The following is a 72,089-nucleotide window of genomic DNA, read 5'->3' on the forward strand; positions in this document are numbered from 1 at the left end:
TGCACTTTCCAGAGCTACAATCAAGATGCTGCTTCCAAAGGACAACAATGGGCTCCAACTCCTACTTTATGCAGAGAAGAACATCACAGCTCTTACTACTTCATGGGACACGAGCCACCTGCATTTGCCAGTCTTAGGAAAAGCCATGGTGGTGGAAGACCAACTCCATGGATCGACACAGGAGGAGCCAATCATCGCCGAGTCTCTTATCCACAAACAGTAAACAATTCTTCCCACATGGGTCCCAGTTTTTACCAGACTCCACAAAGGGTAAAAAACACATTACTTGATCTGAATCTTAGTTATTAAGGTAACAAACATTTCATTATGTTCTGATTGCAAAATATTTTATTAACCAGGAAATGCTGGTCAACGCCCCGAGTCCTTATGGTAGCCCACGAGCTGACAGGGCCACCACCCCGGCCGGGCAGCCTTTCTATGGAAGCCCTCGAGCCATTGCCACGGTGAGAAACAGTTCATGCAACAGCCCCCGCGTGGCCACTGCAGTGTCAGCACCCAGTGGTGCAAGAAACCAACAAAGAGTTTACGGGACAAGCCCGCTTTCGGGAACCAAAGGTGTGAAGAACGCGTCTTACGGACAGAACAGCCACACAAAGTTGTATAGAGGAGGAGGAGGCAGTAAAGTTCATAATAAAGGAAACAAAACTCAACGCCAACACCATTGACACATGACACGTTGGGTTTAAGTTTTCAAGTTAGTTCGGAGGCACAGTTTTAAAGAAACGCCTCACACTCAGTCTCCATTCTCAACATGACTCGTTTTGTTTTTCGTTTTGGGTTTGGTTTGTACAGCTATTTGCACGGTATTGAGATAATTCTTACTAGATTTTGACCCGCGCTTTCTAAGCGCGGGTTTGTTTGTTTTTCATTTATTAATCGAAAACTGATTTACAAATTACCATTATTTTTCATTTCGAACCATAACAATTGAGTTTTTAGGTTTTTATCATTTGTTTTTTTTCTCTTCAAAATATGGTATTTGTTCGAAATATGGTAGCTGTTCTATAATAATGTTTGAGTTTTAAAATTTGTTTTCATATCTGACCTAGATTCATGTTTGAACCTATAGACCCGATACATTGTATATAATCCTGTTCGGATTTAATGAAAAATTTGTTAATTAAAAATCCGATATAACCCGGTAAAAACCTAAAAACTCACTATTAACCCGCGATCTGATACTATTGATCCGATAACAAAATATCTTATAGTACTTTTTTAAAAAATTGATTAAATTACTCATATATTTATTAATATTACATAAATTAGTGATTCCTTAGAATTTGATAAAATTTTATCATGTTATCTAAATAAAAAATGATAATATAAAATAACTTATTGATATGACAATATTAGTTTATTTTCGTTATTAATAACCTATTATAAGTTTGTGTTTGTATTTTAGATTTAAAAATTTATTTTAAGATAGTTTTTAAAATATTCTTGAACACTCGTAATTGCCATATTAATATTATGTATAAAATGACATTATACACTGAAAAATGATATTCAAATATGTATATGATATATGGTGTAGGATATACCATTTTGGTTTGTATTGAAAATATGTATAATATTCAAATGATCTATTTTGAATATTGATACGTATATTTAAGAAAATAATATTTTCATGTTTCTTAATCCATTTATTGTTCATAATATATTTATACTTATATTAAATTTAAAATTAATATATATTTTAAATATATATATAGGCCTATTATTTATAGATCCATTTAGGTGTATCTGTAGGCCCAAAATCAAAAGACTTAAATGCCTTTAATGAATTTTATTAATTCTTTGTAAAAATAAGAGTATTTTTGAGAAAACTGCAATTTTCATTAAGGATATAATTTGAGAATGATCCTCTTTTAATGGTATTGATTTGATTGATTGATGTGTGTGTATATATATATGGAAACAAGTAAAAAACAAAAACGGAAATTAACTTTCCATTTTTGGGCAAGAAAATCTTTATCTTTCTCATTTTTAACGAATCAAATCTTTGCTTGGGTCAATGTCCAAACACTATCCCCAGTTATTTATTCACCAAACCCCAGAATCTCGATAGCCTCTTCTCTCCACCGCCGGATTCAGCCTTCTCCGGCGTCTCCCTGAGAGCTTTGTCGGCCACCATTCCACACGTCACGTAGTCTCCTGCAAAAACCGAACTCTGGTTTCTTGTTTGGCGAAATCGACTCGTGTTGTTGTGTAGGGCTGAGGTATTAAGGGCTGGTCCGGCCCATAGATAAAAACTAAAAGCCCTAACCCTAATTAATTGTTCCAAAGCACTGAAATAAGGATGGGTTTAAATAAATTTATAGAAAAATAAATCCATGTTTTATGTTGAAACGACGTTGTTTTGTGTGTTCTCTCTCTCTTCTTCCTCAAACTTAGACGACGATCTCTTCTTCTCTCTCTCCGCCAGTCTCTCTCTCTAACTAGAGCAAACCCAGGTTAGGCCTTACGATCAATCTGGGATTAGTTTAGATTTCGAACTAGAGGAAAGTTATGTTTTGGGTTTTTGAAGAATTTGCTTGTTTGTGTTTGAAATTCATAGATTTATCTTAGATTGCTTCTTATAATAGTGTTCACTGGTATATACATCGTGTGAGAATGTTTCATAGTGTTTAAGCCTTTTCTCTGTTTCAGTTTGACTCTAGAATCTGACTTGTGATTGTGGGAAATAATTTTTTTTTTATTATCCTCAGATAGCTAAGTTTTTTGTTATGCGGTTCTTGTCTTTGTCTTCAGTAATACTTTCAACTTGTGAACTAATCTTGTCTTGTTTTTGTACTAGCACATGAAGAAGGTAAAGCTTTCTAGCCAAAGTTATGACTTGAGTGTCCTGTTCTTGAGTGTCATGTCATGTTGTTGAGCTAAAGTTAGATGAGAGCATGCGTTGTTAGTTCATGAGATGTTCTTGAGTTTGTGTACTTTACAAGGTTGTGTTGTGTCACTGTACTTTACAAGGTTGTGTTGTGTCACTCTTCTTGTCCTTTGACTTTGCGAGTTTCTTGATAACTCTGTTTCAGAAGCAGTCTTTCTTTTGTGTTCAGTGGGTTTAAAGTTAAAGATTCAATTTCATTAAGAAAGTGTTTTCATAGTTTGCTCACTCTTTGCTTTGAAACTGTTGGATCTCTTTACGTTGCTTTTCATAACCCTATACAAGCTAAATAGAACTTCTGCCTCTCAACTTTCTTCTGGCTTTAGCTTGAACAGATGTGTTTACATGTGTCTTTTAGAATTCAAGACAAGAGAGATGGAAGTGAGAAGCGAGATGAAGCAGAATATTTACGAGATTTTCAAAAACTTTATGACGGGGTATGTTTTGTTATGATTGATTCTCTTTAGTAAAGAGTCTTTACCATATACTGTATGTGCTCACTTTAGTATGTGCTATTTTAAAACCCTCTAACTCTTGAATCTTGGATTATTGCAATGCTTATAGGATCACAAAGCTTGAGGAACTAGATAATGCTACAAACATCTTTCTTCTACGCTTTCAGCAAGGACTCTGTACGTTTTGCTTTGTATTTATTGTTTTCACTGTCGACCTTCTCTGACATAATTTCTTCTCTCCCAGGCTTGCTCAAACGCTCTCCAATAGTCACTTCCTCCAAGTTGATCGAAAACATTCTCAAGAACAATGAAACAAGACGGCTTAAATCATACGTAGAAGCAGGCTGTATTAACATCGATGATGCTGCACGAAGCACACGGGATTGTAACTTTACTCCTCAACTCTTTTGATTTAACTCTCGTAGTTTGTTAATTTATGCGAAAACTTTCATGTTTTAGAAAACACTCTTCAGCAATTATTCGTTTCTGCTTACACGTCTCTCATTTTTTGTTTGCAAGAAGTGCATACATCTCTATCAGGACTTTCTGACCACCTAATCAAAGGTAATATAATGAATCTACTGTTTATCGCCATATTTCTTTGTGTAATGTTTCATGTCATCAACTCACTTCGACATACTTAAGCAAGTACGCCCTTCTAATCTTTAAGATATTGTAAATGCAGCTCAAAGCTTGTTATCTGACCTCGAGCGTCTCACTGATGATGCTGCCCTTGCAATTGAGACTGCAACAAAGCTCTCCACACAACTAGATGAAGAATCAGGTGATGATTTGCGACAAGTGACGAGTGAAGTAAGGTTTCAATACACATTTATATTTTTGAAGAATGATTTTAGAGAGTAATGTTGGTTGGTTTCAGGAGAACGAAACTGTACCTTTTGCTCAAGAACCTGAAGTTACAGAGTACGCTACAGTTATTGCAGTGGTTTACAGTATGGTGAAGCAGAACTATGTTATGCAGGTTTGTGAGATCTTGAACCTTTAGATATTCTGCATGTTGGATCTTTGAAATTCATATTTTTTTTTACTGAAAAACAATGGATGATTTTTTTTTTTGATCAAAAAACAATGGATGATTTTTTTTTTGATCAAAAAACAATGGATGATTATGATACTGTTTTTTGCAGGAAAAGATTGTGAGATCGCTTAGTTTGAAGACCTCATTTGATGAACTAGATACTTACACTCTGATGTGGTCATTGCGTCCGTTTGTAGAAGACGAGATTATGAACAGAGCATGGAAATGTATCTACTAATACACACTTATTCAATCAGTCTGTCACTTATTCAATCAGTTTTGTTCGTTTAGTTCGTTACTTTGTTTCCCATTTATTGAAAAGAAAGCAAATACGGGCCCTATTACAAACACAAGCTTTGTTCACATGGTTGATTGGTCTCAAGACTCTCAACTGAATTGAATAAACTAATATGATTAGGTTGCTAGTGATTTTACTAAACATATTAGTGAAGAACTCATGTTTGCATCTTTGTGTTGGTAAATCTATTTAGCTTATGAGAGTAACATCTCGTTTTAGTTTTATAGATCATGAGAGTGACATTATTAAAATGAAGTCTGAAAAGTTCAAACTATAACCCCCCCCCCCCCACCCCTCCAAATTTCCTGAATGCTCAATGTTTTTAATATAATTTCTAATCAGTTTATGTGTTTTAGTTATTTGTATCAAACTCCACAAATCTGTTTGCATTCATTTTGTGTGGATACTATAGTAAAATACTATATTTGATTGATGATATTTTGCATCCAAAGACGTATACATAAGAACTCTATAAATTTAAAAAATTAGAAACATAATAGTCTATTAATTTATTGAATTATTAATTTACTAGAAATTTTCTTTTAGATTTATATAGTTTATGGTATGTGTCTAATATAAAATAAATAAATAAATAATTATTTTACGGTTTATATAAGTATAAAAGTTTGCTTTATATTATTCTTATGTGATAATTTGGTGTATATAAGAATATAACATAAATTTTTCTTTAGATGTAATCTGATACAATATTATCAGAATATTTTGTATTTATATGAAAATTTTGAGATAAAACTCTTTTGTGAATAAAAACAAAAAAATAATGTTTTATACATATATAAACTCTATAAATAGCAATTATTAATTTATAATCTTTATGGGACCATATATTTAAATAGGAGTTTTCTAAAATTTATTGTTTTATTAATTTATCAAACTGTGTTATGTTTTGAATTGATCCAACTAAAAGCAACTAAAAGTTGTTAATTTACTGAATATCAATTTATATAATTTTGTGTATTAAAGACCTTGTAAGGTGAACCACCCACGGACATCCCTCTGTAATTTGATCTTAAACTGATCATAAGTTTGGTTTACTCTTTCTTTGGACACTGTTTTTATGAAATTGCTCCTGTTGTTACAAATCCACAAACTTATATTTACAAATTTGCAAGGCATATAAGAACTTTATGTAACATATATATTCAAATCCAAAATGTGAATTTAAAATAAACAATATCTAGAGAATCAAAAGACTAAAAGCTTATATTGGTCCAAAATCTACTGAAACTTTACATGAACTAAATATGACCAGTTTATAACTTATCTATTCTATTTAAAATAGATGACACAACTTCATTTCATGTGTGATATTTTAAGTTAGACCATTATGTAGAAAATTTATCAAATGTACATAACTTTATTATAATATTTTTAATATCTTTATTTTTTATTTAAAATAAAATAAACATTTATTTAAGAAAGTTCTAACAAAATCTTTTAAAAATATTTTCAGTTGCAATTTAAATTTATTTCCGGAATTGATTAATTTAAATTTTAGTTATCATAAAATACATAAATTTAAATTATAAACGAAAATAAAAATTATATAAAATATTTTGGTGATAATAACACCTCACAATTATTATTTTTCTAAAATACATTTTACAAAGATTTTAAAAATATTTTGTTGGAAAGCAATATCCATTTCTAATTAAAATTTTAAATAAAAATATCTTTTAAAAATGTTTTTTTTTTTTAATTTAAACTATTTTTTTGAGGTCACAACTTTAAATGTTTCTATTATGTAACATTAAAATTTATTTAATTTCTAACAAAAATCTAATATTCTTATTATGGTTAAATTTTAATTTACATCTCCTTTCGAAGATAAAACATTTTTTTTTTTACATATCGTATATACAAAGTTTTAGTCAACTATTATTAGCATTTATATATTCCATTGAGTTAAAAACTATTTCATTTTAATATTTAAAAACTATACCAAAATGGTTTAGTAATCACTATATATAAAGTTTTACATCTCCTACTCCAACCATAAATGAACGAACAATATATACGAAATGAATATATACATGAACTAATACATTAAACAAGAATACACTTTCATCATCTATATGCATACTAATGTCATAGCATGAATGACTTATATATGTCAAATTTAATCTTCCAACACTATTCTATACAAAGAGAACACACATTTATCAAACTGGTTTAATGTTACAGTATATAACATAATTCCAATAAATTTTAATTTTATTTCATATTTGATACTATTTCTTAAATTTACCTTTAAATTATTATCATTTTTATAAATAACTTAAATTTATTATTAAAAAACAAAATTAACCCTCCCAAAATATTTATAAATATATAAGAATTATTTACAGAATCTTATAAACTGAACTTCACCACCTAAATAATAAATCATAAACAAGAATCGTTAAACCCTAAACTCAAATGTTATGATATCTTTAATTGAGTTTTCTTTTAAATGATATTTAAGTTGGTGTATTTAAAACAATTTCTCAAATATGATTTTTACTATAAAACTATTTTGCAAGTACAAAATATTATAATTTTTTTAATAAGTTTTGTTGTTTTTAATAGTATCCAAAAAAAAAATAATCTCTATTATATAGGTTCAGTTTAATTTAATTTCCATATAAATTTCAAATTTTTAGAAATAAAACATAAAATTATGTAAAACAGTATTTTTACGTAACAATGTTTATAAAATAATTTATTTTACAAAATACAAAAAAAAAATATGTAAAATAATATTGTTACATAATAATATTATATAAATTATAATATTTAGTATAAAAAGAATAAAATCTGCGGGAAGTGCGGGTCAACATCTAGTGATCAGTTTAAAATCGAATTCTGGTTTGAGTTTTAGATAATACTAGCCTCTACATAATTTTTGGCTTCAATTTTGATCTACCATTATAATGGTCTGATAACAAAAACAATAACAATGAACCGAAGTTGAATACACGTTAGGACCACGGTTCAATCTGGCCCAACCGAAATCGCTAGTTTACATAGATTTTATTATTAAATATTTACATTGCTAATTATAGGAGGCCTTTGAGGCTTCGTGGAGCAAAATAGAGAGGTCAGTTAAACCTCCTCCGCCGCATCGACGATCTCTCTCATACTCTCTCACTGGTAATCTAACTTCTCTTATTTCCGATTCAGTCGGAGATCTGTGTTTCCTAGATCTCTTGGCCATTTCGCTTTAGGTAGGGGTGATTGATTACATACCGCGAGAGGTTCAGGGACTAATGGTTACGTTCAAACCAACAAGTTGTTCGTGAGGCCTAGGAATGTTGGCAAATGCTTTGATGATGGTCAGGGAACCGCCGGTTTATCCAAGAAACCCAACAAAGACATTCTTGAGCATGACTGCAAGCGTCAGATTCATCTCAACCTTGTTGTGCTTGAAGACGAGCTTTCCGATGCTGAGATTGCTCAGCGGCTTGAGGAGGCAAGGTTGAATTTTGAAGCTTCGGCTGCTGAAGAGAGTGATGCGAAGATCTCTGATACACCAACTCATCACAAGGAAAGATAAGCAGATGGAAGCTTTCCGAGCTGCGCTTGGTTTGCGTGATCTCACGAGCAGCAGCAGGCTGAAGAGGGTGTCATTGATGATGAGCCAGCCAACAGGGGAGAGGGTTGTGAAGGTGGTAGAGTGAAAGAGAGGCGGGAACATTTGTTTTGGACAGGGGTAGTGAGTGGGAGGAAGATAGACGAGAAAGATGGTAAGGGCAAGGAAAGCAAGAAGCAAGAAGCAAGAAGCAACAAGGTGGTGATAATGATGATATGGATGAAGTGAAGCTTCACACGAAGACAAAGATGATGAAAGTTGGCAGAGAGTAGTCAAACGAAGGGTGGAAGCCATAAAAGATGGCAATAGATCCTTGTAGCTTCATATTCATATGTATGTTTCTCAAATGTTTGTTTTTAGTTATGGCGTTTGTCATAAACATAAATATTATTTTGAGACATTTTTTTGTTTAAGGCTACACTACACATGTTGGTGGTATTGTAGCAATATCTTCAACACAAGACATCTGGCCCCTATGATCTTAATGAATTAGTTTGGAATGAAATCTCTTACGTTAGTGTATATAATAATACTGAAAAAGAAGTCTAAAAGAAATAAAAATCTAAAATTAATCTTCTGTGAAATTTGAGAGAGCGCGGGACGACGACGAGGGGGAAAAAGAACAAAGAGAGAGAGAAAAAATCGACGCGGAAGACGAAGAAGCTGAGCTCTCTACTTGCTTACTTTCTATCAACTCTCAGGTACTTTCTGCTTCGGTCTATTTTCTCCGATCGATCTGGGTTTCTATGCGATTTCATCTCCCCCGGAGATAATATGTCTTTCGTTTAATCAAATGTGTTATTCTCTTTGGGTTTGGTGGTGGTGAGGTGACAAGACAATGAGACCTAACACTCGAAACAAAAACAAAAGGCAAAGACCTTCCGATTCCTCTTCTCAAATTCTCCGGTACTTTTTTTTTTTTTGCCATTGTTATCCCCTATTGAATCAAAGCATTTGCTTCTTTGCAGAAAAATCTACGAAGCTAATGATATAACTGAGGAAGACCGTCTTGATGATACACAAGGAGCCACTCTGTCAACCCCAACTGTTTCTGCGCCCTAACGGAAGCCGCAAGTCTGGTCTCTGGCAGAAGACTTCCGACTTCCGAGATCATCTCTCCTCCTCCCACCGTCGTGCCTCTCACTCTACCCCCGCTGGTTTAACCAACTTGGGAGCTACTTGCTATGCTAACAGCATCCTCCAGTGCCTCTACATGAACTGAACACTGCTTTCCGGGATGGTGTTCTCTCTCTCTTCAAGTTGAGGCCTTGAACCAGTATTTGTTGACTCTGATGCTTTTGTGAAGACGCTCGAGTTGGATAACGAGATTCAGCAGGATACGCACGAGTTCTTGACTCTGCTCTTGTCCTTGCTTGAGCGTTGCCTGCCCAGACCATTGTGCAACATCTCTTCCGCGGTACTGTCTCTCATGTCACCACGTAAGATTTAGTCATACCTTTCATTTAAAGTATATGTATTTGTTTGGCAACACCATATATATCTGATTGATTGTTGGTGTGTCTTTTGTAGGTGCTCAAAATGTGGGAGGGATTCAGAAGCTTCCTCACAGGTGGAGGATTTCTATGCCCTTGAGTTGAATGTCAAGGGTCTTAAAAGTTTGGATGATAGTTTTGAGTGATTACCTTTGCTTGGAGCATCTCGATGGCGACAATCAGTATTTCTGTGGGAGCTGCCATGCTAGAGTTGACGCCACACGCTGCATTAAGCTGCGCACACTACCTCCTGTTTTCACTTTTCTGCTCAAGCCATGTGTTTTCCTCCCAAAGGTGTTCTTTACGACTCTTTTGCATAATAACTGAATCTTAGATAAGACATTGATTAATCTTTTTCCTTCAACAGACTACTGCTAAGAAGAAAATTACATCCTCGTTTCCTTTCCCCAAGTGCTGGATATGAGATCGAGATTGGCAGAGTCTTCTGAGAATGAGTTCACATACGAACTCTCTGCTGTGTTAATCCACAAAGGAAGCGCTGTGAACAGTGGACATTACGTTGCTCACATCAAAAATGAAAAGACTGGCTTGTCGTGGATATTTGACGATCAGCAAGTTTCAGAACTGGGTACACATCCATTCATTGAAGGCTCTTCTTCAACTCCAAAGTCCGAGAGTAATGGTGCCTCTAGTAGTGGGAAGGACACCACAGAGTCAGAGGTTTTCTCATCCACTGATGCTTATATGCTGATTTATAGTCTTCGGTCCAGTAAAATAGAAAGTCTGGAAGGACAAAGAGAGAATCCTATTGACATAACTAAAGGAGATGTTGAACAGCCTGAAGGTGGTTATCTTCCGCCACATCTCGATGAATGGATCAGTGACCTGAACGCAACATTCCTTGAGGGTTGCAAGCAATTTGATTTAAGAAAGGAAAGAGAATTGAATACTTTGACTGAAAGGAGGCAAGAAGTACGAACAATACTTTCAGAAGCTGCTGTTCAGTCACTTGAAGATCAATACTTTTGGATCTCCACAGATTGGCTTCGTCTATGGGCTGATACCATCTCGCCGCCGTAAGTAAATCTCCTCATACATGCCTTTAAATCTATATACCCGTGCTTACTGCACTGCTTTCAACATTCGATGCATTTGAATCTGCAACAAAGTATATGATTAATTCAGTTTTCAGTTAGTGGTAAATACGATTTTCTAATTGGCAAATTAGATCATATCCATGCTTTCAAGTGTTCTTGATTATATTTGTTCTTTTTGTACGAGGTAGAGCTTTGGACAACACCCCTTTACTGTGTTCCCACGGGAAAGTTCTTGCCTCAAAAATTACTTGCATGAAGCGTATATCTGAACTTGCATGGACCAAGTTAGAATCAAAGGTATGCAATATTCTTTCTGTCCCTTTTCTTTCTTCAGGACACGCAGTTATCTTGTCTTCAGTTTTTGCATCAGCTGCCATTATTAACCATTTTCAGACAAATTCGTAGTTTCTATAATCTATATTTCTGTTCACAGGAATCTTCCGTTCTTCTATCATATGGTATAATTCGTTGTGGGGTTTTCCACGCTCTTGTTTTAACCTTCTTTTTGATGTGGTCATATTCTCTTACTGTTAGTTCAATGGTGGACCAAAGTTAGGGAAAGGGGACTACTGCAGGGAATGCCTTATGGATGGTGCTCGCATGGTTGTCTCTTCTGACAGCTATAGGGATCGAAGAACATTCATGAAAAGCATTGCAGGCGATGTTCTTTCGGGAAAGTTTGAGGACGGAGAGTATTACGTCTCTAAAGCATGGTATGTATTCAACTCTCCTGTAACTAATAGGTTACCACAGTTAGCTGCTTCTATGATGGACGTCATTGGGACTCGCACCTAACATGTTTCAGAAAAATCAAGCTCCTTCTAAAGCGTAATAACATGTTTCCAGGTTGCAGCAATGGGTAAAAAGGAAAAACCTTGATGCCCCCAGCGAAGCAGATGCAGGCCGCCCAACAAATGCAATCACGTGCAGTCATGGGGGGCTGATGCCTGAGCAAGCGCCAGGGGCCAAAAGGATTCTAGTTCCAGAGAACTTCTGGTCATTCCTTGTTGAAGATGCTTTAAAAGTGACGCCAGAAGATACTTCGGGTTGTCCTTGTTTCCCTCTGGACTCCAGCCAATGTTCTCACTGCACATCGGAACTTTCTGAGGTTGCTGACGTCGAGGATGCACTAAGGTTAACCATGTTTAGTTTTTGTTTCTGTTGGTTGTGAATTCGTGATACTCATTAAATATTTTCTTACGTTCTGTCTGATGCAACAGAACAATAAAGGCCAAGCAGCGCCAAAACCACGAGAAGTTAGCCACGGGAAAGGGTATAGCATTAGCGCCACAAAGCCGATATTTCTTGGTACCTTCTCCGTGGTTAGTGCAGTGGAGAAGCTGTATTAATATGACTGGAAAAAACAGTTCCTCAGTACCAGAACCTGAACTTCTTAATGGAGTCATTGATACTCTCAAGTGCGAGAAGGTAAGATCCTTGCTTTGCAGTGAGTTGGTTGCTATATGTAACTCTAAATCTGTTTGCTACACTGCTTTCTCGCGGGTGAATATAACCTGTCGTATATCAGCAGGACTTACTTTATCTTCCTATTACCAAGTTTGAGTATAAAACTAATGGTTTGTCTTAACATTTTTTTCAGCACAAACGACTCCTTGAAAGGCTCCCTGAACTTGTCTGCAAACGTGGCTCATTTTTTCAGAAAAATTCATCTGTAAGTATGATTCTTATTAATCTGTTTTGAAACCGTTTGAAATAGTAAAGCCAATATCAGAACGGGAAACTGATCAGTGTTCATAACAAACGCAAGAGAGGCTAACTTGTTCCTTAAGAAGTAAGGATAGTATATATAAAAGAGATTAATCAAGTGCTGAGAGATGGCTGGGTGTTTTGGGACTGGTTTTAGGCGCTTGGGAGGATTTAAAATCTCTAGTGTTAACCCTAGTCACTGGTTCTGATAGTTTGGTTTTGTGGTTATGTGGTGTAATTACCGGTTCAGTGAGAGAAATAAAAGGAACCATTTCTAATTTTCTGAATTTGAATTCTCGTTTCACATCCTCCGTCATCTTTACTGGCTGTTTTTAGCGATGAGATGGGGAATTCTTACTTTGATTCTCTTGCACATCTTTTCTAGACGGAGAAGCTGACAATCATCCCTGAGGATGATTGGAAATGTTTCTGTGAGGAGTGGGAGGGATCATGGAGAATGGAGTCTCTGCTTTTCTTGAGACTGGTAATAGTAAGAATGGAAGTGCATCTCAGGACGTTATTGACCTTGAGAAGGATATGGACATTGATACTCAGCAGCTTATTCTTAGGACATCCCCGGAGGTATTTGAATTATATACTGTTCCCATACATGTAGAATAATCGTTTGAGGTCCATGAGCTGCTTTTAACAATATCTTTTACCCTTGCTAGGTTTGTGAGGAATGCATAGGAGACAGAGAGAGCTGTGAGTTGATGCAGAAGCTCAGTTACTCTGAAGGAGAAGTATCTGTCTGCTTGGTGCGCGGAAAGGAAGCTCCGAAGTCAATGTTAGAGGCATCTGACTCCGGCTTGGAGGTGGACCGGCGTACCTCAAAGCGTTCACGGAGAACAAACTATGGGAAGCAGACCAGCTTGAAAGTTTCTGCAACAACGACTGTGTACCAGTTAAAGATGATGATATGGCAATTACTTGGAGTAATGTCTTCTAACATTGCTTTTGTAGATCCTCTAGTCTTATTTAAGTTTCAGAAGATTACTTGGGGGACGCAGTGACATGTGGGCGTTAATAATAATGTGCAGGTGATGAAGGAGAACCAGGAACTTCACAAAGGCACACAAGTGATTGATCAGGAATCTGCAACTCTCGCAGACATGAATATATTCCCTGGCGACAAGCTTTGGGTGAGAGATACCGAGATACACGAACACCGCGACATTGCTGGTAAAAAGACCTTTCAATTATTTTAAGTGTAGCTAAATTACTTAGCTTAAGTGAGATTTGTATATTTAGAAAATAACCATCCTGATGTTCTCAATAGATGGGATATGCGATAAGAAGATGGGGCATCAAGATATCGAAGCAGGGTTTCGCGGGACGCTTTTGACGGGAGATATCACTTCTGAAGCCGGCTAGTAGCTCTCAAGTTAGTTGTGCAGGAGATGTATGGATGGCAGTTTTTTTGGGTCTGTTTTCTGGTAAATGCAAGGCTTTGAAGTTTTACTTTGTGGCAATGATTTGGTGAAAGCTGCAAATTGGTAGATGTTTTAGGCATATGGCGGATGGATATTTGAAGCTACTCGGCCTTTTTTTTGTGTTTTAGTGTATCGTTTATCTAAATGTGACTTAATCATCCAATTTGTGTTGCAAAACTCTTCTATGTCGATGCTCAAATCAAATCAGAATAACTACAAGCTTAAATCGCTACTATAGTTTTTGTAAGCATATATATGCATAAAAGTGAACAAGAATCAGTATGCATTGTTACATCAAACTTCTTCATTGGTAACGCGCACAAAGATCGATCGATGTTCTTCAAATTACCAAAGACTTCTATAGATTTAGCAATATTGAAATGAAAAGATTTCAAACTTTATTAGTACTTATGTACATATTGAAACTTGAAAGGTAAGTTATTTTACACACTCTTTTTTTCTTTCTTTTTCTCAAAGGTTCGTTTACAGAAACTAAAACGTGAGCTGAAGTAATAGTCATCAAATCCATATTTACAAACAATCATCAGATAATTAACTCATAACTTGATTGCTCTTTTGGTTTTGGGTCAGTGGACACGAGTTGCTCCTCCAACACTCTTGGATTTGGAGAGAAGCAAGTCTTTGAGCTGCTTGTAGTTTCTGAGCTCCTCTAGTGCATCTGATGTACTTCGAGCCATCGAAAATTCAGATTCTGCACCTGACACTGAACTACCTTCTCTCTGAACACCAGACATTGATGACGCCATGTAAGTGCTTGAGTCTTGTCGTAATGGCGGTGCTGTCTTTAGCATCTGAACCAGGACTCCAACCGCTGCGTCCTGTGACTTCCTCCCTATAGGTAGCGACTGTGATATAGAGCTTGAAGTTTTCCTCCGGTCAAGACTTTGGCTGCACCGAAAAAAAAAAGTGAAATTGATAGCCAAAAACGATAGACAGTGAGATAAAAGGCAAGGTTTAAAGATGTCAGCAATTGTTTTCTTGATGAGATCGTGGAAAGCTAATACAGAGACACCCTTCAAGTGAATAAAGTAAGTAATGGGTTAAAACCATTTTAACCTGTACTGGAGTACAGACTCGTCAACATCATCGAAATCAAAAGGGCATGAACAATCAGGGTCCTCCAAATCCGAAGATAATCTACTCGGGCTCCTAGAAAAGCCGAATCTTGGTGAGCCACTTGAAGAGAGCAGTCCAGAGAACCGGCCTGAATCGTATTTGCTGTCCTTTGTCAGCTGAAAGATTAGATTCAAAGTCAAACAGCACATCAGGTGAGGAGGCAATATAAAACATAAGTGATCTCAAGACACATAAAACAATTTAAGAAGCATAAGAATAACCTTGTGGCCAGGGTAGTGGTTAATTAGTCCAGAAGGAGATTCTCCGCTTCTCGAACTCTTGTACAAAGCAATCCCAGGCAGAGAGTCCTGCGATGAAGGGGAGCGTCTGGTGCTTTTAGGGGAAAAAGGAGGGAGTGGATTCCTACTTGGCTCAGAGAAGTTAGATGAAACGTATCTATTGAACGTAGCTGAAGAAGGAATGGTCACTGGAGCAGTACCAGGCCTCACATTAATCCTTGGACTGTAACTCCCTCTTGGAGTAGAAGGAGAACCTGATGGCGAAAAGGGAGGAGAAAGCTGGTGGTGACTGTCACCACCATCAGTACGGGACCAGTGGAAATCAGGGGAGAAAGATTGGTTTGGGGTAGGAGGTCTGTGAAAGCCACTGGTCCAGCTATGGGGACGTTCAGAAGCTGAGCTAGTAGTCAACGGAGGCCGTCCAGCTCTACCTTGAAAATGAAAAGAAGTAGCTTCAAAGCTCTGCCCTGGAGAAGGGAAGAACCTCATAGGATCCGTGGCGGGACTCCCAACGTAATCGGTTATGATCCTCGGAGGCAATGTGATGTGAGCACCGAGATTGAAGTCAGACAAGTCAGAACGGTAAGTAACAGATGCGCAGAGACGACCAGGAGGCACTTCAACAGGAGAAAAGCGAAACTCTTTCATGGTCTCAGTCACGGGAGGAGAGAAGACATCGCTGAAAGACGAAACCTTGTAGACCATTTCATACCGGGAAGACGCAAGAGACGAACTCAGCTGCCTGGAGACACGGTAGGCAGGCAAAAGCCGAGTCTGAGCGTAGAGAGAACGCAGCAGAATGATAGCTTTCTTGTAAACCTTCTGGTAACGAGTGGAAGGATCAGAGGTTTGAGGGGACATGATCAACGGATTCTCGTATTGAACAACCCAACGCTCGATCACAGTCTCGGCAGATCGTACATTGCCATGATCATCATCATCGTCAGTGGGATGGATGAGGATGATGTCGATGATCATCGAATCCAAGATGTTCCTATGCCAAGAATGTAACTTGTCTAACGCTGCGGGACGGTCTCCCATTATGAGATTGAACCATTTATCGCTCTTTTTGACGTTGAGACCACCCGATGAACGGTCGCGAGTACGGCCACGGGATTGCAAGGAAGGGATTCTGGAGTCGAGGACGATGTGCAGTGCCTTCGGGAAGAAGTGAGATACGATCTGCTCTAATCTTCCTATGTCTGGTGATGGCAGATTCTCGGGAAAATCCATGGCTAAAACGACACAGATCTAAAATCTAGAGGTGGTCGAGTGAATCGTGAGGATCTTATCTCTAGAGCGGTTATTACGATTGAACAAAGAGGATCGATCAAAGTTCGATAGCTAGGGTGGTTACCTGTGAGGAAGGGAGACGCGGGTTATTGGATCATCTGAGACGTCAACGATAGCGTAAAGGTGTTTCGTGGAGAGACGATGAAGAAGAAGAAGAAGACCCAAAGAGCTTGACGAAAACACTTGTTGTACACGATCGATATACATTTAGAAGAATACACTTCTCGGAAACTACCATTTATCACTGGTTTTAGGAAATTAAATTAATTTTGTTAATAGCGAGATGAGTATAGAATCAACAAACCAATGAGAGAGAGCCATGTCCTGATTTGTTCCTTTCCTTACGGTTTTATCCTTCTTTTCCCCTTTTAATTACATACAGAAGGCTCCACGAGCTTTTTAGTAGAGGTTGTGAAGTCTACGCGCTGTGACAGTTAATGCTCAATTGCAATTTACATGGGATCCCTGTCCGGTGTGAGTAGGGCGGTCGACGTTAGTGAAAAATCGGAATATAATTGGAGTATATGCGGGAATTAGTTTTTTTTACGTTTATATATGTATAAATATTAAATATGAAAGCAAGGTACAATAAAATTAGCCCAAGTTCGATGTCCGTGGACACCTTCTTTTCCCTTTCTTTTTTCTATCTTCTAAATGAAAGGCAACTTTGTAATTTATTTTGTCGTCTTCTCTCTTAATCTACGAGCTTTCTTGCTCATAAATGGCAGCCTCCATTTTTTTTTTCTCATATCTTTCACTCTTTTCTCCAGTTTTGTATTCGTTTTGTTTAATAATTCATAGATTTAGGTTAGATTCTAAAAAAATGGAATTTAGTTACATAAACGAGTTGAAAATAATCGTCGTGTTTCACTATTATGCTGACTATGCGTCTTCCCGCCTTGGTCCTCCGATTTGCTCCATATCGGCACGGTCATGCTCCGACCACCGCCTACTCATCCGATTAACCGGCTACGCCCCCGCGTTTTCGAATAGGGCAATGGGATATAAGGATTAAATATAAGGAACATTTTTAATATCGATTCAAATTGGATGACATGCTATAACGTCTGGATTCTGACATCACGTTTTTCTTCTTCTATCCCCACGACTATAACTCAGGAATCACCGGACACAAGATTTACACACAACAATATTATATTGAGTTTGTGTAAACCACGGCATTAAGATTCTTCACTATTATATTGACACATTAAATATGTATATCACACGCAAAAGCTCTTACCAACAAGTTAATCGTTAAGGCCACCATGGCCATATATGTATAGTGATATATACAACGCATATTCCTTTTTCTTCTTTAATTCATAACTTATAATCTTCTAATTAGCTTTGTGACGAAATACATTCAATATATCTCTTTATTATTAAAAGGAAAGCATTTTGAAAAATCAACCTTTAAATTGTAACTAGGATAAGACATACGAGTTTTTATGATAAATATTTAAAACATATAATATTGACAAATGATGTCATGTCACTCGGTTTAATTACGGCTTCGGTATATGTCATGTCCCCGATTCTCGATAGGATCGTCCGGACGGGCCATGGTGCAAAGAGACGCACGAGTCAGGTCGAAAGACCTTGAGACAAGCGTATCATGGTCTAAATTGATGGTTAAGGAAGTCATGCAGCTGAGACTTAACCTGGATACGATGGAGACAAGTTAAATGGAGCTGGACGAGTGATCCGAAAGCTAGGCGAGTTTCGGTTCAAGCTCAATCAGCTAGGTGAAGCTTGGAGCTAGCTCACTTAGTCTTAGCCAGCTCACTGGAGCTGATGGACTAGCTCACTCAGCTGGGGACAGCTGGTGACCAGATCATCTCAGCTTGGCGGAGTGTTCCGGTCCGGACCAGTGTGGCCGGGGCAGAGCGGTTACCAGTCCGTGCCGGCGGCTCATGTGGGACGATGGGGTCGTGTGCAGCCAGGAGCAAACCAAGGCTTGGGCAAAGGCCTGGGGGTTGGTTTTTGATGGAGGAAACTGCCAAGGGAGCAGTTGGGCGGTTAAGGGCCGGTTATGGGAAGTTATAGGCGAAAGGGTGCAAGAAGATAAGTGGCACCATTTCGGCCAATCCCTTGCAACCGATCGCCCAAGGCAGTTACTGGTTCCTCTCTCTATAAATACAAGTCTCTGGGGTTGATTTTGGGCATCAAATTCCTTAGGGAAAACTCTGCACAAATCGTGAGAGATAAACCAAGAGAGAGAGAGGCCGACAGCTTAAGGAGAAACCGTGTGGAGGCTTGATCTGTTCCGGCGAAGGCTTGGCCGTGAGAGACAAGGCTTGTGAAGATGGATACCAGACAGAAGGAGAAAGAGAAGGAGAAGGAGGCGGCGCAAGGAGACCACACGCCTAAGGTCAGTGGTGTGAACCGGGAACCTAAGGCGGATGGGTGATCCGATCGAGCCTTGGGGCCGATCGTGTACCGGTTGCATCCTTTCTATCCTTTCATCTTCAAATCGCCTTCTCTCTTTATATGGTGTTGTTTTATGTTTGATCTGATAAGGAGAGACTGAACCAAGGCCTTGACCGGTTCAGAATCGGAGTCCTTGGCCTTTGGCCGGACTTAGGCATGTTCGGATACACCAAGGGATGATCGGATGATCTAGATCGCCTTGTGTGTGATCCGCTTGAGGCCTTGATTGGGCGCGCCTGATTCTCTTATGAGTCTAAGTGTGGCCGCTTGTTATATGTTCTGATTGGATAGATAATGAGTAGAGAACTCTAGGAACCGAACCATGCAATGATAGATCCTTGTGTTAGGTTATCTGATTGTATACTTGTGTGTTGTGATGCGTTGGTTTTAGGTACTGACTTGGACCGTGGTAAAGGAAATGCACTGTGAGGACTCCAGCCATGGGAAGATGTGTGGTGAATGGGTCATTCCTAGTAGATGTGAAGTATTGATAGCCTATTGTGCAAACTGTGAACTTATTTATTATCTATAAAATGTCGATTTGCCTTACTTGATTCTGATTGTCTAAGTATGATTGATTAAACCTCAAAACTATGATAAATGATAAGAAAAATATTAGACACGGAATGAGAAGTAAAGGAATCAAACTAAGTAGGATGGTTAGGTAAACCGCGGTCTGGTTAGATTGAGGAATCCAGGATCGGGTCTTACAGTATAGGTTTGTTTGGGTTTATTTGGGTCTAAGATAATCTTAACTATGCTCAACCCAAATTAGTTTGATTTGGTTCAGTTTTACTTAGGTTTGATTTGTGTTCGATTTGGTTTTAGTTTGGTTTGGTTTGTGTTTGGTGCGGTTTAATTTGGTTTTATTTGTGTTTGTTTATTTCAATCGATTAGTTTTCTTTTTTTTAGTTTTGTTCTACTTCACTTACAAAAATATAATTTATAAGAACATAAACAAATCATCATTTGATACTAGATCATTATTTTCTTCACATTTAATTGTAGAGCTAAAGATTTAATCCTATAATTTTGTATTACTATATTCAAACCTAATATAAGTAGATTTTTGATTTTGATGTTAATGTATGAAATTCATATTTTTTATTATTTTTTATTGTGTTCATTTTATTCCTTTAAAAGTAAAATGTATAATTTTTTAATCGTTTAGGTTTTTTTTTACATCGAATAGAAACTTTTAAAAAACTAACTTGCAGCCTCTTTGCCAGCATAAGGAGCCAACCAACTTGGTGCAAAGCAGTTGACGAAAGAGGATCCAAATACGCGTGATCTTCCACCTTTAGCAATAATTAAATTTATTAAATCTTAATATTATTATCATGTTTAACTAATATAACTAAAAACACTTCGCTTCGGCTTGGTTCAGTTTAAAATGAACCAGAATGAACCAATTTGATTGATAAAATCTTAATCAAATAGTCTAGACATATACTTTGGTTTTTAATCTGTTTGAATTCGGTTGGGTCAGTTTGGTTTGGTTTGGTTCGTTTTTTTTGCCCATACTATTAACTAATGTTCTGAATAATACAATTGAATAAAAAATGATCAATTGTATAATAGCTTAATAACATCAAAACTATACTAAAAGGAGCAAAAGAAGTCTTCTTATGGCATCCACATCGGACAGGAAATTCGATCAATAGGAATGCATCATTTCATCCATGTCATTTATTAAGTCAATTGGTTTGGGCTTTTGGTGGTTTTGGTATGTAGTTTGGGCTGTTTTGGTGTAGCTTATTTTCTGGAATGATGTGGATGTGTTCTTCGCCACAAGCAGCTGTCTCCGTCTTTCGTAGCCCTATTTTTTTCCCCCGTACCTTTGCGACTTCCATCTCTTCCGTTTCTCACCTCTTCAATTTCGTCTCCACCAGTAAATCACCACTAACTGAATCCTTGATTAAACTCATTCAATGGATTCCTTTCACCTTCTTCTCTGTTTTTCTATATATAAATCTCTTTTGCTACCTTATCTTTCCATCCAAGTTGAAAAGACTCTCAGAAACTCATCCCGATGGAATCCACCAGCAACTCATCCATCTCCGGCAATCGCAAAGCCAGCAAGAAGACCGTCGCCTCCTCTGCGACTGCGAAACCAAACGGGAAGTCCCCTGTTTCATCTAGCAATCCGATGAACCCAAACACTGTTACCGCTCTGTCCTCCGCGCATGCAAACCAAGTGATGTTCTTCAGAGATGTTTCACTCGGCCCACGCGAAGCCGAGTTGAGGTTTCGTCTGATTCACTTATGGGAGGCTCGAAATATATGCACGAAAACCTTGATTGGACAAGAGATGCTCCTTATCGACGAAGAGGTTTGTCAACGTCTTTAGCTTCCCTCTCTATTTTCGTCTTGAATCGTGTTTTTGATTTAATATTAGTCGTTTAGATATATTCTCCGAGTCTTGCTTTCGGTAGATCTTATTAATTTTTTTGTGTTTCTGAATTTATATTTGTCTATTAGATTAGTTCCCCCGAGTGCTATTCTTGGTCTTGCTTTCAGTAGAACGTATTAGTTTTTCGTGCTTCTGATTTTATATTTGTTGATTAGATTGGTTTCTCCGAGTGTTATTCTTTTTCAGTAGATTAGATTGGTTCCTATGTCTGCTCTATATATGTCTCTCTATATATGTCTGCTTAAGTTTTCAAAGTGATCTGATGTATTGTTTGATTTATATTAATCGAAGATTTCAATTTATTTTCAGGGAACTGTTATTCAAGGTTTTGTTCCAGCCGGTCAAGTAGGGACATTTGATCTGGTAGCTGGTTCCGTCTATAAGCTCAACAATTTTTTCGGATCCAGGAACAAAGCTCAGTTCTCGGTTGCTGATCATATCGCCATCGTCTCATTCAGTTGGAATTCTGATTTATCCGTTCTTGAGAACCCTCCGGTTCTGATTCCAGAAGACAGGTTCAGGTTCCACAGCTTCGAGGAGTTTATGGCCAACTGTGATTCCAAGGGTGATCTTTACGGTAAGTCATGTTGAACTATGGTTGGTTTTTATGCCTGAATTTTTAGTTTATAATTTATCACCTCCAATGATTATTATTCCGTTGAGTTTTGTTAACTATTTAGAGTATTATTCTGTTGATTTTTGTTGACTGTTTAATTATTCTATCTCAGATTATGTTGGCCACATGAGGCTGGTGAATGGACAGACTCTCACTGACCATACTGTTCTTGACGAAGTTGCCATAGCTGAGAAGCGGCATCTATGTGTTCATGTTCAGACACATGAGTAAGTTTGTCCATTTGTTAGTTGTTTTCGTTGTGTGTTATATTTAACACGTAATGTTTACATTTGTAGCGGACCAGTGATGAAGCTCTATCTATGGGATAATGCCGCATCTGAGTTCTGCTAGAAATTTAAATCGTATGGAAGGACCCCACACGTTCTTTTGGTCACCACAATGAACTCTAAGCATCTTGGAGGTTAGTATTTTAATAATAAAATTTCATGCTCATATGCATAAATTAGCTGTGGTTAATTATATAGTTTTGATTAACATGAACCCTTTGTCTCACTTCTATGTCATCATCTCGAGTGTTCATGGATGACGATGTTCAGCCTAGCAAGGATTACCTTGAATGGTAGGCATTTGTGTATTTAATTATTTTGCACGCTACTTTTGCTAATATATTCAAGCGTCTTCATCTGTAACAATTTTTGGGTTTCCGCCTTTTCTCAGGTTGAGCTCCAACACAGGTATTGCTAATAGGATTGCTGCTGAGGTAGTCACAAAGCCTGAGAAAGTGACTCTTGAGGAGCTATTCTCCTACATTAAGCAGGAAGCTTCTAAGGTCAAGAGTTATCCTGTTGTTATCATTCATTTCTGTGTGCTTGGGTACTTTTGAATTTTATTTTACTTTCCACAATGAAGGTTGCTTGGTTTGAATGCACAGAAACTATAGATGATGTTGTCCAGGGTTCTTCTTGGTATTACGTTTCCTGCGGTGGATGTAATAGTAAGGCAGTTAAAGGCCCTACTTCTCTGATGTGCAACAACTAGAAGTGTGAGAAGAAGGAAGTCACAGGCGTGCCTCAGTAAGTGTTGTAGTCATAGTTTCATCTACGTTTTGTCAGTACTAATAGCTAATCTTCTTTCGTTGCAGGTACCTCACGAAGATTTCTGTTTATGATAAGAGTGAGCAAGCAGTTTTTGTCATCCTTGGTAATGCCGGCAAGGAGTTGACTGGGAAACATGCAGCAGAATTGGTTGCTAATTTCTTTGAGGTAATGTTAGACCTGTCTATAAATAGCAAATAATTTTGTATTATAGCAAATTAGTTAGAACATCGCCTATTCATGCATTTAGTAAAAGTTGTATTATTTGAACTCACGTATGTTTTTACTTGATTGTTACTCTAATGAGGGAGCAGGAGCTGACCATTGCGTTCCGGTTCTGCAAGCTTTACTTGATACAATAGGGCAGACACGGAAGTTCATCGTGAAAGTGTCGGACCATAACTTGAAAGGCAAGACTCAGACCATAACTGTCACAAAGATATTCCCACCAGAAGCTCCACTTCCAGCAACGTCCGATGATATTCCGACGACTAGGGGTGATGGATCTGCTCCTTCCAGCAGCTTTGGAGATCCTGCGGGTGATAGGGCTAGAAAAGCTGCTGATAATCTTGAGTCAGACGATGCCAAGCGTTCCAAGAGTGGCTAATATAGCTTCAACTTATCCTCTTACTGTTTTTACGTTTCTATAAAGACTTTGCCTTCTTTCCATTTTAATCTTCAGACTTTTGTCTTTTTATGTTTAAGTTATTCTGATACAATATTCATTATATGGTTTTTACTTATCCCTTTAAGCATCTACTTATCCTAATATGATCTTTTATATGTTTTTTTCCTATCACTTTAGGCAGTTCACTTTAGAAATATACGATTAGGAATGTTGATAACTTACGATTATCCTTGAACTTGGGGATAAACATCTGACAATGTATGCATAATCTATTAGTTATAACCGTATAAGCTTCACTTACTGATGTGTGGATTCTATTTTCATCTCCCAAGTTATTTTCATGATTTTTTTTTGAGTTTTTTATTAAGTAGCAATTATAAGGATGATATACGGCTGATTTTAGTATTGAACAGTTGAATAGATTTATATCAAATTATTTTTGAGAATATCTATTAACCATATTTATAAAATCATTGCTTTAATAAAAGGCAAGTATTCACGAGAATCAAGCCCTTCTTCTTCTCTCTACAAAAAGCTAATATGCCTTCTCTAAAACACAAAAAAAAGACCTGCACATTTTTTCGAGACCCATAACTGTTCACGCAACCAGATCTCGCCATCTTCTTAAAAGTGTAAGTTTTTAAAATCACCTAAACCTCTCCATAAGAAGTTCCATATTCTAAGATGTTTATGTTTTATTGATCGCGTACTAAGGTTTGGATCTTGGACGAAATGGGGAAACCACCTTCGACAAGCAATCTGGACACCGGAAGTAAGACAAATAATTATTTAGCTGTTTCAAAGGAATGATTTTACATAATTAGTCTGATTGACTAAGGATCCTAGACTACTTATGCTACATACTTTTATATCTGCGTAAAAAACAAAATTACAGACATGAGGTCTTACAAATCACTACATTTTAAATACAATTGTGTAGTATTACTCACAACACGTTTTGATGAGATGAACCCCTGGATCACAGTGCAAACCATTACTCAATCAATAAGTATAAGTTTCTGTTGGGAAAATTATCCAATATCGATGAGACTAAGATGAGATTAGACAACTAAAAGATTTAAGAAGAAGACTCTTTATAATTTTGGAAAGGGTTTACAAAGATTTTGTTTTGAGAACTCTCTCTTACAAATGTTTTCTCTCTTTGTTTTCTTGATGTGGGATGATTATAAATGGTGCCAAGCACCCCTATTTATACAAGTGGAGGAGCACACTCCAACAAGTTCTAGATTTCTCTAAATTATTATTTATTTCAAAATATCTAACTCCATAACTTTCTCTCTTCTTCTACACAATTCTTCTTCTACACAATTTTTATTCTACACACTTCTTCATCCTTCTCCATTTTTCTCTACATATCTCTTCTTCTTGGGCTCTTGGGTTATAACTTGATTAGTTATTATTCTTGGGCTAATGAGGGAAAACCCAACAAATCTCCCCCTTCCCGATTTAGCCCGAAACCGTTGTCATCCCCGTGCCTTTGCAGCAATCTTCAAACTTCTTGATCGGTAATACCTTGGTCATAAAGTCTGACCAGTTTTCATCGGTGTGTACCTTGTTGAGATGTAGAAGCTTCTCTTCAAGAACTTCTCGAATCCAATGATGCCGAATGTCGATGTGCTTCGAGCGAGAGTGAAATGTTGGATTCTTTGCTAGGTGAATAGCACTTTGGTTGTCACATAGCATGTTGTACTTTTCTTGTTTTACTCCTAACTCAAGCAAGAAATTCTTCATCCATAGCATCTCCTTGCATGCTTCCGTTGCTGCGATGTATTCTGCTTCCGTGGTGGATAAGGCAACACACTTTTGTAGTTTCGATTGCCAGGAAACAGCTCCCCCTGCAAAGGTAGTAACAAAGCCTGATGTTGATTTCCTTGAATCTTTATCACCAGCCCAATCTGCATCGGTGTAACCGTTCAGCTCCAATTTTTCATTGCCAAAACATAGACACTTCTTCGTTGTGCCTCGTAGATAGCGTAGGATCCACTTAACTGCTTTCCAATGCTCCTTTCCTGGATTCGCTAGAAAGCGACTCACAACTCCTACAGCATAGGCAATGTCGGGTCTGGTGCACACCATAGCATACATGAGACTGCCCACTGCTGATGCATATGGGGTAGTCTTCATTTCCTCTTTCTCCTTCTCACTTGTTGGACTTTGCTTCGAACTTAGCTTGAAATGTCCACCAAGTGGAGTGCTCACCGGCTTTGCTTTGTGCATGTTGAATCTCTCCAACACCCTTTCAACATATCGTTCTTGGGACAACCATAAAAGCTTCTTTGGCCTATCCCGAGTGATCTTCATTCCAAGAATCTGTCTCGCTTGCCCCAGATCTTTCATCGCAAAACACCTTCCCAAATCTTTCTTTAATGCGGCTATCTTGTTGCGATCTTGACCCACAATTAACATATCATCAACATAGAGCAATAATATGAGAAAGTCGCCGCTTTCGTACCTCTTTATGAAAACGCAATGATCATTCTTGGTTTTCTTGAAGTTATGATCCACCATGAAGGAGTCAAACTTCTTGTACCATTGTCTTGGAGCTTGCTTGAGACCGTAAAGACTCTTCTTTAATCGGCACACCAAGTCTTCTTTTCCTGGAACCTTGAATCCTTCAGGTTGCTCCATATAGATCTCCTCCTCGAGTTCACCATGTAGAAAGGCCGTCTTGACATCGAGTTGTTCAATCTCCAAGTCTAGAACCGCTGCTAGACCAAGAACCACTCGGATAGAGGACATCTTCACCACTGGAGAGAATATTTCTTCAAAATCTATGCCTTTCTTTTGGTTGAATCCTTTCACAACCAATCGAGCTTTGTATCTTGGATTTGAGCTTTTCTCTTCATACTTCAACCTGTACACCCATTTGTTCTTCAAGGCTCTCTTTCCTTTTGGTAGCTTCATCAGCTCATAAGTGTGATTATCATGCAAGGATTGCATTTCTTCTTGCATAGCTTCAACCCACTCATCTCTATGAGTGTCTCCTATGGCCTCCTCATAGCTTTGAGGCTCCCCCTCATCTGTAAGATTAACGTACTCATCTCGATAATATCTTACAGATGGTCTTGTCTCTCTTCCAGACCTTCTTGGCTCATGTTCTTCCTCTGGCTCCACTTGAACTTCTTCTTCACCTTCATCACCATTCGGATCCATGATAGGATCCCCTTCGCCCTCATCTCCAATCACTTGTTCATGATCTTGAGGCTTATGAGAATCTTCATTCCTTACAACCCTTAGCTTTGGTTTCTTTGATTTGTTGATGTCTTCGATTGTTTGATCTTCGAAGAAAACAACATCTCTGCTTCGGATAATTTTTCTGTTAACCGGATCCCAAAGCCGATAGCCGAAATCATCTCTTGGTGACCCAAGATAGATGCACTCTTTAGTCTTGGAGTCTAGCTTGGCTCGTTCATCCTTAGGTATATGGACAAATGCTCTGCAACCGAACACCTTCAAATGGTTGTAAGAGACCTTCTTACCCGACCAAACTTCCTCCGGGACATCGCCTTCCAAAGGAACTGATGGTGTAAGATTTATGACGTCCACTGCAGTCTTTATGGCTTCTCCCCAAAATGGCTTGGGTAGTTTAGCGTGAGAGAGCATGCACCGAACTCTTTCTGTGATCGTTCGATTCATTCTTTCAGCTAGCCCGTTCAGTTGTGGCGTCTTTGGTGGTGTCTTCTCCATTCTAATTCCATGAGCTTTGCAAAACGCTTCAAAGGGACCTCGATACTCTCCACCATTATCAGATCGAACGCACTTGAGTTTTTGACCCGTACTTCGCTCTGCTTGGGCTACAAATTCCTTGAAAGCATCAAGAACTTGATCTTTTGACTTCAAAAGGTATACCCATACCTTCCTTGAATGGTCATCAATAAAGGTGACGAAATATGATGCCCCTCCATTGGATTTCTCGGACATGGAGCATACGTCAGTATGCACAAGATCAAGAATATGCTTTCTTCTCATAGGCGTAGATGATCTTCGGAAAGCGACCCTATGTTGTTTTCCGGCTAAGCAATCATGACATGGTGAGAGAGGAATACCTTTCATATCAGGAAGAAGTTTCTTGCGAGAAAGTATATTTAAACCTTTCTCACTCATATGCCCGAGTCTTCGGTGCCATATATCGATGTCATCACTTGCGACATTTACTTCTTCCTTGCAAAGCTTGGCTTGAGTAACGTATAATGAGCCTTCTTTTCTTCCTCGAGCCATGATCAAACTTCCTTTGGTTAACTTCCATTTGCCACCACCAAAATGACTGTCCAAGCCGACATCATCGAGCTTTCCGGTTGATATGAGATTGAGTCGCATGTCGGGAACATGTCTCACATCCTTGAGAACTATCTTACATCCAGTGTTTGATGTAAGAATAACATCCCCCTTTCCAATGATCTTGCTTCTTCCTTGATTTCCCATTTGAACATTACCAAAGTCACCACTTTGATAGGTTGTGAAGAAGCTTCCATGAGGGGTGACGTGAAAAGAAGCACCAGAATCAACGATCCATGAGCTATCATCAGAGCTAAGATTACATTCTCCAACGAGATATAATTCTTCGCTCTGGTCTTCCACAATGGTGGTAGTCTTGTCTTCATGCTTCTTTGTAGGATTGAACCGGTCTGGTTTGATATTACCGGCTTGTTTGTCTTTCTTGAGAAACCGACATTCCGACTTCATGTGACCCGGTTTGCCACAGTAATAGCAAGTAACTCTCGGACGTGACTTAGATCTTCCTCGAGATTGGTCTCGTCCTCTGCTTCTGTTTTGGCCACGAGTCTCTTCTCTACCTCGTCTATCAACAATGTTAGCTTCTGAATAAGAACTCGAACCTCGCTCCTTCCTGCGAACTTCTTCGTTTAGAAGGCTATCAGTGACGGTGTCCATGGTAAGCTTTCCCTCTGGTGCTGAATTGCTTAGAGTGACAACTAGTGTGTCCCAACTCTCCGGTAGTGAACTAAGGAGTAAAAGGGCTTGCATTTCGTCTTCAACCTTCATATCAACTTTGTTAAGCTGATTTACAATCCCCTTGAAATTGTTCAAGTGCTCCATCATGCTCTGGCCATCCTTGTACTCCAACTTTACCAACCGTCGAACAAGAAGAGCTTTGTTTCGAGGTGTTTTCTTTTGAATCATGGATTCAAGTTTTGTCCATAATTCAAAAGCATTTGTGTAGGTAGAAACATGTTCAAAGAGAGATCGGTCAATGTACTTACGGATTACAGCAACCGCCTTTCGGTTTAGTATTTCCTATGTTTTGTCATCCTTTCTTTCCGGCTTCTCCTTCATGATGATGGGTTCATGCAAATCCTTACAATAAAGGTGATCTTCCATCATCGGTTTCCAATAAGAGTAGTTGTCTATCGTGAGTTTGAACATGTCACCTTCAACGGTAACGGTAGCCTCCATCTTGAATCTCACGGGTCTTGATGTTATGTTTGAACATGGCTCTGATACCACTGGTTGGGAAAATTACCCAATATCGATGAGATGAAGATGAGATTAGACAACTAAAAGATTTAAGAAGAAGACTCTTTATAATTTTGGAAAGGGTTTACAAAGATTTTGTTTTGAGAACTCTCTCTTACAAATGTTTTCTCTCTTTGTTTTCTTGATGTGGGATGTTTACAAATGGTGCCAAGCACCCCTATTTATACAAGTGTAGGAGCACACTCCAACAAGTTCTAGATTTCTCTAAATTATTATTTATTTCAAAATATCTAACTCCATAACTTTTTCTCTTCTTCTACACAATTTTTCTTCTACACAATTTTTCTTCTACACACTTCTTCATCCTTCTCCATTTTTCTCTACATATCTCTTCTTCTTAGGCTCTTGGGTTATAACTTGATTAGTTATTATTCTTGGGCTAATGAGGGAAAACCCAACAGTTCCTTCTTTTTATATTGACCATCTGTGACAACCAATTTTCTACATTTGGCATTTTGACTTCATTGGGGTTTTTTCCCAAAGAAACATTGATTTCTTATTCACTTATATTACTTTTGGTATAAATAAAAATTATTAAATCTGTTATAAAATTCATTTATATGTTTATGAAACTGATCTAAAATTGTATTTGAGAAGATATACGATTTTGAAGATGTATAGTCCCGTGCAAGGGTGGAGTCGTTGACTTTTTTCCTTTATAACTCTATTTCTTACAATATTAGAATTATCTCTGTTCTTACGATCAAATTATCAATCAATTAGGTTAAATAATTACATTTTTTTGAGAGTGATTAATATGTAGTATGGAGTATGAACAATTTTTAAAAATAAACTATAATAGCTTTGTGATATTTAATATTGTAACAATCTCTGTGAAGTAACAATCTCTGTGAAGTAACAATATTTAATAAACTAGATTGTAACAATCAACCAACTGATGATCAATGTGAAGTAACAATCTCTTTGAAAACAAACGTATGAAAAGAAACAATAAAAAAATAAACTGCTTCCGGTTGGTTCATATACTCACTACTCATCATTGTAATATTAAAGGTTGATATCTTAAGACAGTTCTCTTTTCTATGTTTGTAAAGAATCACGAAAGTGGAGTTTTTATATGTTTATTTATAATTTATATTTATGGAAACTACTAATTTATTCATCTAAGATTTATATAAAAATTATTCTCTTATTAGTTTATATATAATTAATATATATGTAAATATTTCATTTCTATTATTATTCAGTCCTAATTTCTATAGTTCTATATCAAATAATAATCTAAAAAGTACTAATTCCTCCGTTTTGTTTTAAAACACAGTTGTAAACTTCATTATACTTGAAGTTTTTCAGAAAACAATGCAAAATATTAATATACAAGAACAAGAACTTTTCAAACAAAATATTATTTTAAAACACTTTCCAGGATTTTAGATCATTGCTGGTTCATAAAGTACTAATATTTTAAAAGCAATAGGAGTTTTCCTGCGCCATGCGCAGAAATAGTAATTTTTAACATAACATTTTTTATTTCAAAAGGAAATTTTGATTTATATTTCAACATTATTAATTTATATTTTAACTTCAATAGTTATAAAAAATCATAAACGTATTTTTGTAATCTTATTTCTTTTGATTTGGTATAACTGTTTAAATTTGATTTTATTCAAATTTTAATAAAGATAAAATTAGATTTTATAAAAATAGTTTTAATTGTATTATTGTGTTTAATGATTATTTATTTTAAATATATATATATTCCCATCTAATTTTAAATATATACATATATATGTATATATATATTTACATATAAATATAAATTCTAATAAATTTTGACTTTGTTTGTTTTAGTTAAACTTAAAAATATTTTTGTTAATTTAAATGATGAAGATGAACAGATAAATTTAAATAATGTTTAAATATTTGACTATCAATTTGTTTTTGGATTAGTGTTACTTTATTTAGTTTATTTTTATTAATGTGAGATAAATATATACATATATATTATTATTTTAATTGTGATATATGAATTATTAATATATTTAATATTTTACCATAAATAAATATTTATATGGAAAATTGACATTAATGATGATATATGAGTTATTTTTATTACCATATTTAAAATCCATGCAAAAAAAATTTAATTTTTATAAGGAAATTTTATATCTCACAATTAATATGATGCCATGTCATTATTTTCTAAAACTATGTCATCTATTTTAAGTGCCATGTCATCTTTTTCAGCGAGAATGATTGTAGTGACGACATGTGTATAAATCACTTCGCAAATATAGTTTAGGGAATATGGATTTTGGGGATTAAAGCATTAAACTAAATAAATTATAATGGTCTGATTATTATATATTTTGTCAGAACAAATAAGTACTTAGCTATTTTTTGAAATACAGAAGCAGAAGCTTCGTCCAGAGTAACACAAAAAAGAAAATGAGGACGTCCAATCGGATCACGTACGAAATCGAAAGGTGTGTATTTATTGTAAGATATACATTTTTTCCACCTAAAATGTTGTATTGGAATTTTTTCTAATTATGAGTATTTCTCAGTTTGTCTAATAAACGATCAACCAACATTCAAACCAAAATTCTATGACTGTAAGTTTATATGGATTATGATAACATTCTTTTTTGAATAACTATTTGTATAACTAAGTGGGTTTCACATTTAAACAAACATGTGGCTGTGATATTTGCGACTCTTATGGTAAGAAACGTTACTCCAGTATCTATATCTTACCTTATATCCTGTTAAACTAATTATTTTAAAACATATTAGTCAAACAAAAAAATGCACGTAACATGAGAAGGGCTATCTTGCTATCAAAACGAACTTCAGCACTGTAACAATGTAAGCATCATAATCAGCCAAATCTATTTAGGATAAATATATTTATAATTCTGATATTCATTGTTTATATTATATTTAGATGGCCAGCCAGGTCCACATGGCTTGCGACACAGTCCACAAAAAAAGGTACATACTATATATTTATTCTAAATAAGAAAAATATAAGAACTTAGTATATATTTGATAATTGTTATTTTTCAAATTTGACATTTTTTATTTAATTATATAATTTGGTGCATAAAATGTATATTGCATATACATTATTACTAAATCTCATAAAACAAGGTTAAATGTTAAGAGATTATAAAGATCATTTCATTATGACTACAACCAAACAATATAATAGTACTTTCTTACTTATATAAAATGTATACATGTAAAATATTAATTTATACTTTAAAGTGACCATATATTTACATAAATTTTTTTTAAAAATAATTATTTTATTATTTAATAGTTTTGTGTTAAATTTCGTACCGGCCCAAACTTGGGACAAGCAAACTTTATTAATTTATATAAATTATTAATTTATCAAGTATTTAGTTATAGAGGTTGTACTGTAAATCTTATGAAATATTAAACTCAACAACAATTCTTAGATATTAAACACACTATGTGTTAACAATTTCAAACTCAATTTAAATCAGATAAGGGCTCCACATCTAAAGCCGAAGAGAACCCAATCGTTACATGCACAAAATGTGGTGCATTAATGTGGACTTCAGAGAGCACTGGGACGGACCCCAAAACAGGTGAACTAACATTCACAATTTGCTGTAACCATGGCCAAATAAAGCTTCCTCCGATCAACCAACCTCCAGCCCTGTTAGATGAACTTCTTCATTCTAGATGGTTTCGGAATACTATCCGAGTATATAATTCTGTACTGGCTTTCACATCAGTTGGGAAGAAAATGGATTATGGTGTGGTGCATGCGCCTGGTCCTTACACTATTCAGATCCAAGGTCAAACCCACCATAGAATTGGCTCGCTTATACCGCAACAAGGCCGTCTCCCAGAATATCTCCAGCTTTATATATTTGATACCAGCAACGAAGTCAGAAATCGGTTAAACGCGATGGGTCAAACCTCAACAGAAGGTAATCTTGATGAGACAACCTTAACGCGCCTAATCGAGATGATTGACGAGAATAATTGTTTAGCTAAGTTTTTTCGACGGGCACGTGACTACTACGAAAGCAACGGGAAAGAGTTTACTATTAGGTTGCTCCCAGATAAAGGGAAAGGGAAAGAGTACGATCTTCCGAGTACGAGTGAGGTCGCATGCCTTATCGTAGGGGATATGTCATCAACAATTGGAGAACGGGATATAGTTGTCCAATTCCAATCTGACACATTGCAGCAGATACGTGATGATCACCCTCTATACATGAGCCTCCAATATCCTCTTCTGTTTCCATATGGTGAGTATGGTTTTCACCCCGACATCCTGTTACATCTTGAGACAAGCACTTCAAGAACGAGGCAATTCCTAACCCTACGCCAATTCTACGCTGCCCAGATACAAACACGGCTTAACCAAGGGATGACATTGATTAAAGGCGGTCGTCTCCTCCATCAATTTGTTGTGGACGTCTATACGGCAATTGAAGAAGATCGGTTACGGTGGGCGAGGAATAATCATGATGTCCTGAGAGCCGAGCTCTACAGTAATGTACTCGATGCTGTTGGCAAGGGTGACACTGATGCTAAAATTATTGGCCAAAGGTTCATACTGCCGCCAAGTTTCACCGGTGGGCCACGTTACTTAGTCGAAAAATATCATGATGCGATGGCTATTTGCAGAGTATATGGGAATCCAAATTTGTTTATCACAATGACGGAAAATCCTAATTGGAGGGAGATTAAAGAGCATCTTGAGAAATATGGTGGAGACTCTCCCAATGATAGACCAGACGTAGAATGTCGAGTCTTTAAAATGAAGTTAGATCAGCTACTCAAGGATTTCAAAAACGGAACTTTTTTCAGGCCATACACAGCAGCTCTCCATAGGATAGAGTTTCAAAAAGGAGGGCTCCCACATGCACATATATTATTGTGGTTGGGAAACTCTTCCAGAACATCGAGTGCAGAGGAGATAGATGAGATTATTACAGCCAAGCTCCCAAACAAAGAAGAAGACCCAGAAGCTTACAATTTAGTAATAAAACACATGATCCATGGACCATGTGGTGACGCTAATCGGAAGTCACCATGTATGGAGAAGACTGTGTGCACCAAAAAGTATCCTCAACCGTATAATGAAAATACTTCGATTGATAAGTCAGGGTATGTATTATATCGTCGGCGTCGGAACGATGATGCGTCTGTGGTAAAGGATGGGGCATTTCTAAACAACAACTTTGTTGTGCCTCATAGCATTAAGCTCCTGAAGAAGTACGAAGCTCATATTAATGTTGAATGGTGTAATCGTACGAGTGCAGTAAAATATTTGTTCAAGTACATAACCAAGGGTGTTGACAGAGCATCCGCAGTTATAGAAAAGGGGTATACGGCAACTGCCTCTGACGCAGTGGCCTCTAGCGAACCAAAGGATAAAGTTATCAAGCAACAGAATGAGATCCAAGAATTCATCGATGCTCGATATCTATCAGCTTGTGAGTCTATGTGGCGGACATTTGCATTCCACATACACAAAAGAAAGCCATCAGTTGAGAAGCTTATCATTCACTTAGAAGGTGAACATAATATCACAGTTAAAGAAACTGATAACCTCGGCCGTGTAATTCGCAAGCCTGGTATTGAGAAGACAATGTTCATTGAATGGATGGTCTTAGAAGGTCAGAGTTTGCACGAACGTTGACTTATGTGCAAATACCTGAATATTTAGTATGGAACAACACTACCAAAGTGTGGTCTGAGAGTAGGAGAGGAAAAGCAATTGGAGAATCGTAGCGGTCCATCCATCATCAGGTGATCGGTACTATCTAAGGATCCTCATAAATAAGATTAAGGGTCCTAGAAGTTATGACGAGCTTAAAACGTTTAAGGATGTGAAATACCCCGACTTTAAATCGGTTTGCCACGCACGAGGCTATTTGGACAATGATGTTGAATGGCACGAGAGTATGTCAGAGGCTGCTAGATCGGCTACCCCATTTCAACTCCGAGATATGTTTTTAACATTCCTGAATAATTGCTTCGTTACGAGCCCTAAAAAATTATGGGAACACTCATGGAAGTCAATGAGCGAGGATATACTTTACAAGAGATGAAGGCTTTTGGGTCACGGAAATCTAGAACTGGATGATGAGATCCTTGAGCAGTACACGTTGATCGAAGTGGAAAAGTTGATGCGCATGAATGAACGCTCACTAAATGATATTAAGGAGATGCCAAAGATCAAACCTGTTTTCCTAAAAGAATTGGGGAGCAGTTTATGGAACCAAGAAATGGATTACGATGTTACTGACGAAACACTAAGACACGACAGGCAGTACAGCCTACTTAATGCTGAGCAACGTGCAATTTACGAATCAGTCTTAGACTCTGTTGATAAAAGGATGAAATGTTATTCTTTATACATGGCGCATGAGGCACATGGAAAACTTTCCTATACCAAACCATTATATCCAGACTTCGCTCAAGAAAGAAGATCTTTTTGCCGGTTGCCTCTTCAGGTATAGCTGCATTGCTCCTGCCTAACGGGAGAACATCTCATTCTCGCTTTAATATTCCTTTAAAGCTCTCTGAAGATAAGCTCTGCAACATCAAACCATGTACAATGCTGGCCGAACTAATCGAGAAAACAGACCTCATAATTTGGGATGAGGCACCTATGACTTATAAGCATGCTTTCGAAGCACTAGACAAAACGTTGAAGGACATAATGTCTAAGAAAAATCCACCCGCAAAGGATCAGACTTTTGGCGGCAAGACAGTTTTGTTAGGTGGTGATTTTAGACAGATCTTGCCAGTAATTCCACAAGGGAATAGAGCTGATACTGTCATAGCTTCAATAAGTCATTCATATCTATGGGATAGCTGCCATAAGTTCTCTTTGAAAACAAATATGCGAGTCAATCAAGACGAGAAGGAGTTCTCTGAGTGCCTTCTCAAAGTCGGGGAAGGTCGCACACAATCAGTACAAGAAGATGAGGATGATGGCTACCATGAACAGATGATAATTGTCGACAACTCACTGGTTTGAGAAATTAAGGATGACTCTTTAAAATAAGTTGTTGATGCCGCATATGGAGAATTCAAGAAGATAAAGGCCTCCCGAAGCTCCTACACTGATAGAGCTATACTCACACCTCGAAATGAAACAGTCGATGAGATCAATGCATACACAATCTCCAAAACTGACGGGAAGTCAAGAGACTACTACAGTTACGATAGCTTTGAGATTTCAGACACTCAATCTGATCAAAATGATACATTATACGCGATTGAGTATCTCAATTCCTTGGAATTTCCAGGATTGCCTTCTCATAAGCTCACTCTCAAAGTTGGGGCCCCGATTATGCTTCTGCGAAACATAAATCAGAGAAAAGGAAAATGTAATGGTACCCGTATGATCCTAACCTACATAGGCGAACGAGTGCTTAATTAAGGCAGAAATAATCATTGGCTCACACATTGGAAAAGAAGTATTGATACCAAGGATTGTTCTCTTGCATGATGAAACAAAGCTACCGTTCACTTTACATCGACGACAATTCCCTATTAGATTGTGTTATGCAATGACAATCAACAAAAGTCAGGGGCAAAGTTTAAAAGAGGTTCTCCTATATCTTCCTAAACCGGTCTTCACACATGGTCAACTCTATGTAGCACTCTCACGTGTAACAAGCAGAACATGACTAAAAATCATTAAAGGCGAAGATTCACACCCCCAAAAAGTGAAGAACATAGTCTACAAAGAAATCTTCAACCGCCTTCGTTCCCATGAGAGTAAGTAAAATTTTAAAATCAGAATCACACTCAATATGTTTTTAGTGATTATTTATCTAATAATTCACATTTATATGTTTCTCAGTATTTTAGCTATCAACTGAAAAAGTCAAGGCAAAAACTCCTACCCTGATGATGGATATCTCACTACTATCAAGTACGTCTACCTATACAATGAACTAAATAAATTGATTTCTATTACTAAGTTATGTTCACTGATTTATTTTAAAATAATTTCAGGCTCCCCAACTTGAAAAATCTCATCGCATCTACACTTCCTCTTCGTAAAAATGTCCACCATCTTATCTACGATTTCCATTTTTTTGTCCTAAGACCTTAGTATCTGTTCTTGGTAACGATAATAACTTTCCTCTGCTTCTGCACATGAGTTATACCAAACTTTTATTCCATAACTGATCTACTTTACTCTAGACAACCACAAAAGATTGACAAATCAAACAATAAACAGATCAAACATCACCACATATGCGTTGGAATTTAAATAATATAAGCTACTGCTGAGCAAAACAAGTTGATTACATAAGCTACTGATAAATGCAAAAATAAAGGACATAACAAACGGGATTTAATATAAAAGTTGATGCGCATGAACCACCAACATTCCCATTGTTTTGGAAAATACAACACTCTCATTCCAAATTCTTATTATGATGTTTATTAACTTTAGGATTGCTAATTTACAGAGTTTCTACTGTACTAAAAAATGCAATAGAAAATAAGGAAGAACATATTTGATTACTAAAAAATCTATTGTATGTCCACATATGTGTACAACTGACTATATAGAGTGAAAAACAAATAGTTTCATAAAAATAGTTTCCTAAATTATATAAGGATTAAGAACCAACAATAGTTAATAGTTAATTAAAATCAATGTAATCTTGACTAATAACCCAAGCACCAGCAATGATATTTTACTATAAATTCCATAAATATTTCTCAAATTTTTAAATATAAAATAACAAAAAATTACAAAAAAATAATGATTTGTAGAAAAAATAAACAACTTAGATGAAAAAATCACATTAGAGTAATTTTCCCATTTGGAATGTTAGTCATGCTATTCATTTTACAGCTCTATGGATTTTAAACATATTATAAAAATCTAACATAGAAAAAAACCAAAATGAAAAATAAAAATTAATAAAAATTATAAAAATAAACTCAACCTAAATAATAATATAACAAAAAATAATAATAAATTTATTTAAAAGATTTTAATACTACAACAAATATATCTAATCCCATTTTTCGCGCGTAGCGCGGACGAAGACTCTAGTTTATTATAAGATTTGGTATATATATTAGCAAAGATGCGCAAGTTAAATTTTGGAGAAACTACTGCAAAAAGGGTCAATCGATGCATGCATGCAATACATGAACTTTTCGTTATAAAAAAACTTCTCAATTATTGCAATCAATCAAAAAGAAGAGGTTGCAGTATTTATTATACAAATCTTACGATTCATTATTTATTATACAAATCTATACTTACAGTATAACAATCATTCAACAATATTTTATGGAATAATGTATACAACTGACGAAAGCTCATTATGTCAACACAATATGGTATATATGTGAATTATTCAAAATTTTAAAATTCCAACTATGAATGATCCATATAAAAGTATTTTTCACGTATAGAAAGTATCATTTGGCAAAAAATATATATTTGATGTGAAACTATATATATAGTAACAAATTGTTTGAATCACACACTTCTACATTTAAGTAATAAGCACTATATACTTCTTTCGTATTAAAAATATAATATATTTACATTTGTATAATTTAAGAAAGTTTCACTTACGAAAGATATTCTTAAATGTAATGGTTGCACGTATATAAATAGCAAGGATTAATATTTTATGTTACAACTATACATTAATAAATCACATCTTTTATTTCCTATACAATCAACTTCTATTAGATTTAAGTCTTAAACTATACTAGATTTTTTAACCGCGCTACGCGCGGATAAAATATTATATGTATTTCACAATTCTAAAAAAATAATGTATAATATTGTATTACATTATTTAAAGAATATAAAATAAGACTACATAACATAAATATATTTTAAAATTTTTTTTTTGTGTGGAAATCATTATGTTGTTTGATTGTTGTACTTGATTCACATATTTGCATAGATATTTGTGATAGATGAATAACTATATTTTTATTATCAGTAAATAATATATATTTATTATATAATATAAGAAAAATAAAATTATTTACTTTTTAAACAAACTTGTCTCATTTTGGGGACTCGGTTATAGACATATCATATTCGAATGAGACATTTTTACAGTTATCAATCTTCTTAACAGTCAAGAAACAAATCTGAATATCAAAACAATATTTCATACGATCTCTTTGTGGAATAACTGCTTTGAAGAAATTGAATTTATGCATCAAAAATAACTGGAAATGGATGTGCAAATATGTTATCTAAGTCAGCTTTACAAAGTAATATTCATAGTTCATATATCATTTATGTTCATCCTATTTTTTTGTCCATCCTTTCTTAAACATCTTGAAATAGCTAATGCTAATTAATAATAAACTTTTGTCTGGCCAAAAAAATAAAATTTGTTTAATTATCGCTTAAATAATTTATTAATATTATCTAAGAAGCTTTCAAGTGATATCATAGTTTAATTTTTATTAGTTTTTTTTTGTTAATTTGTAGAGTTTTTTGTAGTTGAGATTTTTTTCCATATTAACCTTCTATTTCTTTCACATAATTGATATATATATATATATATATATGTCATAAAAATTACCATCAAATCAGTTTTACTTATTTATTATTTTGTTTTTAATGAAAATACACTTTTTAAATAATTTAATTTAAAATAAAATTATATATTAATTTGCTGTATTCTAACAATTTGATTGATTTAATTAATTTGCTTTGGTGGATAACTTAAAAAGTTTTCATATGAATCGGGTTTATTTATGTATATAGAATCTATATATAATGCTAGTGTAATAAAGAAAGAACAATATTTTCTTGTAACTTCAAAAAGATACATTATTACAATTTGAAATTAATCAAAATTGAATAAACTGGTAATTAAATATTTTTAAATCTAATTGTTTTTTTATCTTGTTTAGTTGGATTCTCATGGAAATAAATCGATAGGTTAAACAAATGTTTCAAAATTTGTTGTGTTATTGTTTTGTCTATAAATTACAAAATTTATTGAATTGATATATTTAATTATTGCACTCTTAAATAATATTTTATTAAGACATTAGAGAATTATGTTTTGAGTTGTTTTGTCAAAATTGTACAAAAATCTATGCTTTTTCATATTTGTCACGAAAATTTATATGTTAAACATACTTTTACAAAATTCTTAACTTTCTCATGAAAACAAAAATCTATGCTTTTTCATATTTGTCAATGTTCACTTTCAAAAAATATATTAGCTTAGTCACTTACTTTTTTTTTTTTTACAAAACAAAGTATCGGAGTCTTGAAAGTTGAATTCATATTATGTAATTGTACATAAGAGTTTGTGATTACATACTTAGTGATTGTTGTATATGTGTCCAAGAAAGTTTCAATGGCTTAGTGGTAACTGCCTTATATTTATGTCATACTAACCCGGGTTCGATCCTTTCCTTTGCATTTTTGTTTCATTTTTTACGAAAAAATAAATGAGATGACGTGGCAACTTTGGGCTCTCTGATTGGTTGATTTTCTTATCCTACGTGGACACCCTCTCCATGGCCTACAAAACAAAGTATCGGAGTCTTGAAAGTTGAATTCATATTATTGTAATTGTACATAATAGTTTGTGATTACATACTTAGTGATTGTTGTATATGTGTCCAAGAAAGTTTCAATGGTTTAGTGGTAACTGCCATATATTTATGTCATACTAACCCGGGTTCGATCCTTTCCTTTGTATTTTTGTTTCATTTGTTACGAAAAAATAAATGAGATGACGTGGCAACTTCGGGCTCTCTGATTTGTTGATTTTCTTATCCGACGTGGACACCCTCTCCATGGCTTACAAAACAAAGTATCGGAGTCTTGAAATTTGAATTCATATTATTGTAATTATTCATAAGAGTTTGTGATTACATACTTTGTGATTATTGTATATGTGTCCAAGAAAGTTTCAATGGCTTAGTGGTAACTGCCATATATTTATGTCATACTAATCTGGGTTCGATCCGTTCCTTTGCATTTTTTTTCATTTTTTACGAAAAAATAAATGAGATGACGTGGTAACTTCAGGCTCTCTGATTGGTTGATTTTCTTATCCTACATGGACACCCTCTCCATGGCTTATATTTGCATTTTAGTATTGTATATATATAGACTTCAACCGTATGAGAACCAGACGATTCATAATCCACCTCAAACCATAAATTACTGGTAAGGTCCCATATTGAACCGATCGATCCACAATTATGTATACAATACACTATGGTATTCATGATTGTGTAGCAATACAAACTATGGTATTCATGATTATGTATTAAGTATAATATATTACGTGTTTAAAAAATACTTGAATGGTTGAGTATAAAAAGACAATTAGTATACTGTGTACACTACAAGAAAACGTTTCTATAACAACGAAGATTTACGAGGAAATTATTTTCTCGTAAATTTACATGGCGTTTACAACGAAATTACGAGGAGTCCAAAATTCGTCGTAAACTCGATGTAACTTTACGATGAAACAGTTGCGTCGTAAAGTCAATGTAAGTTTACGACGAAAGTACGTGGAAAGATAAATTCGTCGTAACCGTTACATCGACATTACAACGAAACATGTTACCGTTATATTTAGGTGAAAACATATATTCTATGTGCTTTAACTTAACTAATTTCGTTGTAAAGTGGTTGTAAGTTCATGTAAAATCGTTGTTATATCCATGTAAAACATTCTTTGTAAAATCCATGTAAAACATTCATTGTAAAATCGTTGTTATATTTCACCTACCAAACTCGAAAATTTCTCTATATATATGTCATTTCCCACAACTCTCTTCCTCACAACACACAAACGAAAAAAAAAATCAGGAAAAAAAATTTTCAAAACAAAATCGAAGAAAAAAATGGCCGGTTGCGGTAGTATTTACGAGTTACGGAGTTGATGTATTTGGACAAAGATTCCGACGGGAGGGTGACGAACGCATTTCTGAGCGGGCTAGAGACATTCATGCACCAGGCGGGCTGTACACCGATCACGCAGGAAAGCGGTAAGATGTTCTGCCACTGTCGGAAATGCAAGAATTCAAAATTTGCACGTAGTGAAAATGTATGGAAGCATTTAGTAAACAGAGGATTTACACCACAATACTACATTTGGTACCAACATGGAGAGGGTTATGGGGGAAATGAAGCTAGTAGTAGTAATAATAATTTTGAGGATGCTCATCATAATGAAGAACCGAATCATTTGCATAATGAATATAATTATCATCAGGAGGAGCAGATGGTAGATCATGATAGGGTTCAAGATATGATTAGTGATGCATTTTTAGAAATAACTACAACAACAGCTGATGGAACTGGAAATGTAAAAGAACCTAATTTGGATGCAAAAAGGTTTTATGAAATGCTAGATGCTGCAAATCAACCAATCTACACTGGTTGTAGAGAAGTTCTCTCTAAATTGTCTCTAGCAGCTAGGATGATGAATATTAAAACGGATCATAACTTACCTGAGAATTGCATGGATGCATGGGCAGATTTGTTTAAAGAGTATTTGCCAGAAGACAACGTGTCTGCTGAATCTTATTAAGAGATTCAGAAATTGGTTTATAGTCTTGGGTTGCCTTCGGAGATGATTGATGTTTGCATCGACAACTGCATGATCTACTGGGAGGAAGATGACAAGTTAGAAGACTGTCGATTCTGAAAAAACCACGATTCAAACCGCAAGGCCGTGGGAGGAATAGGGTACCGTACCAAAGGATGTGGTACCTACCAATTACAGACAGATTGAAAAGATTATATCAATCTGAGAGGACTGCTGCATCGATGAGGTGGCATGCTGAACATGTCCAGAGAGATGGCGAGGTTGCAAATCCATCAGACGCAAGAGCGTGGAAACATTTCAACAAGGTACACCCAGATTTTGCTACAAATATTCGGAATGTCTATCTTGGGTTATGCACCGATGGATTTAGTCCATTTGAAATGTCTGGTAGACAATATTCTTTGCGGCCAGTCATTCTTACGCCGTACAATTTACCGCCGGATATGTGCATGGAACAAGAATTTCTATTTTTGACCATATTAATCCCTGGGCCAAAGCATCCAAAACGGTCTCTTGATGTTTTTCTTCAACCGTTGATAGAAGAGCTAAAGCAATTGTGGTCGGAAGGGGTGAGGACGTACGATTGTTCCTTGAAAAATAATTTTACGATGCGAGCAGTTCTGCTGTGGACGATAAGTGATTTCCCTGCTTATGGGATGTTGTCTGGCTGGACAACACATGGAAGATTATCTTGTCCATATTGTCTTGGATTGACAGATGCTTTTCAACTGAAGAATGGTAGGAAGAGTTGTTGGTTTGATTGTCATCGTCGCTTTCTTCCACTTTTCCATCCGTACAGAAGAAATAAGACATTGTTTCGGCACAAAAAAGTTGTCAGAGACAGTCCTCCTCCATATCTCACCGTCCAGCAGATCGAAGCGGACATTGATTATTACAGAGCTCAGGAAACAGTTAAGGTTGGAGGAAACTGGCATGTTCCTGGAAATATGCCTGATGGGTATGGTGTCTCTCACAATTGGCATAAGAAGAGTATATTTTGGGAGCTACCCTATTGGAAGGATCTTCTCTTACGCCACAATCTGGATGTCATGCATATTGAGAAGAACTTTTTTGAGAACATCATGAATACAATACTTAACGTCCCTGGGAAGACAAATGATAACAAAAAGTCAAGGATGTACTTACCTGATATTTGCTCAAGAAGTGAGTTACATATCAAGAGCAATAGAAACGTTCTTGTTCCCATCTTCCGGTTGTCATCAGAAGCCAAAACAACTTTGTTTGACTGGGTTGCATCAGAAGTTAAGTTTCCTGATGGTTATGTTTCAAATATGTCAAGATGTGTTGAACGAGGTCAAAAGTTCTCCGGAATGAAGAGTCATGATTGTCATGTGTTTATGCAACGACTACTTCCATTTGCTTTTGCCGAGCTCCTTCCAGCAAATGTCCATGAAGCACTTGCAGGTAATTATAAATTTATAATATATACACATATGTTATGAAATGTTATTAATTTGATTACTTTTGCAATATACAGCCATTGGAGCATTCTTCAGAGATCTTAGCACACGTACGTTCAAGGAAGAAGTCATCGAACAACTTCATCAGAACATTCCAATCATATTGTGCAACCTGGAGAAGATATTTCCTCCTTCATTTTTTGACGTCATGGAGCATCTAGTTGTCCACCTACCGTATGAAGCATTGCTTCGTGGACCTGTTCACAACGGATGGATGTATCCGTATGAGCGACAGATGAAACATTTGAAGGGGAAAGCAAGAAATCTTGCAAAGGTGGAAGGTTCAATAGTTGCGGGGAGTTTGACAGCCGAAACATCTAACTTCACATCATACTACTTTGCTCCAACTGTTCGTACGAGAATAAGAGTTCCTAGAAGATATGATGATGGTGGAGTACCGACATCATATGCAATTGATGGTGTTCCTGATATTTTCTGCCAAATTGGACGGTTTGGTGGTAAAACGAAAGAAATATGGTGGTCATGTGAGGAGGATAAACATAGTGCCCACACTTATATTCTGCTCAACTGCGAGGATGCAGTGACCCGTTACTTTGAAAGGTAAATATTTTTGTGAATGTTAATTATATATGACTTGATCATTTATTTAATTTGCATCATGTTTGTATCTCAAGTTGAAGAAGCAATACTAGGAATATCTGCAACTGATGTGGACACACAGAAAGATAAACACTTTGTCAAGTGGTTAAAATCACAGGTACGTAATATATCTCATACATTGATTAATTAAGCAAGTGTTTTGATACTTCAATATTAATTAAGAATATCTGTTTTTTGCAAGTTGATTATGACAATCCATATTATCCCGTATGGTTTCACGATTTGGTTCAAGGTCCAGTTGCAAAGGTCACCACATCACCTATGTATTTCACACGAGGATTTACCTTTCACACATACGAGTATGGGAGACATCGGGCAACAAGTAACTATGGAATATGTGTGAAAGGTGAAACAGACTTTTACGGGATCTTGCAGGAGATTATTGAAGTGGAATTTCCGGGGTTATTGAAGCTAAAATGCGTCCTCTTCAAATGTGAATGGTTCGATCCTGTTGTGAACCGAGGGATTCGGTATAACAAATTTGGTGTTGTGGATGTCAATTTTGGGAGAAGATAAAACAAATTTGAGCCTTTCATTTTAGCTTCACAAGCCGAGCAAGTTAGCTTCCTTCCTTATCCTCGGCTTCGAACTTCCGGGATAAACTGGTTAGCTGCTATTAAAATTACACCTCGTGGACGCATTGTCGCTGGAGAAGAACCGCCCTTGCAAGAAGAAGACGCTATCACTGAAGTTGAGGTACCTGAGCAACAAACTGATGAAATCCTTTTGATCGACCCGGAAAACTTTCAATATGAAGATATTCCCGAAGATGCGACAGATGAAGCACGTGAAGATGAGTTCGAGAGAAGCGACGATGATGATTGTAATGATAGTGATGAGAACGAAAACAATTTAGAGTGATGTAATATTGATGAGAACGAAAACGATTTAGAGTGATGTAATATATGTAACAAATGTTGTATTTCTCTATTGTAATGTATGTTTAAAGAAATATTGTTTTTATATCATCTTAATGTATGTGTAACAAATGTTGTTTTATATAATATGTATTTTTTTTAGATTTAAAAAAATTATTTGGAGTTTTAGGGTTTAAGTTGGAGAAAGAGTAAGAACAAGTAAAGAGAAAGATGTTAGATGATATGTGACTTTGGGGTTTAAGGATTTCATTCTAGGGGTTTAGGGTTAAGCGTAGTAAAATCCTTATAAAAATAACACAGGCCTGGTAACTTCGTCGTAAATGAAAAGACCGATTCCACGTAATTTCGTCGTAAATGGAAAAAGACGAATCCTGGTAACTTCGTCGTAAATGAAAAAAGACGGGTCTGGTAACTTCGTCGTAATATTACGTGGAGTTTACGACGAATGTCTTTCCCTATATACTGAGACGCGCCAGAACGAGGGTGCCTCGTTCATTACTCCCAAACTCCTCTATCCCTCTAAAGGTACCCCCTCTCTCCTCTATTATTATTTTAAGTTAGTTTAGGTGATTAATTAGTTAGGTAATTAGTTTAGGTGATTAGTTAGGTAATTAGTTTAGATGATTAGTTAGGTGACGGAATAATAGTTTAGGTGATTAGTTAGGTGACAGAATAATTTTTTAATTATGTCGTAATTGATTAAATTTATTTTAATTTTTTTAGATGGTTCCTAGGAGGAAACCAGCAGCACCTACTTATTCTCAATTGTTTGGCGATGGTTCCGGTGCATCTTCTTCCGGTCCATCATCTTCCGATGCAGTTCCAGACTCTCAGACTTCTCAGAAAGTTTCTTGGAGTCCTCCTCCTCCATCGCAGATGCCTCCACCTCCTCCTCCAGCGGCTGCACCTCAGCCTGCCCCAGCAGGTGCAGTTCATCCAGATTTGCGTGTGCCTTCATATGCACCATACGCGAGATATACGGTGGAGGATTTGCTTGTCCAGCCTGGACGGGAGGGTTTGGAAGTTCTAGACCCCGATAGACCCCGAGGAACTTATTGGTAAGTTATTAATTTTTATTACATTAAAATTTAAATTATTTTTATTTTCTAACAATTAAATTATTTTTTGTTTCAGGTTTGGGGCTAACAACCGTGTTAGCCGGAGCGTTTCGGTGATGATTATGGGTTACTACGACGGGGCATATCTGAACTGGAGCATGACACCAAATCACGTTAAGATCACTTGGTTTAAATGTTTTGCGGTAAGATTTTTAAATTTAATTAAATTATCACTTTTAAATATTACTTTTTATTTTAAAATATTTATTATTAATTGTAATTTCTTCAAAATTTTTGTGTTTCAGCAAATGTGGCATTGGTCTTTGGGAATCACCGAGAGGGTGAAGAGGGAATTCGTTGCAAAGGCAAAGACCCGCCTTTGCAACACAGTCTCCGATTGTAAGGACAATTGGGAGATCTACAGGTATGAGGGAAAGCCCACTGAGCTCACGACTGATGTGTGTGATGGCCTCATCGCCTATTGGAAGCTACCCTCTTCGATCAAAAAGGCCAATTCGTGCTCTGCTTCTCGAAGAACGAAGGATAAAGATGGTCATTTGACCATGGTTCACAGAACCGGACAAAAACCTCATGCATGAGTCCGTCTAGAAGCTATAAGTTTTGTTTTTAATATTTATTTTGAAATTTCAATTAATTTAAATTTTAATATTTTTTTTTTGTAGTTAGAGAAAGCGGGAGTCTTACCATCTCTGTCTGAGGTATTCAAAATGACTCATGCCACATCCGACAGAGTTTTTGTGGATCCTGCATCTGAGAAACTCTTTCATGCAGTGGCTGCTCGGATTGAAGAACGAGAGACGCAACTAACCCAGTGGTCTCCCGATGGATTATCCGTCACATTGGACACCGAAGAGGCCGACAGAATCTTCGAAGAGGTACAACTTAAAATTTTTGTTTACGTTATTTTTAATATTTTAACTAACTAACTATATTAATATATATTTTAATTTTATAGGTGGCTCCTAAAAAGAATGGACGAATAGTCGGCATAGGCTCTGTTAACGAAGTAGAAAGGGCAACTTCATCATATACTTCGAGAAGGGATGAAGAGACTTCTCAGATGAAAGCTCGAATGGATAGCCAGCAGGTTCGTTTAGTCTCTCTTGAGGATCTTTCGTTTAGTCTCTCTTGAGGATCTGCTAGACGTGATGGCGGTGGGAAACCCGACTATGCAGAGAATGTTGAGTGAGAGACGAGCCGCTCTTGGGTTGCCATCACGAAATCCCGAAGAGTCCGATCCAAACCGTCAACAGCAGAGCAACCCCACCGACTACTTCGACAATATGTAGTTTTTTTATATTTCTGTTTTTATTATGAATTTAAATATTGTATGACTTTTAAATGCTTTTTAAAAATATGTTTTTCATTTTCATATTTCGTTTTAAAATTTAAACTATTTTAAATTTTGAATATTAAATATAAATTCAAATTTATTATATACTAATAATAATATAATAAGAATTGATGTAAACTCCTCGTAAAAATTACGTGGAGTTTACATCTCATGTTTACGAGTGATTAACATCGAAAGATTTACGAGGGTTTTACATCGAAATGTTTACGTTTTCTTTACAACGAAAATGTTTACGTGTGCTTTACATCGAAATCATTACGTGGGCTTTACCACGAAGTCTTACGTGTCGTTTACGACGAATACTTTCCCTGCGCTTTACGATGAATATATTTCGTCGTAAACGTAACGAGTCATTTACGACGAAACCTCCGTTACGACGGTCGTTTAACAACGAAACGTCTTTCGAGGTTAATTCGTCGTAACACCCCGTTTACGACGAATTTCTAATGAATACTACCCTCGTAAAAAAATATATTTTCTTGCAGTGGTACATGATATTTTCCATCAAAGACAATTAGATTATTTTTGCCAAAGCTTTATAACTTGTACGTGATGGCTCCAGAAAAATATGATACATTTTTTTACAAACGAATACATTTGGACTTGAATTATTATTTTATTATATGTTAATATATAATTACGCTTACATGATACGTAGTATGCACACCATCCATGAATTAAAGCACATGGTATAAATAATGCGGTTATAGGTCCATAGAATTGTATTTCTCGCTAAGGATGTATATTTTTAGACTATGCTTTGCCAAAACTCTCTAACATTCAGCCACGTCATCAATAAAAAAGCTTAAACAAGTGGGATGAATCTCTTTTTAATTAGTACAAACTTGAGATTATAACTATTTAAAAGATCATCAATTAATATATAGAAGATATATTTACAACCATGTCATTTTGCTGAAGTGTCATTTCCACGATGAATTTCAACCTGCATAATAAATTATCTTTTCTTTATTAGAATAATTATACAAATTGCTACTACCATTCAACTCACCTTTAATATTCTTATTGGATTAACTTACTCATTCTCTGCCATTAAATCAACACACATAAGAGAATAGAAACAAATCACCTATCAAAAAGAGAAACATATTAACCCATGTCTTTTGACGTTCTACAGAGTATTTTAATTCCACTTAGACTATGTACAATGATTTCAACATTTTCCCCATTTTCAACACCCTCATTTTCTTGTTTTAACATTCCACATCATCTTCTCTTTCTTCCACCTAATTTATTCAACATCCACTTCATTCTAAACTTCTACAATGGTTTGTTTTAAAAAATTTAACACCCTACTCCACAACTCTTAATTCATATTTTTGTTTTTTACAACTTAATAATTACATATTAATAATTAACTTAAAAACTAAAATAACATAACTTTTAATAATATTTATTTTAAATTATTATACTTAGCTTACTTTTTAAAATGATTATTGTTAAGATTCATTTAACAAAAAAAGGAAAAAAACATTTAATTAGTTGATTATAAAGAAAAAAAGACGTTTTTTTCTGTATCCGAATGAAATGAGAGTAATCTCTATTTATACATATAAATTTTTTTTGAATTTTGAAATAATTTTTATATTTTTTTTTAAAAAATTATTATATAATAAATGCATTTGAATTATTGGGTGAGGATAAAAAAACAAAAGAAATTTGCACAGCCAACCAGAAAACGACACGAGGCAGCGCTAGGCAAAAAAAAAAAGTTTCAACTGTTTCAACTGTTTCAACTTTGCAACCGATGTTGATGCCAACTAGATTAACTCAATTTATCAACACCTTCGTTGCAAAGGTTTCAACTGTTTTTCAACACCCCGATTATGGGTGGTCTTACGAACAATCTGATCAAAATAAGTGATAAAAATTACAGTAACGAAAAATACAGTTTAACTAAAATGATTCACCAAACGATATATGGTCAAAAAAGGCATCTATGCATGATCAGTAAAATTTCATCTCTCTGTTTAGTCACTATTGTAAAGTGATAGCATAGACATGAAACACTAACAACTGTTTTGAGTCAAACAGAAACTTCATAGAGCATTTATAAAATTTCATATAAAAAATCTCTATAATTATAAGATCTCAAAATGTATGCGTATCAACCATGACAAAACTTTGTTGGAATTTGAATCACTAATATAAGATCTTAACCACTTGTTTTACCTAATAGTATTGCACTTTATATAATTATATCTAAGTGTAGATGGGTGTTGCAGTTCCCATATACAATTATCATCAATGGTTGCTCTGCAAGGAAACACGAGCCACTCACGATTTGCTATGTGGTATTAAATTACACTAACGGATCGAATTTTTTTTTGTAACTTTCACCAACTAACATGATCAAAATAGTTGTAAAGCCTGTGATAATTGAATGATCAAATATTTTGTGTAATTATATGTCTCGGGAAGTAAACCATGATTCTCATCTCAACCACCATATTCACTTTCTGTTTTTTTTCTATTTCGATTTATATGCCTCATTTTATTGTGTAAAGTGTAAACACTAAAACTATTTAGACTAAAACTATTTATTATTTTATTTTATAATATGTAAATGGATGTAAAATAACTAATATTACATAAAAAATCATTTATATAGACTATGTTCATCCTGCGACACATGTATTAATCTAGTAATGATGTTAAAGAGAATCAAACATTCATTTAAACAAAAAATAAAGAGAATCAAACATTACTAGTAGAGGGACAGAACAATCTAACAAGAACTTCTTCCTAGCAAGAGCAGCAAAAAAAAAAGAAAACAAAAAGACATTTCATTTGTGTGATTTTTTTTTTTTGTAAAAATTTCATTTGTGTGTTGAAGACCTCACGGTCCAAACAGATTGATTGGTTTTGGTGACATGTTCTATAAACAAAAGGATACTCTCCTCGTTTGCCTTCTTAACTCAGGGTCCCTGCACTCAAGAACGGTTCGATCCAATTCAGAAACTTTTACAGATTCAGTCTTTCATCATCAATGCAAGAGCAGACAAGTTGGTTTCAAACCTCTGGATATGGTATATTAGTATCAGAAGCCTTGGCCCTGGTGGGATGCTCACATCTCTTAGCGCGCTTCATTCACATTCCAAAAAACGACAACACATCAGTCTTAGTTGCTACACAAACCAAAACTTTGAGACTATATAAATGTACCTATCAGTGAGCAAAGGCAACATATGATCTGTTAAAAGACTTTTCTTGAAGTTCTTCCCGTACTTCTCTAGACCTAGCTAGCTTCAACAGCATAGTTCTTGATCGTGTGTAAAACGGGTCTTTGGGGCTCGGCTTAGAGAATCTTTCTCCCAACTTCGTTAAAAATGGAGGTAAGAAGAAATGCTTGTGCACCTGATTAATAATATATATACATGTAAAGAATGATAACTCGCCCTGAAAAATATTCCTTGGAAGACAACAAAACCAGAAGCAGTGGTGACTGCATTGAGAGGCTGTCCTTGCAAGCCTTGGCTCACCAAAGAGTACGCAATTCATTTGACAATTTTCAGAGAAGTACCAAGTACATATTTGCATGGATATAACAAAATATAAGACATAAGAGCTATACATTGTTTATGACTTTTTGTAGATGTTGCTTAGTGGTTTACTAAAAATGATTAACAAATGAATTATGTCTATAGACGTTCATGAAATGTGACGGGGACTCCCATAGATTGATTACTACTAGTGAACCACCATAAAGATTATGAGGTACTAGGTTGGATTTAGATGCTGATTTTGTTTAGCCACAGCCACAGCCACTCCTTGTCCGTTTTGATTATGATTATGATGATTTGGAGTAAATGGATCTGATATTTGGCTCTGCTCAGATTATTTTAGCCTGGGTTTGTTACAGAAGAAACAACATTTAATTTTAAAAAGAGGATCAAAGAACAATCAGGACATTGTTGTATTAGAGAGTTTAGAGACTGAATGTTTCTGTGTTATTATTAATGAACAATAGAGGTTCCTTATATAATGATTACAAAATATAGGAAAAAAGAAATTATCCAAAACCTAATACAACATGAAATAGGAAAAGATCTAAAACAGAAAAGGAAAACTTCCTAAGTCTTAAGACGGTCTAAACCGACCGTCTCTCTCTCCTCGGACGACCGCCTCTCTCTCTCCTTCCTTGGCCACGGTTTGGGCCTTGTCTTGGTCATTGGTTATGGGCCATCCACTTAATGATTTATAACACTCCCCTTTGGATGCCATAACCATACAGGATTCGTAGTACGCTTCATGTTGCCTCATTAAAACCTTATCAGGAAAACCCAGTGGGACAAAACCATGATGAAGGAAAAAGAGTACAACATGCACTACTCCCCCTGATGTGAACCTCACTGTAGGTTATACATTCTACGCATCTTGGTGCGTGATATTTCCTGTATGTATAGGATGGAAGTAAACGGTCAGTTTCATTACTGAACCGTAATTAGACCATTTCGACTTCTTAGGTCGTTTCTCATGTCCTTTGACATCGAGTGTCCCGGTAAAGCATATGTGCTAAGCAATATGAACCATATTGTCCTCGGAGATCACTATTTGGTCTTTGCAAATCGTGTTTGCATATGTCCATAGTCTAGACGTGATCGTCTACTATCAACTACTCTTTACTTTGGCGATTTATGGTTACCATCGACCATGTATCAATCTGGCCGAGTCATGACCGGGTCATAGACCTCGTCTATAAGTGTCCACTACTTGCCTTGTGGAGTTTATACGGCAGCAGACCGTTCTGCTATGCCGGATCCTTACTTAGGGGATCTGATGTCGGATTGCAACCTGATGGTTGATCTACTAATCCGTGATCAAGGGATAAGGACCGGATGCCTTTTAGCCGATGGGACGGACGTCTTTAGTCGGAGTGTTGGACGTCTTTAGCCAGAGGGTCGGACGCCTTTAGCCGGGCACCCATATAGATTTATTCTATGCCTCTTTTAGGTTTAGTATAATTACAAGGAATTTCAAGTATATGGACTGTATTGGATTGTCTTTTATACAACTCCAAGATCATGCGTGATCACTTTATTTTACATACTATATGCAGCTGCTTTTCAGTCCATGAATTAGCTTAGGAACAAAGCTGTTCTTTCAATCTTATCCAGTGATCCATATGCTGCTTACTACATCATTTGCATCTAATTTCTTTCTTATGACCAGACCATTTTCAATTTCGAAAATTCTGTAGCAGCAACCACCACATAGGAGTTTATCTCCTTATAATCTGTTCCTTTGATCTCTGTGAGTACCTTGTGTAACAAGCTATAATCTAATGCTGCTATTAGGAAGACATGAACACTCTAGAACTCGTGATTATGTGTCTTCTCTCACGGTTTCATTACCTCACAAGATCCATCTATTTCACTGGTTGATCAGATGGCGTTTCTGTATATGTATATGGCCAATACGCTCATCTCTCTTTTAGATACTTTGAACCTCCACGTTTTATCTTTTCTAATCTCTATGATCTTTTTTATGATTGTATGAGTACTCTTTCGTGGGTTCATGATCCTCGTTCATCTCTTTATGTTCAAGTGCTATAACTTTACGTATCTTTATACAAAAGTGTGTGTGTGTCGACACTTTCATGTGGTTCCATTATGTTCCAGACATGATCTATAGATTTGAGATCTTATTATCCAGGACCTTTATTACCTAGTAGCTTGGCGTCCCAAGACTACATGGTTTGGTACCTTAGATGTGTAGCTGCGCAGCCTTTTCTCAATGTCTGTTTGGTTTCTAGTATGATCTCGGATCTATCATTCCATGCACCATTCCTTTCTATCCGAGATCCCTTTATCTTATGGAACACTTGGTCTATCTTGTATAGGCTCTATAGCAACTTGATTATGTCTCTTCTAGGACATTCATTTGGTGCTAAGCTGGTTAGTCATTTTTCGGGCCAGTGTCTGGCATTTCGATTAGCTTCTCAATTAGCTAGCTTTATATAATCTTTCTTTGGACGTCTTTAAATTATAATCTCTAGTCCGAGGATCTTTGCCAAGATTGTGATGGTTTAAAACCATTCTTATCATTCTTTATCCAGCTTATAATCTTTCCCCTTTATTGTTTGGATAGACGGATGCAATCCGTGTACTTGGCCACAATATGACCACCCATGCTTGGCTCAAGTTTTCTTTATAAATCGTGGGAGAAAGTAATATTCCTATCCAACATATATTTCCAATCATCTTCTGAGGTTCCATCTTTAGACGGCACATATATGTATGTGGTGGTTTATTCAAAATCTCTTAAGATGGTGTATGTCTGGTTTTATGACCCGTATATAAACTGAGATGGGAATATCTATGCTCACTTTATATGGCCTGATGCATATGACAATTCTATACATGTAAATTCATAATGTTCCAAGCTTATAGACTTTAGAATCTTAGTCTTATAGATAATGGCTTACATGGCCGAACTTTTTATAGGAAATGGCCTCTCTGGCCGGTTATGGCCCTTGCGGCCGACCTGTTCATAACATGGTCTTCTTTGGCCGAGTAATGGCCTATGGTTTGGCCGTTTTAAAACATATCCTCTACGACCGAGGAATGGCCTTTTATGGCCGAGCCATTTATAACATGGTCTTTAGACCATAGTGGTACACGAACTTGTAGTATTGATCATGGGTTTATCCTCTCCCCCTCATGACCATACTATAAAGTCGTGGTGCTTGGGACAATTAAGCCTAATGAGTTTCCCTTTGTGTACATGTTTCACAACGTGAGATCTTTTACGGGATAACTCTGTGCCTTTTCAATCTTTGCATCGAGTTTAGACTTTTTAGGATGGCTAATCCTATCATGCCATATAGTGTAAAATTTCGTGGTGTATCTCAATATGGTCACCACGGTTCTTGCCTCTCATCATACTGATCTTATAGCATAGTTTAAATCAGTAGAGATCATTAGGTATAGTCTCGACCACTTTCTTATAAGGTCTTAGGCGATTTTTCTTTCAAAATCTGAAGGAACTTGTTTCATTTTGTTTGCCCATTGTTTCAATTTAGAAACCATATTATCATAACTCAATGGGTCACATATTATTGGGTGTATCTAATGTCCTTTAGATAATGCCTTAGCCATAGTTTCTTTACTAGGCTCACTATACTACTTTCACGATTTCTTACTTGGATATTATGCCCTTTAGGCAATTCTTTATCAGTAAAAACATTCATATGTTCAAGTAAGATCATGCAAGATATAACGAAATCAAAGCAAACTCTTTTACATATATATAAAAATCGTGAATCATCAAGTAGGTCAAAAGCAAATCACAAAATCATAGACTTAAAATAAAATTATCATGTCGAGATCTTTCTTTAGTCAATGTATAAGCCGGCCTCATAATCTATATTACTCCACACGGCTTTCTTGGATTCATCCTGATCCAATGCCTCATGATATCTCATCTCACTGTTTTGTTGCTCAATGAATCTTTTCTGAATTTTCTCAAATCTGTCAATGGTATCTTTAACTTTCTGCTTTCTTTGCTCAGTTGCAAATAGGTATGACAATAGGTCATTATAGGTTGTGAAAACCTTAGCTGTATATGATAGCAACCGATCCTTTGGATGGAATGTGGAATATGTTTTATACAGTAGATCATCATATGTAACCACTTCATCACATAGTTCAAGACTATGGGCGATTTTCATTAGAGCAAAATCGTATTCTTCCACGGATTTAAAATCCTGGAACCTGAGTATCTTCCAATCATTCATGGCTTTTCGCCATAATTCCATTGAGTATATGGATTTTAGTTTTATCCAAAGATCATAAGGATCCTCAATATCTTCATACTTATTTCTCAGTTCCTCAGTGAGATGATAGCGCATAATTGTTATGGCTCTATGCTTTTCACTTTCAATTTCATCATTTCTTTCAATGATGCATTTCCCGAGTCCTCTAGACTTCAGGGCAATTGAAGTGTTCATTTCCCATTCTGAATAATTATCTCCAGAGATATCTAGGGCAGCATAATCCGAAGGCTCAAATCTCGACATCTGAAATCATCAATAAATTCATGATTTATAATTCTTGCAACTAATTTAAATAATCAGTGCATATGATTTCATAAGTCTTATCTATAATACTTTGGACCACACAGTCATGTATTGTGATGCTTATAACTCACGACTATTATGTGATACAACGATCTTAAGGATCGGATCATAATGCAATCCGGTTTATATAACCATTCGGCTACTAGGCCACACGGTCACTTTGATATTCATAAATCCACACGGCTTTTAATCAATCAAGGGCACAAGGCCGCAAGTGTGAGCAATGCATTAGGCCACACGGCCATATACTAAACATGATCTAGATTCAATTCTATTTCTTAGTTGTATATCTATTAAGTTTTAGAATTAAACGATCTAGCAACCTAACTCTCATTCAATATGTAAATTCTTTAAATCAATCTTTCAATCTTTAAGTAATGAGAGGTTTAAGGTTTCAAGGCCTTTAGGAATATCAATCAAGATTAAGGGTTTCAAGGCCTTAAGGATTTAAAACGAGATTAAGAGTTTTAAACATTTAAACTTTCAAACAATGCCTCACGGCCAAGGTATATGCCTTACGGCCAAGTAGGAGCCACACAGCTATTTAGTTCAATTCAATGTCATCCTTAGAGTAATATCTAGGTTCAATTGCAATCAATCAGGTATGATCAAATTCGATTATGAAAGCAATAAGGCCACACGGCCATGAGATGATATAATCAAGATCTTTATCAAGTTTAATTAGGATTTTTAGTTTAAACATGTCAAGCAATACATATTCGAGTTTAAACAATCCTATCAATATCTCTAGGTGATCAAACAAACAATCAAATTTCAAATCAAACAATTTTAAAATCGTTTTTCAAAATTAGGGTTTCAGGGGATTTCGAAAACTTTGATCTTTGATCAAGGGAGTTTGATTTGAGATTCAAAATCATTAAGACTTTGATTTTAATTGATCAATGGATCAATCTCGATTTATGGTTTAGGGGACCAGACTTATTCGAGCTCCGATTTACTCTTTCTAGGGTTTGATCTATTTTTCCTATGGCTTTCATCTTTAGAGTTCTGATTTTAGGGTTTCAATCTTTACAAAACAACCAGGTTCGATTCTTGTTTTCAGATTTCGAATTACCTTTATTTTGTAGGGTTGAACCGGACCACCAAAGTCAGATGAACCTCTAGTTGCACATGGACGTCAGCTGGCTCCTTATCGGGTCGCAAGATGGGATGGGACGTGAGCCGTCTGGAACGGCCTTGCGTCTGGTTATGGATGTGTGCTGAGGCAGTCGGACGCGATTGGGACGCGTCTTCTTCTTATCTAGTTCGCGAGCTGCTGCCTCTGCAAGCGGCTGATCTGAATTGCGAGCTGGCTGTGATGCGAACGTGGGCTGGCTCTGTTATGAACAGGAAGCAATATGAGTAGAACCGTGATCTGGTCAAGCTTGAGATCGTCGGTTCATGGTCAGTAGATGGACCGCGAACAGCTTTGTGTTTGAGATCTTTGCACCAACTCCTCTCAGCTCATGAAATAAAAACAAGGAGTATTAGATCACATGAACACCATAATCTGAACAAGATATCATCAAACAACTAAGGTATGATAAACTTATATTTCACAGGATTTGAATTTGGCTAGAAAATCTTGTTGGTTCGGATTAGGGTTCCAAAAGATCAAAACGGCGCCGCGTATTATTTCTGCGAGTGTGGGCGCGTCTGATATCGGATCGACGAACGGTTTGCGCTGATGGATTCTTCTCGGCAAGAGCTTCAATTTTATATGTGGCTCGTCGTCTGGTTCCTCAGGATTTGAGAGATAGATCGATTTTAAGTTGCGCCTGGATTAGGGTTTATGTGTGACGGATTTTAGGTTAGGTTTTGTCTCAGGGTTTTGGAGTCTATCGTGCTGATAACGTGTTGTAATTAGAGAGTTTAGATACTGAATGTTTCTGTGTTATTATTAATGAACAATAGAGGTTCCTTATATAAGGATTACAAAGTATAGAAAAAAGAAAATTATCCAAAACCTAATACAACATGAAATATGAAAAGATCTAAAACAGAAAAGGAAAACGTCTAAGTCTTAAGACGGTCTAAACCGACCGTCTCTCTCCTCGGACGACCGCCTCTCTCTCTTCTTCTTTGGCCACGGTTTAGGCCTTGTCTTGGTCATTGGTTATGGACCATCCACTTAATAATTTATAACAGACATTGTCTGCACTATTTCCCCCGAGTTGAAGAAAACAACTGAAGGCATAAACAAACTGAAAGGCACCTAGACCGACTTATATGCTAGATAAGAAAAACAAAAGCTTGACAAGGGATGCTGTCAACTATTGAATCTTCATCAACAATCACATGTCACTTTTTCACATTTTCATCAAGAACAAATCAACATTCTCTCTTCCCACTAATAAATTGCAATTATATATCCATTGAAAGACTGAGAATTATTCTACAGGTCGACTGACAAACCAAACTTATTGATTACCTCGAAGACTGTCGTAATAAACATACCAATAACAGTTGAGGCCTACCAAGATACGCGGCAAAACAAAGGCTGCCTCAACCACTTTATCCAAAAGACAAAAATATCACTAGCAACAGCTGAAACATGCGTGTTATTCTTCTACTTCACCAAGTTATATCAAAACAAGAAACGTCCACAACAGAGCAGCATAATCATGAAATGAGCTCTCCTACGTTAACTACTACATAGAGTTTAACGATACTAAGATAAAATGTTGCTTCATACAGGGAGCTACACCTAGTCTCCCTGGAAGAGCACATAAACAAATGTATCTTATTACATAGTTGTCCAATATTGAAAAAGGGTAAGTTATTATTCCCTCGGAGATAGAAAAGATCTCTAATTCAACTCCATTCCATCTCCAGCCTGGCTGCAAATTGGGCTCACGGCAGCAAAAGACCTCTCGAAAGGAGAAGAATGAAACTGAGCGTCACGTCGGCGACGCTTGACGCAGCTTTCAGAGGGTTGACTCTCATCATCGAGCTTCCTCCGGACTCCTTTAACCGCTTGTTCCTCAGCCGGTGAGAGTGGGAAAAACCGGCCACTTGCTCGGCACAAAGAGTTGTGGTTTTCATACAAGATCCGTTGGTTGCAGTTCTTGTCACAGACATGGTTCAACCCGGTTAGCTTGCAACGGTACATATTTCCACACACATTTTCGTTCTCGCATTTCCAGTCACATTTGTGACATGGGTTGGGCCCATCGCGACCTAGTATCGCAGTCAAGTAGACAAAACATTGGCCGAACCAACCACGGGTGATTTTCCAAATATCTCCATTGTTTTTTTTTGTCAAAGCTCTAACGTCGTCTTCACTCTCTGTATGACCCAGGAAATGCGATGAAAGTATGAAACAATCAGAATCATAATAAGGTTAAGTGCCAATCATTTCCAGATCAATTCAATTTCAATCCACAATGATACACATAGATTGCCTCAACAATCACATTCCATGAAAAAGTACATATCCTACAACTGTAATCGATCACTATACACATTATTATTATTCCTAATCGGAATGAGGTTAATTGCACAAAATGAATCAATTAGCCCTAATCGCGGTAGATAAACATTATATGGATAAGTGTAGGACCGCAGAAATTCTGAATGAAAATCATGAAACCAAATTAGTTAGAATAATATTAAAACAATAAAAAGTTTGAAACATCTTTTAAAGATAGACAAATATATATTTGAACAAGAAGATTAGAGAGAGAGAGAGAGAGAGAGAGAGAGGCATACCTGATCAGAGCTAAGAGAAAATTTGTAACCCTAGTTTTGATTCGAAACTCTATGGTAGCTGGAGAACAGAGTGATTGAACAAGACGACGGAGAAGTATATATAGGTCAGACACGTACTTGCCTTCTTACGGATAAACTCCGTTATCAAACAAACGGTTCCACTTACTCGGGCCTACCTCATCTACTTTTTTTCCACTTCAGTTATAAACAATGTGGATTGCCATTAACCAAGACAAGAAGAAATGACCTATCAGGCCACGACCAGACCCAACCACAGCCGTGTCCAAGAGGAGAGAGAGAGCCGACTACAAGAGAGAAAGGCGGCTTAGAGAGAAAAAGAAAACATCTTTCCTTTTTCCTATTAGATGTTATCTTTCCTTTTATGTATTTATCGATTTCCTATTTCATGTAGGATTAGGATAAGTACTCTTTCCATTTATCTGTATCTTCTAATATAAGGAACCTTTTTTTTTGATGATTAATAATACACACGAAATATTCAGTCTCAAACCCTTCGTTCACAACATGTTATCAGCACGAAGCTCTAGACCCTGAGACAAAACCCTAACCTAAAATCCGTCACACATAAACCCTAAATCAGGCGGAACTTCAAATCGATCGATCTCTCCAACTCCGACGAACCAGACGACGAGCCACATATCAAATTGAAGCTCTTGACGAGACGAATCCATCAGCGAAAACCGTTCGTCGATCTGATCTCCGACGCGCCCACACTCGCAGAAACAATACACGGCGCCGACTTAGTTCTTTGGAACCCTAATCCGAACCTACAAGATTTTCTAGCCAACTTCAAATCCTATGGAAGATAGGTTTATCATACCTTAGTAGTTTGATGATATCTTGTTCAGATTATGGTGTTCATGTAATCTAATACTCCTTGTTTATTGTTTCATGAGCTGAGAGGAGTTGGCGCAAAGATCTAATCTCAACGAACCCTAATTTGTCCTAGCTCGCGTTCCAGCTCGTTAGCATCCGATCAGCTCCAGCCATAAGGTGTTCCTGATCCTAGACGGCCTCAGCTTCCAGTTCACATCACAGGCAGCTCGAGTTTACAATCAACAAGCTCGCAATCCGATCAGCCGCTCGCAAAGGAAGCAACTCGCGACCCGATAGGAGGCAGCGTCTGTCCAGCTCGCGTCCGAGGTTTATCAGTCCATCTTGGAGGTCCGGGTTCTACAATCTGCAAGACAAAGGTAATCCTAATTCTGAGAACATGAATCGAACCTGGTTGTCTTGTAAAAATTGAAACCCTAAAAGATAATCTCTAAAACTAAAAGCCATAGGATAATAGATCAATACCCTATGAGTAAATCAAAGCTCTATAAGTTCGATCTAAACCTAAGAAAGAGATTGATCCATTGATCAATTAAAATTAGAGCCTTAAAGGTTTTTGAATCTCAATTCAAATCCCCTTGATCAAAGATCAAAGTTTTCGAAATCCCCTAAAACCCTAATTAGAAAATCGGTTTTAAAATTTGATTTGAAACTTGAGTGTTTTTGATTGATCACCTGGAGCTGTAATTAGGATTGTTTCAAAAATTGAATCTGAATCTTGTTTAAACTGAAACCCTAATTTCAAAGTTAAAGATCCTAAGGCCTTGAAACCCTTAATCGGTCACTTGAATGTTTTAAAACCCTAATCTCGATTTTAAAATTCTAAAGGCCTTGAAACCTTAATCTTATTTTGCTAAATCGATTTCTACTAAAGTTTAAATTAAAACCCTATATTTTATAAAGTAGAATCCAATTGATTAAGGTTGCTTGCATAAATGAGAGTTAGGTTGCTAGATTACTTGATACTAAAATCTAGTTGAATATTACCAAACCTTGAAATTAGTAAACCTAATAGAGATGCAACTATGCAATAGGATTAAATACATTTAGATTAATAATCCCCTATTGTATATAGCCGTATGGCCTAATACATTGTACACACTTGCGGCCTTGTGCCCTTGATTGATTAAAAGCCGTGTGGCTTAGTGTACATCTAAGAGGCCGAGTGGCCTAGCATCCGGATAGTCATATGACCCGGACTGCATCATGATCCGATCTTTAAGATCGTTGTATCACATAATAATCGTGAAAGTCTAAGGCAAAGCCGTATGGCCTTATATCCGGATTGATATATAAACCGGATTGTATCATGAATCAATCTCTAGGATTGTTGTATCACACTAACATGGCTGTGTGAACTAATTGGCACCATGATCGATTGTTTTCATAGATGCGTAAGACTTGTTTGTGGCCGAGCTTGATAAATACCATGCGGCGACATGATCACATTGTGAACCTAAATTTTAAATGACAATGTGACTCAGATATCGAAAAAGGACTTGGTGATACAATCACCAAGGACAACAATGAGAATGAATCGGTACAGGGCTATAAGCATTATATTCCATCATCTCATTGAAGGTCTAAAAGATCAGTACATCACTATAGAAAATCCACTAGACTTTTGGGATGCTTTACAGCATAGAAATTACCACCAGAAAACGGTGTTGCTTCCAAAGGCTAGAAATGACTAGAAGAATCTAAGATTCTTGGATTACAAAGTCATGGATGAGTACAACTCAGTCTTGTTTAAGACAGTCTCGATGCTGAGACTTTGTGGTGAAGTAGTAACCAAGGAAGAGTTACTAGAGAAGTCCTATTCCACATTCCATGTGTCGAAAGTCATACTGTAACAACAGTATAGAATAAAAGGCTTCGCCACTTATACTGATCTGATTTTCAAAAGGACCAAATTTCGATACGACTAGTCTTATTGCTTTATGATTGCATTCGTGTTTACTTTAACCTAAGGATCATTCACGATTTATATGGAATTGGTTTTAAGTTTATTAAATCTTGCCTGATCTTACTTAAACATATGAATGTTTTAAAGAGTTGCCTAAAGGGCATAAAACCAAGTAAGAAATCATGAATGGTATAGAAAGCCTAGTAGGAAACTATGGCTAAGGCATTTTCCTATAAGGCATTATATACACCCAAAGAAATGTGGTCCATTGAAGTTATAATGAATGGTTTCCAAATAAGAAACAATGGGCAAGAAAGGTAACAAAGTTCCTTCAGATCTTTAAGAATGAAAACGCCTAAGACCTTTGAAAGAAAGTGGTCGAGACTATACCGATGATCTCTACTGATTTATACTATGCTAAGGATCAGTATGATAAGAGGCAAGAGATGTGGTGACCATATTGAGAAACACCACGAAATTTTACATGGCATGATAGGATTAGCCATCCTAGTATAGAACTTGATGCAAAAGATCAATATTGAAAAGGCACAGGTTATCCCGTAAAGATCTCACGTTGTGAAACATGTACACATAGGGAAACTCATTAGGCTTAATTATCCCAAAGCACCACGACATTATAGTATGATCATGAGGGGGAGAGAGGATAAACCCATGATCAATACTACAAGTTCGTGTACTATGGTCTAAACACCATGATATATGGCTCGGCCATTACTAGACCATAAAGGGCCATTACCCGGCCAAAGAGAGGCCATGATACAAACAGCCAAACCAAAGAGGCCATCACCTATAAACAGCTTAGCCACGACTTGGCCATGACTTGGCCGTGACTTGTCTGAATAGTGCAGGCTTGTCCGCACACAGTCCATGACTCGGCCAAAGAAGCCGAAGAGACCACGAGAGACAACGGTCTGGCCGCAAAGGCCATAACCGGCCGGAAAGGCCATTACCTATAAAAGGTTCGGCCATTACCTATATGCTTGGGGACATTATGAATATACATGTACAGAATGATAATAAGCATCAGGCCATATAAGTGAGCATAGATATTCCCATCTAAAGAATGAATACGGGTCATTAAAACCAGACAAACCATCTTAAGAGATTCTGAGATAAAACCACCACATACATATATGTGCCGTCTAAGATGGAACCTCAGAAGAGGATTGGGAATATATGTTGGATAGGAGTATTACTTTCTCCCCGAATTCAAAGAAAGCTTGAGCCAAAACATGGGTGATTAAAATAGTGGCCAAGTACGGATTGCATGATCAAATGGATCCGACTATCCAAACATTAAAGGAGAAAGATTATAAGCTGGATAAAGAAAGAGTAAAGGAATGATAAGAATGGTTTTAACCATCATTGTCTTGGCAAGATCCTCGGACTATACATTATGATATAAGACGTCCAAAGAAAGATAATATAAAGATAGCCAATTGAGAAGCTAATCGAAATGCCAGACACTGACCCGAAAAAGAATGACTAACCAGCTTAGCACCAAACGAAATTTAAAGTCCTAGAAGAGACATAATCAAGTTGCTATAGAGTCTATGCAAGATAGACCAAGTGTTCCATAAGAGTAAAGAAACTCGGATAGAAAGAAAAGGTGCATAGACAGATCCGAAGTCATGATAAGAGAAACCATACCAGACATAGAGATAAAGGCTGGCCAGCTACACATCTAAGGTACCAAACCAAGTAGTCTTGGGACGCCAAGCTGCTAGGTAACAAAGGTCCTGGATAATGAAATCTCAAAGTGATCAGATCATGTCTGGAACATAGTGGAATCACATGAAAGTGTCGACACACACATTTGTATAAAGATACATAAGAGAATAGCACTTGAACATAAGCGAGGATCATGTACCCACGAATGAGTACTCATCATACAATCATAGAATCATAAAGATTATAAAGAATAGAAAGATAAACGTGGAGGTTCAAAGTATCTAAAGAGAGATGAGCGTATTGGCCATGTACATATACAGAAACGCCATCTGATAAACCAGTGAAATAGATGGATCTTGTGAGATAAAGAAACCGTGAGAGAGGACACATGATCACGTGGCCTAGAGTGTCTATGTCTTCATATTAACAATATTAGATCATAGCTTGTTTACACAAGGTACTCACAGAGATCAAAGGAACAAATTATAAGGAGATGAACTCCTATGTGGTGATTGCTGCTACAGATTTTCGATATTAAACCAAGTCTGGTCATAAGAAAGAAAATAGATACACTAAATGTAGTAAGCAGCATATGGATCACTGGATAAGATAAGATAAGAGAACAGCTTTGTTCCTAAGCTGATTCATGGACTGAAGCAAAAGCAGCTGCATAAAGTATATAAAAGAAATTGATCACACATGATCATTGATCTTGGAGTTGTGTAAAAGACAATCCAATAACAGTCCATATACATATGAGAATTTATAAAGAAATTCTTTGTGCTTATACTAAACCTAAAAGAGGTTAGAAGAATGATACAAAACATATCTGTAGACGTCCAGCACATTGGCTGAGAGCGTCCGGTCCTTCAAACTAGAGACGTCCGACTATGTCCGTCCAAGAGCGTCCAGCTCTTCAGCAAAGAGCGTCCAGATTTTCTAGACACGTCCGGCTTTAGACCTAAAAGGCGTCTGACCCTTCTTCTTGGTCACGGGCTAATAGAAACTAAAGATCAACCATCAGGTTGCAATCCGACATTAGATCCCTTAAGGATCCAGCATAGCAGAATGGTCTGCTGCTGTATGAACTCCATAAAGCTTTGTCATAAGATTAAAAGGCGACATCTAATCTGTCGGATACCAAAGAAGTATTGTAGCCCATAAAGCTTATGTGATCTATGACCTAAGGTCATTAGGCGTCATTAAGATATGAACGCAAGGAATAAGACATTACTTAAAGCAAAGAAATTGATGTCCACATGTGAGATACATGAGAGTGTGTTCGGCCGAAGAGCCATGATAAGAGATTATAAAACCTCAAAGCAATAATCATTGAACACTCATAAGATTAATAAGTGGACATGTATGGACGTGGTCTATGGACTGGACATTGATCGACCAGATTGAAACATGGCAGAATGGTTATCATAGTTAACCAAAAGTAAAGAGTATAGAAGTAGATGATCACGTCTGAATCATGAATACATGCAAACACGTTTTGCAAAGACCAACATGTGATTCCCGAGGACAATGTGGTTCACATTGCTTAACACACATGCTTTAAACGGGACACTCAGTGTCAAAGGACATGAGAAACGACCTAAGAGGTCTTAATTACGGTGCATTAATGAAACTGGCCGATTACTCCCTTCCTACACAGACATGATAGATCACGCATCAAGATGCGTAGTATGTAGAACCTACACCGAGGTTCACATCAGAGGGAGTAGTGCGTGTTGTACTCTTTTTCCTTCATCATGGTTTTGTCCCACTGGGTTTTCCTGATAAGGTTTTAATGAGGCAACATTAAGCGTACTACAAATCATGTATGGTTATGGCATCCAAGGGGGAGTGTTATGAACAATGTGGATTGCCATTAACCAAGACAAGAAGAGATGGCCTATCAGGCCACGACCAGGCCCAACCACAGCCGTGTCCAAGAGGAGAGAGAGAGAGCCGACTACAGGAGAGAGAGAGGCGGCTTAGAGAGAAAAGGAAACCATCTTTCCTTTTTCCTATTAGATGTTATCTTTCCTTTTATGTATTTAGTAGATTTCCTATTTCATGTAGGATTAGGATAAGTACTCTTTCCATTTATTCTATCTTGTAATCCTTATATGAGGAATCTTTTTTTTGATGATTAATAATACACACGAAATATTCAGTCTCAAACCCTTCGTTCACAACAACTTCATATTATTTATTATTATTTTTATTTTAAAGTCCTGCACCATGTTTGTCGCTCATTCATTAACTTCTCTCGTTTATTTTTGTATTTCCTTGGCGGTGAAAACATGGGACTCACGTGTAATTTTAAGATGGGCTTATTTGCCAACCACCCATATTTAGAAGACAAATTAAGTAAGTGACAATGATTTTGACATAATGAAAAAGCTAACATTTACATCCTAATTCATTCGGTTATACCATTTCTCTATGCTTTATCCGGTAAAAATGTGTTCTGTGTGTCCACGTAGTCTATGTAATACATGGCCCAGTATGTAACACCCCCGAACCGTCCTAGGCATAGGTCGACCCACCGGCCTACAATCAAACAAAAACATGACCAACAGACGTCCCACACCAAGGGTTGGAGATGAAAGGCCAACCGGCCAGCCAACAATCAAACAAGAACATCACTGACCGTCCAACCCAACACCATGGTCTGGAAGCGCTACATGACGGGCTAGGGACAATCCGGTCAAAGTCACAGAACTTAATCCGAAACTTCGACCAGTTCATCCATTAACACGTCCCGCTAATTCAAGGCATAAAGCTTTGCAACCCATGCCAAGAGTTAGCGTTTTCCGTTAGATCGCGGCCTAAGGCTTTTCACCCAGTACCTACACCAAACGTTGTGTTTAGACCGGACAAGTCTATTTATCAGAGAACCATTGTAATGAATATAAAACATCGCTTTTATTGAATATAATAAAGATTCGTTACAAGTAAAATATTACAGATGGATCCAGGCCTAGTGCCAATATCGAGTCAAAAGACTTTAACTAGTACCGTTTTACAAAAAGAAAGGCAAAAGTACTTCCGGTGCTCCTAACGTTCAGCTTCTACGCTACCCGGTATCCCACTAAGTTTTCCTGCAACAATAGGTGAGTTTAATGAGTAACCTAATGTCACTCAGTGAGCCAGGGCCCCAACTAACAAATACAACTCCTCGCCATCTTAACCCCAAACAATCTAAGACAAGGAGTTCACCTAACAATAACACAACAATAATAATCATCACTTGAAATTTCCCCCGTTGAAACCCGAGTGACTCAACAAGAACATAAACATATATAAGATAAGTAACGGAATATAATCCATCATTAGCATAATAATATAATATATGCTAAGACTCTCTACACCTTAACTACACATCCTCACTCGAGCTTTCTCATCACATACATAACCATGGAACACCTAACTCGCAGCCACAAAGGCACACGGGTTAGAACATCCAATATAACTGACATGTAACCCTCATATGGCGTCACATGACGGAGCATGCTTTCTAGCAACCTCTCCGTACAGAGCATGCTTAATGCAACCTCTCTGCCCAGCCGCGTAAGGACATACTCAAGCAACCTTCCTTGCCGCAAACTAACATGCAGCACCCACCAAGGATACCACATGACGGAGCATGCTTTCTAGCAACCTCCCCGTACAGAGCATGCTTTATGCAACCTATCTGCCAAGCCGCGTAGGGACATTCTTACGTAACCTTCCTTGCCGCGTAACATCCAAAACACAAGCCTAGCATTGCTGATCAGGCAAGCTATCAGCAAAGCTCGATACTAAACACTAGTACCGGCAATCCGGCCTATATGGCCTAGGACGCTAAGTACAACACTAACTAGGAACTCAGCCTATATGGCCTAGGTCCCTTACTAACTCAACCATACACGTACTAGTAATTGGGTCTACATGACCTAAGTTGCCTGGTACTAACATCTAATCAACTAAAACAACAACATCACAATCCATGCATGCAAACCGATAATAACGCAATAGCAATAATCATATATTCATGCAATCTAACAACCTAGCAATCAACCTCGACTATAGATTCAAGAATACCTATCTATCCATAACCTAGCAATATTATCTAAGGGTTCGTATTCGCTAACTAACCAAGTAACCTTACCATTAGCATGCTACTATGATTCCCAAGCAATAACTAAGCATGCTATCAACTCAATCAACCAAACCACGACAATTAACTAATCAAACTGTTACTCAGTTAGACCCGGCCCCCTGCCATTATCCAACTTCCATGTAACGGAAACCTGCATGCAAACAAGTCAGCAATCAATTGCCGTGACTCACAGTGTTTGGTTCGTTGTGGCTTTAACCCTTGCCCGAATCCTCGACCAAAACCCTTTCTTGAACTCCTCAAGTAGCCTTCTGTCCCAACTGACCTCAAAGGCGTGCCTAACCCTGAATGGCCTCCCTTGAACAACTCTCAACTCAAACAGAAACTTCTCTAGGCGACGACTCAAAACTGGTGTAGTAATTGATCTCAAAAGCTCCCGAAAACTCTCGAAAACTATCGAAACCTCTTGCTTTTTCTCTCTACTTTCTCTCACGTTTTTATACTGATCTGAAGTGGTCTGGATGTGTTTAAATATGAAGGTGGACGTGCCTATTTATAGAAGACAGCAGCCAATCACCTTCAGGTTGGTGGCAGCCCGTGTGTCGCTCTGCATGACTCCGGTTGCATGTGCGGTGGCACCTCGTGCTCCACATGGCGGCCAGCATGATCAGCATGTCATGCAAGGTGATACCACGTCCTCCACATGTCTGATTTGTGGGCTGGTTGCATGCAGATCGACACCACACCGCCCACATGTCGATCAACATGCTTCGATTGCAGATACAACGACATCTCGTGCTTCTGCATGTCAGTCTGCATGTGCTGCTTCCATGCATGCTGACACCTCGTGCTTGTGTAGACAGACAGCTTATCAGATGGTTGACACCACGTCCTGATGACATGCATTGAGACACCTCGAGCTTCTCGGTCGATTTACGTGTTTTTGACCTTTCCAACATATTTTCAGCCCGCGATTAATCTCGAATATTTTTCTGCTCCCGTTCTGATGAGCTGAATAATTTTAATAAACTCCGGTGGAATTCTGACCTTGACGGAAATATTTCCCGAGCCTCCGGCTTCCTCAAAAAATTCCATAATACCGAAATTAGGGTTTTTGCCCAATTTCGGGTTTTCCCGTCGTGCTTCGATCTCGTTGTTGGGATATTTTTGTGTACAAGCGATCCATGCTCAGCTCTACGGAATGATAGGAGGAAAGAGACATGTCGTTGAGTGTATTCTCCTGATTCAACAGTTGAAAAACCAGGAGATCCTGCTCTTAGGATAATGCCATATGGGTATGGGCCAGTATAGGTCATCGGTGCCTTAGTAGCAGCAGGGGAGATTGGCTGTTAGGCGGGGGCCGCCTATCGATAGTGAAGATCGCGGGGTCTTCATGATCTATGATCGATGGTTCCGGCTACCAAGGTTGGTCCTTGGGGGCCTCCTGATTTGTACTTGATGGTTCCGGCTACCAAGGCTGGTCCTTGGGTATCTATGCACGGGACCATGGAAGGTGTTTAGATTTATAGCTGCATCCTTCAGTGAGGATTGCCTACGTACCCTTCAGGGGGGGGGGATCAAGCCATTCGTAGTTCATGTTGTATGGAGGCATGAAGCCTAGATGGGCGCGGAGCCTGATGGAGGCACGTAGCCTGATGGAAGCGCGTAGCCTAATGGAGGCGCGTAGCCTAATGGAGGCATGTGGCCTAGGGAGCACGGGGCTCTAGTGAGCACATGGCCTAAGGAGCACGTAGCCTTGGGAGCACGTGGCTCTAGTGGGCGCATGGCCTAAGGGGCACGTAGCCTTGGGAGCACGGGGCTCTAGTGGGCACATGGCCTAAGGGGCACGTAGCCTTGGGAGCACGGGGCTCTAGTGGGCACATGGCCTAAGGCGCACGTAGCCTTAGGAGCACATAGCTCTGGTGGGCACTGATGTCTTGAGATTTTACATGATTTACTTGCCATTTTCATACTCATTTGAATCACTTAATATGCATTTAGAGTCCAATTAGGTGCATAGCATATGCATATGTGGTATTGTAGGTTTGGTGAGGTTCAAGTTGGAGATATGAAGGTTTGGGCAAGATAAATGGACTTGATGGAGTTAAGTAGATGAAATGGAGTGAAGCTGGTAAACCGCGGGCGTAAACTGCAGACAAAGGCGAGCCGCAGATTGTAGACCGAGACACCATGTTCTGAAGCCACGGCCGGCGGACGACAGGCGCGGGTCGAGCCAAGCCACATATAATAATCTGAGACACCATGTGCTGAGGCGTGAACCGCGGCCACACAATGCGGGTCGAGCCAGGCCGCAGATTTTGATCCGAGACACCGTGTTATGAAGCCACGGACCGCGGCCGTCCGACGCGGCTTGGTGAAGTCCGCGGTAAACGGCGATGGCAAGAGACGCGGGCGATGTCGCGGGTCGAGCTAGGCCGTGTATTCGAGTCCGAGACGCCGTGTTCTGAGTGCACATACTGCGGCCATGCAGCGCGGGTTGAGGCCGTCCGTGGCCAATTCCAAAACTGTCTTATCCATTTGTTTTTTGGGTCAAACCTGGGTTTGTCGGGTTGACCCGATTCGAGTTTTAAACCTCTATAAATACTTTAAAACCTAATCTTAGGACTTATCTTGTTTTCTATCTAATCAAAAAGCCACATTTAGGTGAAAGATCTAATCTTGATCAATTTCTCTTGTGTTTGCTTGATTACTTTGACCATTAATCATGTTTAGATTTGGATCAACTAATGATCTAGTGTCTACCATGATTATGAGTGAGTAGTCATCTTTGGATTCATGGGTTAGGATGATTTAGGATGATTAAGTGATGATCTAAAATGTTTAGAGTAGATTAATGTGTTTCCTTGCTTGATTGAGTGATCTTAATGCTAAGGTTGATTCTGGTTTAGAACTCTAGACATTTCATTGCCCGGAAGGTGTTCGATGAAATGTCTGAGCCAACTCATCAAGCTCTTAGCTTACCCTACCAAAGGGATTTGATGTTAGGGGAGTTAGGAAAGTTGAATGATCTATCTTTAATGATTACTTGATTGACACAAACCAAAGGAATTTGATGTTTGATCATGAGAGTAAATGAGCTTTTATCTTGGAAGAGAACTTGCTTAGAATTGATATCTAGACTTAGGGGAATGTGTTGATTGAAACCTTGCAATTTTAGCTTACCCTACCATCAAGCTCTTAGCTTACCCTACCAAAGGGATTTGATGTTAGGGGAGTTAGGAAAGTTGAATGATCTATCTTTAATGATTACTTGATTGACACAAACCAAAAGAATTTGATGTTTGATCATGAGAGTAAATGAGCTTTTATCTTGGAAGAGAACTTGCTTAGAATTGATATCTAGACTTAGGGGAATGTGTTGATTGAAACCTTGCAATTTTAGATTTAATCTTAGTCATCTGAAATCAAAATCCTATGCCCATGA

General features: G+C 37.0%; 6 protein-coding genes and 2 pseudogenes across 9 annotated transcripts in view; 6 read left to right on the forward strand and 2 right to left on the reverse strand.

Annotated features, from left to right (window-relative positions):
- The window catches only part of LOC106421840 (kinesin-like protein KIN-8B), a 4,375-nt gene extending 3,453 nt beyond the window's left edge, over positions 1 to 922 (forward strand). Inside the window, exons 14-15 of the mRNA XM_013862673.3 lie at positions 1 to 270; positions 360 to 922. The exon at positions 1 to 270 is cut by the window's left edge and continues 267 nt beyond it. Coding sequence (XP_013718127.2) covers positions 1 to 270; positions 360 to 686 — 597 coding nt within the window. The 3' untranslated portion in view covers positions 687 to 922. The remainder of the gene's footprint in view (positions 271 to 359) is intronic.
- Positions 923 to 1,909: 987 nt separating this feature from the next.
- On the forward strand, positions 1,910 to 4,752 carry BNAC03G52330D. Its single transcript, XM_013862691.3, has 8 exons — positions 1,910 to 2,477; positions 3,267 to 3,345; positions 3,473 to 3,540; positions 3,608 to 3,748; positions 3,886 to 3,927; positions 4,049 to 4,176; positions 4,244 to 4,345; positions 4,512 to 4,752. The coding sequence occupies exons 2-8, from the start codon at positions 3,284 to 3,286 to the stop codon at positions 4,638 to 4,640; spliced, it is 672 nt and encodes a 223-aa protein (XP_013718145.1). The 5' UTR covers positions 1,910 to 2,477; positions 3,267 to 3,283; the 3' UTR covers positions 4,641 to 4,752.
- A 2,911-nt stretch (positions 4,753 to 7,663) lies between these two features.
- Positions 7,664 to 14,233, forward strand: LOC106421941 (annotated as a pseudogene).
- A 125-nt stretch (positions 14,234 to 14,358) lies between these two features.
- On the reverse strand, positions 14,359 to 16,893 carry LOC106421942 (autophagy-related protein 13a). 4 transcript variants are annotated; one of them, XM_013862769.3, is made up of 4 exons: positions 16,717 to 16,893; positions 15,342 to 16,617; positions 15,052 to 15,236; positions 14,359 to 14,892 (listed from the first exon to the last, which is right to left on the reverse strand). In XM_013862769.3, exons 2-4 carry the CDS (start codon positions 16,590 to 16,592, stop codon positions 14,571 to 14,573), a joined length of 1,758 nt encoding a protein of 585 aa, XP_013718223.1. In that variant the 5' UTR covers positions 16,593 to 16,617; positions 16,717 to 16,893; the 3' UTR covers positions 14,359 to 14,570. The 4 variants fall into 4 exon arrangements, with proteins under 4 accessions (XP_013718223.1, XP_048607602.1, XP_013718225.1 ...); XM_048751645.1 differs by having other exon boundaries at positions 15,061 to 15,236; positions 16,717 to 16,890; XM_013862771.3 differs by having other exon boundaries at positions 15,061 to 15,236; positions 15,342 to 16,890.
- Positions 16,894 to 17,204: 311 nt separating this feature from the next.
- Positions 17,205 to 38,191, forward strand: LOC111204039. The gene is made up of 11 exons (XM_048751643.1): positions 17,205 to 22,694; positions 22,793 to 22,904; positions 22,985 to 23,148; positions 23,217 to 23,337; positions 23,484 to 24,429; positions 24,512 to 24,569; positions 31,684 to 31,758; positions 31,840 to 32,140; positions 32,220 to 37,057; positions 37,143 to 37,214; positions 37,298 to 38,191. Exon 9 carries the CDS (start codon positions 32,853 to 32,855, stop codon positions 34,962 to 34,964), a length of 2,112 nt encoding a protein of 703 aa, XP_048607600.1. The 5' UTR covers positions 17,205 to 22,694; positions 22,793 to 22,904; positions 22,985 to 23,148; positions 23,217 to 23,337; positions 23,484 to 24,429; positions 24,512 to 24,569; positions 31,684 to 31,758; positions 31,840 to 32,140; positions 32,220 to 32,852; the 3' UTR covers positions 34,965 to 37,057; positions 37,143 to 37,214; positions 37,298 to 38,191.
- On the forward strand, positions 21,118 to 22,465 carry LOC125583091. Its single transcript, XM_048749646.1, has 4 exons — positions 21,118 to 21,417; positions 21,808 to 22,075; positions 22,227 to 22,341; positions 22,411 to 22,465. Exons 1-4 carry the CDS (start codon positions 21,118 to 21,120, stop codon positions 22,463 to 22,465), a joined length of 738 nt encoding a protein of 245 aa, XP_048605603.1.
- On the forward strand, positions 35,494 to 36,716 carry LOC106421854 (ATP-dependent DNA helicase pif1-like). The gene is made up of 3 exons (XM_013862694.2): positions 35,494 to 35,671; positions 35,782 to 36,305; positions 36,369 to 36,716. The coding sequence occupies exons 1-3, from the start codon at positions 35,494 to 35,496 to the stop codon at positions 36,714 to 36,716; spliced, it is 1,050 nt and encodes a 349-aa protein (XP_013718148.1).
- Positions 38,192 to 58,932: 20,741 nt separating the features above from the next.
- LOC106421906 lies at positions 58,933 to 59,986 on the reverse strand (annotated as a pseudogene).
- Positions 59,987 to 72,089: the final 12,103 nt, after the last annotated feature.

The sequence above is a fragment of the Brassica napus genome, chromosome C3 (genome assembly GCF_020379485.1).
Source record: "Brassica napus cultivar Da-Ae chromosome C3, Da-Ae, whole genome shotgun sequence".
Lineage (NCBI taxonomy): Eukaryota > Viridiplantae > Streptophyta > Magnoliopsida > Brassicales > Brassicaceae > Brassica > Brassica napus.

Coding starts and splice junctions, on each gene's coding strand:
- LOC106421942 (XM_013862769.3), bottom strand. CDS start 16,592: ATGGATTTTCCCGAGAATCTGCCATCACCAGACATAGGAAGATTAGAG. Junction 15,237..15,341: donor ACCACTACCCTGGCCACAAG/GTTATTCTTATG, acceptor CTAATCTTTCAG/CTGACAAAGGACAGCAAATA. Junction 14,893..15,051: donor CTCCAGTACAGGTTAAAATG/GTTTTAACCCAT, acceptor TTTTCGGTGCAG/CCAAAGTCTTGACCGGAGGA.
- BNAC03G52330D (XM_013862691.3), top strand. CDS start 3,284: ATGGAAGTGAGAAGCGAGATGAAGCAGAATATTTACGAGATTTTCAAA. Junction 3,749..3,885: donor TGCACGAAGCACACGGGATT/GTAACTTTACTC, acceptor GTTTGCAAGAAG/TGCATACATCTCTATCAGGA. Junction 4,177..4,243: donor TGCGACAAGTGACGAGTGAA/GTAAGGTTTCAA, acceptor GGTTGGTTTCAG/GAGAACGAAACTGTACCTTT.
- LOC125583091 (XM_048749646.1), top strand. CDS start 21,118: ATGGAATCCACCAGCAACTCATCCATCTCCGGCAATCGCAAAGCCAGC. Junction 21,418..21,807: donor TGCTCCTTATCGACGAAGAG/GTTTGTCAACGT, acceptor ATTTATTTTCAG/GGAACTGTTATTCAAGGTTT. Junction 22,076..22,226: donor TTCCAAGGGTGATCTTTACG/GTAAGTCATGTT, acceptor ATTCTATCTCAG/ATTATGTTGGCCACATGAGG.
- LOC106421854 (XM_013862694.2), top strand. CDS start 35,494: ATGCCAAAGATCAAACCTGTTTTCCTAAAAGAATTGGGGAGCAGTTTA. Junction 35,672..35,781: donor TGTTGATAAAAGGATGAAAT/GTTATTCTTTAT, acceptor TTGCCTCTTCAG/GTATAGCTGCATTGCTCCTG. Junction 36,306..36,368: donor TAATTGTCGACAACTCACTG/GTTTGAGAAATT, acceptor GGAGAATTCAAG/AAGATAAAGGCCTCCCGAAG.
- LOC111204039 (XM_048751643.1), top strand. CDS start 32,853: ATGTGGACTTCAGAGAGCACTGGGACGGACCCCAAAACAGGTGAACTA.